Consider the following 72,089-nt stretch of genomic DNA (forward strand, 5'->3'; position numbering starts at 1 on the left):
TCGTTGGTGGCCCAAAAAACACACATATATACGCATGCACTTTATGCGTAAAGGCGCATGTAGTGCCTCTAATAATGTGTGTGCGCACTCGATCGATGATCCCTAAACCTTAAACAACTCCTAAAACCTTAAATCCCTAATCCCTAATAATCCCTAATCCCTAAACCCTAAACACCCTAAACACTAAACCCTAAACCCTAAACCCTAACCCTAACCCTAAACCCTAGCTAACCCTAAACCCTAAACCCTAGACCCTAAACCCTAGACCCTAAACCCTAACCCTAATTAACCCTAAACCCTAGCTAACCCCTAAAACCCTAATTAAACCCTATGTATAGGCCAACGACACTTAATTGTACGTGCATCGAAGCGAGGCCGGGGGTGCCTCTCGGTCCTCTAATTAAATTAAATGTGCCATGCATTAACCCTAAACCATATATATGTAACTAACCCTAGCTAGCTAATCAACCCTACTTAATTAAAACACATAACCCTAAACTATACTAGCTAGCTATAACCCGATCTAATAAAAACATGCTCTATATGTAGCAGCTAGCTAGCCAACCGTAGATTAACACCAATTAAAATATACATGGCCTATATCGATCATGTTGTATAACATATCCCTGAGATTCATTAATTATTTATATAATTATCGTGATAAATTAATTAACTTGAATTTTGACAAGTTCTCTCGAATGAAAACACATTTGATTAAGTTGCCTCATAATATATATATAATTAGTGTGCATGCATGGCCTACAAGGCATTCGTGCATATATTTTAATGTATATTTGAACATATTCTTGGGGATTTCAATCTCTCTCTCGATCATCTATATATCGTTGGTGGCCCAAAAAACACACATATATACGCATGCACTTTATGCGTAAAGGCGCGGGTGCCTCTAATAATGTGTGTGCGCACTCGATCGATGATCCCTAAACCTTAAACTTAACAACCCCTAAAACCTTAAATCCCTAATCCCTAATAATCCCTAATCCCTAAACACTAAACACCCTAAACACTAAACCCTAAACCCTAGACCCTAAACCCTAACCCTAACCCTAACCCTAACCCTAAACCCTAGCTAACCCTAAACCCTAAACCATAGACCCTAAACCACCCTAGACCCTAAACCCTAACCTAACCCTAACCCTAACCCTAACCCTAAACCCTAGCTAACCCTAAACCCTAATTAAACCCTATGTATAGGCCAACGACACTTAATTGTGCATCGAGCAGGCCAGGGGGTGCCTCGCGGTCCTCTAATTAAATTAAATGTGCCATGCATTAACCCTAAACCATACATATGTAATAACTAACCCTAGCTAATCAACCCTACTTAATTAAAACACATAACCCTAAACTGTACTAGCTAGCAATAACCCGATCTAATAAAAACATGCTCGATCTATATATAGCAGCTAGCTAGCAAATTAAACGGTAGATTAACACCAATTAATATATACGACATGGCCTATATCGATCATATGTCGTATAACATCTCCCTGAGATTCATTAATTAATTATATAATTATCGATGATAAATTAATTAACTTGAATTTTGACAAGTTCTCTCGAATGAAAACACATTTGATTAAGTTTCCTCATAATATATATATAATTAGTGTGCGCACTCGATCGATGATCCCTAAACCTTAAACAACCCTAAAACTCCCCTAAACCCTAAACACCCTAAACACTAAACCTAGACCCTAAACACCCTAAACACTAAACCCTAAACCCTAGACCCTAAACACCGTAAACACTAAACCCTAAACCCTAAACCCTAAACACCCTAAACACTAATTAAACCCTAAACCCTAGACCCTAAACACCCTAAACTAAACCCTAGACCCTAGCTAAACACCCTAAACACTAAACCCTAAACCCTAAACCCTAGCTAACCCTAAACCCTAATTAAACCCTATATATAGGCCAACGACACTTAATTGTGCATCAAGCAGGCCAGGGGTGCCTAGCTCACGGTCCTCTAGTTAAATTAAATGTGCCATGCATTAACCCTAAACCATATATATAACTAACCCCTAGCTAATCAAACCCTAGTTCATTAAAACACATAACCCTAAACTATACTAGCTAGCTATAACCCGATCTAATAAAAACATGCTCGATCTATATATAGCAGCTAGCTAGCAAATTAAACAGTAGATTAACACCAATTAATATATACGACATGGCCTATATCGATCATATGTTGTATAACATCTCCCTGAGATTCATTAATTAATTATATAATTATCGATGATAAATTAATTAACTTGAATTTTGACAAGTTCTCTCGAATGAAAACACATTTGATTAAGTTTCCTCATAATATATATATAATTAGTGTGCATGCATGGCCTACCATGCATGCATTCGTGCATATATTTTAATATATATTTGATCGAACATATTCTTGGGGATTTCAATCTCTCTCTCTCTCGATCATCTATATATCGTTGTTGGCCAAAAAAACACACACATATACACATGCACTTTATGCGCAAAGGCGCGTGTGTCTCTAATAATGTGTGTGTGCGCACTCGATCGATGATCCATAAACCTTAAACCCTAATTAAATAAACCCTAATCCCTAATCCCTAAACCCCTAAACACCATAAACATTAAACCCTAGACCCTAGACCCTAAACCCTAACCTCCTAACCCTAAACCCTAAACCCTAATTAAACCCTATATATAGGCCAATGACACTTAATTGTGCATCAAGCGAGGCCAGGGGGTGCCTTAGCTCGCGGTCCTCTAATTAAATTAAATGTGCCATGCATATATATATATGTGTTTAATTTGGGGATTTCAATCGCTCTCTCGTATGTAGATCTCTCTCTACCTCTCTCTCTCTCTGTCTCTCTCTCTCTCTCTCTCTCTCTCTCTCTCGTTAATTGGTGGCCAACAACACACACATGCACTTTGTGCGCAAAGGCATGCGCCTCTAATAATGTGTGCGCACTCGATCAATCTAGTTTTGATTAATTATAGCACACAAATAAAGAAGTTGTATTTGAATCCACACAACCTAATCTAAAACACATAACCCCTAACATGGCCTAATTAATTAACCCCTTCTCTCTACCTAATTAGTGGAAATTGCACAAAATCAAAAGGGGTCCCTCACTAATTGTGCATATCTGCTAGATTGTGATAAACTTTTGCCCCATATATATTTGGTGGATGGGTGCATCTTGGCATGTAAAACAATTAGTGTTTGCAAATGGCGTTGTCAAAATTTATGTACAAATGATTTCTTTCCATCCAAAGTGCATAAAATGGGAGTTTTAATGAAGAAAGTACAAATAAAACAGCTCAACATGCTTCCACACCCTGATTTCCACACGAAGTAGAGCATATTTAAAGGATAATTCCAGAGTTTTACTATTTTTCAAGCAACTTTGCTAATTTTCCCCCACTCACATGAATTTATGTCGATTTAACAAAAATATGGCGAATTTAAACTACATGGGCGGGATAGTTTGAATTGTGCGCGCGGCAAAGGGAACCGCCTATTCCTCAACCTTGTGCACGGCAAATTACACACGCAACTCCATTAAACGCCACCTACCGACCTTAATTATCACCCCGGCGGCCCGGCCGCATGACCCCCCCCCCACCCCAACACAACTTATCCCCCTCCCTGCGAAGAGCTTCCCCTCCCGTCTCGTCCGTGCGAAGAAGAAGCTTCCTCCCCGTCGTTCTTCTCGAGAGCGCACCGGCGGTCAAGTTGATCCACGGTAGGGCTGCTATCTCTAGCTCAATCATGTATCGGGCAAGACGGCCTAACGATTTATATTTTTTTGATGCTGCTAAAAAAATTCGTCAGTATGCTCGAACTAATTGGCACTTTATAGTTTTCCGCTCGATTTGTCATCGATCAATTTGTTCATTTGCGTGGGCATATAGAGTCAGTTCTGCACTCGATCCGTTAATTTGCTGAAATGCCATGGCAGAGTTTTGTACACGATCTGTTTGCTAAAATGTCGATGGGCATTTTTTGTTTTGTACTCGACATGATTGCTGAAATGCATAATCATGTAGTATAGTTTTGTACTCGATGGATATACATTTCCTACTTCGCCTTAAATTAATCACCAACCACTTTGTATCTCATAATTAAACAGATGGATGAGAACTTGGATCTTGCATGGACACTTATGTCCCCTTCATATATAAATGGTGTTCAACCATTTATGGGGTTTATTAGAGCTCATGAAGGTCACAACCTGGACGTGTATTGCCGCGCTGCACATGTATGAATGGTGAGAAGAGGCCTCACCATGTAGTGGCGAGATCATTTACACATTTTTTGGATGGACCGCACATATGTTAGGCGGGTTTAGCATGGTGAACCATATAATGATCCTTTAGCGGGGAGAAGCGAGATCTTGCTCACCTTTGTATGTGTCTGGCATATGTAGTTAATTATTTATATTGATGCTGCCATTGTTTCAATCAATAGTTTGCATTCTTGTGCAAGGTTACGTACTCAAATTTAACTTGTTGCGAGATGGATGGACGGGAAGGAGAGAAAAAACGCTTGCTTCGAAACGGGTTTCAGCTACGGGACATGTCTTTGTGCAGAGATGAGAAGGTAAATATGTAAAACGGCATTTGTTCAGGTTGCATCCCTTAGATGTTTGTCTAATCGGTTGATGTACTAATTGCGAAGCATAGAGTTGAAGAGGTCTCTCGGTTTGATGGGAGATTTGAAGATGAATCTCAGTTTGATGCACTGTGGATGGTACTAATGACGAGCCTTTCATAGACAAAGGTCCTGCACCTGAGATTATCCAGCCTACAGAAGGAGGCCGTGGACCGAGTACACAGCTTTGCGTTGAAGTGGATGCACGCCCGGAGATCATCAGGGGCGTCCGGGTAGTCTCAAGACCACCCAGCCCTGATGCACTGTGGATGGTGCGATGACGAGCCTCTCATAGACGAAGGTCCTGCACCTGAGATTATCCAGCCTACGAAGGAGGCCGTGGACCGAGTACACAACTTTGCGTTGAAGAGGATGCACACCCGGAGATCATCGGGGGCATCCCGGTAGTCTCGAGACCACCCAGCCACGATGCAAAATGTTGAGCTACTTTATGATTCGTACTCTTATGTTCTGGTGCTGTAGTATGTTATGATTTGTACGCCTTTGGCGCTAGATTAAGCATTCAGTGGATGATCGCGTTGCAAAATTCGACACCCACACAATCAGTTCATCGTATGAGTAGTAGCACAATTACTTCTCTGGCGATTCCTGTCAGCGCATTAGTTGGTAGCATGAAACACTTTCAGGTACTCCCCTCTGATTCATATTAATTGACTCAATTCTGTCTAGATATGGATGTATCTAGATGCATTTGTTAACTAGACTAACAAACTTGAGTCAGTTACTATGAGTCCGTGTACGGCGCCCAGTCCTCGAGCAGCTAGTTTATTGACTTTGGACTCCAAGCCTCTCGCGGCAAACCATCGACGAAGCTTTGACCAGATCTTGGCCCGCAATTTTTTGTGTGTGGCGAATAGCAAAGCTTTGACCAGTTCCTCTCGGGATGCAGCACGCCGGTGAGCTTGCACGGTTTCCATGAGCACTTTCCGGCGGAACTTCCTCTTCAGCGCCCTCAAGCCGCTGCTGCGAGACAGCACGCAGTGCCTCGAGGTGGACGGAATTCTGGATCTCAGGGCGGGGGGTCCGCATCGTCCGGGAACGATCTCCAGCGGGTTAACGAGGACATGCATGGCGGCCAGGGGATTTGTTTTTTTTTTTGTTTGTGCGTGGGCTTTGGGGTTTTTCGGATAGGGGCCGAGGAAACGAGGAACAGGGACGAACAGCCCCGTGCGTGGCGCCTGGCGGTGTGCTTGCATTTCGAATTTTTGTGAACTGTTTCATTTCCCCGCTACACTTCGGGGGTTTCTTGACGCGCCAATGCGTCCCGCCGGGCCGCTTCAAGTGAATTTGGGGTGCCACGCTATGGGCCCTAGTTTCGAGTGAGACATGTAATGACTAGTCACATCGGTAAGTTCAACTTTGTGTAATAAAATATGTTACCCCTCCCCTTTATGTAGCACCCCTTCTCTCCCGATCGAGTGCCGATTGCCGACGGATGCAAGCCGCTAGCTCGATCCCCTCCTTTCGCCTCCACCATCCAGGCATCCAGCTTGGAGGGGCAAGCTGCATCTAGACCAAGCGGATTAGGTAGGACTAGTAATGTTCTTTCCTTTCTCGAGATCGGTTCTTTTTTCCTCTCCTCGATATCTTGCGCATCTCTTTCCTATTCTGGGCGAAGGGGTGTCTTTCTGGTCACCCTCGAGCTGGGAGTGATTGATGGGGGTGGGGGCGGGGGCTACCTTTGCTTGGATTGGGGTGTTCTTCCTTTATTTGTCGACATTTGCAACCTTTGTAGTTTCTGCTGATCCTCACTTTGTATCTTTTGTCGGCTTGTACGGAAAGGTAAGACCTCGGCGGTGGGGGCAATGGAGCGTAAGGCCACCACGCATGTGGGCGGTTGGCTGAGCCTGAGCTGCGTCCCCAGCCCCTTGAAGCGGTACTCCGTTTGCTTATCCACTCTTTACCTTTTAAGTGTCTCCTCTGCATCCTCAATCTGTTCCTGTTTACGGAATATGCTTAAAGTAGCACATGTCTTCGGTGTTTGTGCGTAAAGCCTCTGTGACACCATGCTCTATATTCTCTGTATCAGGTTGGTACCTCCGGGTTCCGTGCTTTGAGACTATGGGAACGAGAATAGCGCCCCACCTGCTGTAGGAGCATGGCCCGATCTGCAGCACAAGAAGCGAAATGCCACTTTGCCGAGCTGGGCGGGGACCGCCAGGGGTAATTTTTTTAACCAACTTACCATGATGTAGTCTGAATACGATACTCCCTCAGATCCAAATTAATTGACTCAACTATCTGTAGATACGGATGTATCTAGATGTGTTTTAGCTCTAGATACTACGCCTCCATCCCAAAGCTTTGGGCTTATATTATTTTTAGAAAGTCAAACTATACCATGTTTGACTAAGCTTTTACCAAAAATCAGTAACATGCAAAATACAAAATTAATATCATTAAATAGATAATAAAATATATTTTCCTACGGTATCTACACGGTATTATATTTGTTGATAGAATGTTCTAAAATTTTGGTCAAACTTTGCTTGTTTTGATTTCTCAAAAATAAATAAGGCTTAAGCTTTTGGATGGTGGTAGTACATTCATATCTAGACAAAGCTGAGTTAACTAGTTTTTTGTCTGTCCATAGCTAGTGTTCACGCTGCAAAAGGCTAAGAGCATCCACTATATGCATCAGTCTATCTCATACAGTAATTCAATATCACTTTCTTTGAGGTCTGCCTTTTGTTTTGCTATTCATATGCAGACTGAAACTTTAGGGCCTTTACTCAAAAGGAAGATCAAAACTGCGGCTGATCGGGCTGCCGGTATGTTGATGCCGCCCCCATCTTCTAAATGCCTCTACAAGCACAAGGCCACGCGCCACTGGGTGGTGATCTTTTAATGAATATGGTATATTTTCTTAATCCACAAAACATGCCTTGATTTTTCTCTGTTTATTGTCGGTTTTTCTATGCTTGCCAAAAGTTTACAACAACAACAACAACAACCAAGCCTTTCAGTCCCAAACAAGTTGGGGTAGGCTAGAGTTGAAACCCATAAGATCTCGAAGCCAAAAGTTTAGAAACACCAAATTCGTTTGCTTACAATCATCATACGATAATGTTCATCTACTCCAGTTCCCTAACCCAACAAAAAATGATGTTAATTACAATTTTTAGATTAAAAGAGCACCATTAGGCGCTGTTAATTACGACTTTGAGATTAAAATGTCATTTGCAATTGTTAATTACAATTTTGAGACAAATGGTTAGTTTAACCTCGATCTCTTCTGCTCTCCATTTATCCCAACCGAACAAAAATTTAACCATTCCATTCCTCACGAAATGGAACCATTCCATTCCATTCCACGCTGTTTGAACCGAACACACCCTTGCATTGTTGTGAACTGTTGTCCATACACGGCCATACCCTTCCACTTACATCCAGCACTATATGCATCGGTCTGTCTCGAGTCATTCAATATCAACTGCTGAGATCTGTTCCCATTCTTATGCGAGGCTGAAGCTAGCTGCGCCTTTACTCAAGTGGATGCAAAATGAGGCTAATGAGGATCTTGTGAGGACGATGGTGCCGGCACCATCTTAGAAAACCTCTACAAGCACGAGGCCATGGGCATTTGGGTGGTGACCTTTTAATGAATCTGGTATATTTTCTTAATCCACATACATGATTTCATTATTATCTCTGTTTAATTCTTGTTGGCTTTGTCTAATGCTTACCAAAAGTTCAGAAACAACTGCGTTTGCTTACAATCATCATACACTAATTTTTCACTTTTCGATCTGTCTCATCCATTATATAAAGCTGTTGATTTCCATTGGCTTCTTTTGTAATCATTTGCATTGTTGTCGTTGTTCTCTATGCACAACCCTATTCTTCCACTTACACCCGCACTATTTGCATCAGTCTATCTCATAGATTTATTAAATATCAATGATGAGTTCTGTTGCTATTCATATGCAGGATGAAACTTCGTGCCTCTACTCAAATGGATAAAAAATGATCCTGATGAGGCTGTTGTGAAGACGATGGTGCCGCCACCATCTTCGAAAACCTCCTCAAGCACAAGGCCACAGGCCAGTGGGTGGTACCCTTTTCGGTAGCGGTATATTTTCTTAATCCTCATACATGATTTGATTTTTGTCTGTTTATTGCCGGCTTTGTCTAATGCTTACCAATAGTTCGAAACACACACACCTATTCTTACACTTACATCCAGCACTATATGCATCGGTGTCTCATAGATTCATTTTATATATCACTTTGCTGATGTACATTTGCTCTTCAATTTTCATATGCGGTGAAAGCGCTAACCCTTCATTGGTCAACGGGATTGCAAGCTGCTGCTTTGATGAGGCATCTGCAGAGGCTGCCACCAAGTTCTTGTCAGCCCCACCTTACGGATGCTTATATAAGCTCAAGTCCAAGGACCAGCCGGGCCGTAACCATCAAGGGTTCGGGTATATTTTCTTAAGCCACATATACATGCCATGATTTATGTACGATATTATCACCGGCTCTGTCTAATGCTTTTGGAATTCGGAAACACCAAATTAGCATGCTTATATTCATCATACACTAATTTTTCACTGTTCAGTTTGTAACATAGTGTTATGCACTCGCTTGTCAACATTTGCATTGCTCTGAACTATGCACTTTACACAACCTAATTCTTCCACTTACATTCAGCGCTACGCACCAGTAGTACCTCCCATGTTTCCTTCACCATCCCGATGCCGAGCTTGCGAGAATATGGCGGGCCCATGTACATACCCGCATATAACACCTCCTATGGCTCTATCTACCTTTCTAGTAGCTCCTTCACGAGTTACGGGTATGTATTCTCGGTGGTTTAGCATGAATTGGCATATAGTAAAGTCTTGTTTTTAGTCTTCCTGCTTCTTACATTTGTATCAATTTTCACATGCGGTTGTACCTTGTGAACTTCGTCCAATGATTAACCAGATGTGTCCGCATGAAGGGTCTTTCACTATGCATGGCAATGGCAAATTGATGAACACCTACACGGTCTATGAGGTGTATGTCTACAAGACGCAGGCCATCACATATTTGTATGGACATGATTGGAGATAGTTTGATGTTGACTACGGTGCGAAGAAGGGCGACAGTGAGGATCGAAACTCAAATGGGCAGATATACGTAGCGCTTACGAGTTGGAGACACTTCCAAATATATAATATGTAACTTTTTTCTACTCATATCTTTTGATAAGCTGTTACGGCAGTTGTTCTAAACCATTCCCTCTGTTCTAGATTGCTGCGTTTAACATGATCAAAGCTGCAGATCCCGATGGAACATGAGCGGATGTCACAAAGGGCAACCACACCAGCACCGGCACCGGCTTCCCACTCTCTGCATCGGCACCGGTTCTGTACCAGCTCATTTCTTGCATCTACCCAGCAGTCCCCTACATCGACATTGGTTCTGTAGAGGCCCCATATACTACACCTGCCCAGGGCTCTGCATCGGCCTTTGGTTCCTCTAGCTGCACCGTTCTGCACCTGCCCAACAGTCTCCTGCACCGGCACCGGTTCCTCTAGAGGCACCGTTTATCGCACCCTGCCAGGCAGTCTCTGCATCGACACCAGCTCGTGTACCAGCCCGAGGCTCCTGCACCTGCCCCAGCCAGATCACCGAGGTCTCAGCTCATTGTTGTGGCCACCCGTGTGGTGACCAGGACGCATCTGAAGGCTATGTTCGTGAGTATATGACAGCATAACTGCTCTTATCTTGATGTCTTCTCTGCTCAAAGTCTCACATGGTTCAGTGCATTGGTGCCATTGACTAATTTTTGGTGGTATCTCTTGCTTTGAATCAGAAATTGCCTAAAAGTATCTCCAAGGATCTCAATGCTGGCCGAAGGGGCAAGATATCCTCGTCATGGAGAGTGAAGGTCTCACCGTGGAGGGACGGTACTCCGTCGGTCCACAGAGATGGCCGCTTGTTACTTCAGGTGGAAAAAGTTCATTGATGGTGCCAAACTTCGCATTGGATCAAAGTTGAAGGTCAAGATCTTTCGATGCCGCTGTGACATGCTGGTCATAAAGTTCGCGGTTGTCTAGTTCTGTTGCCCCATGAGCCCTTAGCAAATGCATTTGTAGTTATACTTATATAAGGTTATCTTATCTGAACTGCTAATTAATTGTATGGGTGGTAAAACTCTGGCAAGCTTTTGCTCTTAGCAAGTATGTATGTATGATCAGCTATTATGATAACTAATGTTTGTGTTCATCTTAATTTGCATTTCCATTTTAGAAAAAAACTTAATTTCTATTTTGGCTGACCTGTTAGAGAACTATCAGATTGAACCCACAACATGATTCAAATAGATTCATTACACCGAGCCACATGTCTTGACCTTGCTATACACTACTTCCATTAATCAGTGCAAGAAGGCTTACCTGAGCTGCCTGAACCATGGCAGATTCGAATCCACCTTATCTATCTAGAAATACAACCTTTGCAGAAAGAGGATTTGCAGTATGGGGAGGCTGACATTGGGGACCCATGAGCCAGCAGCGTCGTCAATGTTTTAAAGGTGGCAGGAGATCGAAAGAAAAAATAAGCCAAAAATCAGTTGGTAAACAAATTCAAGAAAAGAAACATTTACGTTTCTGAGAGGATGACATGCGGGACCCATGAGGCAGCAGCATCCTCAACTATTTCAAGGCGGCAGGGGAGCAAAAGAAAAAAGGAAATAGCCAGAAATTAATTAGGGTCAAAAATAAATCCATCAAAGGAAACTTTTATTGTTCATAGAGGATGATATGTGGGACCGACTTGCCAGCTGCGTCGTCATCGTTTCAAAGGGGGCAGGGGATCAAAAGAAAAAGGCAAATAGCCAGAAATTAGGGGAAAAAAATAAATCCAACAAAGGAAACTTTTATTGTTCATAGAGGATGACATGCGGGACCCATGAGCCAGCAGCTTCCTCAACGTTTCAAAGTCGGCATGAGATTGAAAGAAAAAGGCAAGTGACATAATATCAGGAGCCAAAAATAATCCAAGAAAAGAAACTTTATTGTACATAGAGGATGACATGCGGGTCCCATTTTGTAGCAGCGGTCTCAACGCTTCCAAGGCGGCACAGGACCGAAAGAAAAATGAAGTAGCCAGAAATCAGGGTGTGAAAAAAATCCAAGAAAAGAAAGATTTCAATTGGGCTGTATCTGGACATCTGGGCCTTCGAACTATCCTGCTGGGCCTTTTGACTCGTACAATTTCAGCCCACTCCAAAACAGGAAAGGTCAGATTTTTCTCAAAAAAAAACAGGAAAGTCCTATGCTTCGCAAAAACAAAAAACAAGGAGATTCAACATATAAGTTTGTTTATGTAGATATAAAGATTTAATTTATCCGTTTGCAATAGCTCAGAGCGAAATACAACGTTTATTGTCTGCAAAATAAAATATCACATGTTTCTTGTATGGGGAGGCTGACATCGGGGACCCATGAGCCAGCAGCGTCGTCAACGTTTCAAAGGCGGCAGGGGACCGAAAATAAAAAAAAAGCCAAAAATCAGTTGGTAAAAAATCACAAGAAAAGAAAACATTTATCGTTCTGAGAGGATGACATGCGGGACCCATGAGGCAGCAGCATCCTCAACGTTTCAAAGTCGGCATGAGATCGAAAGAAAAAGCCAAGTGACATAATATCAGGAGCCAAAAATAATCCAAGAAAAGAAACTTTATTGTACATAGAGGATGACATGCGGGTCCCATTTTGTAGCAGCGGTCTCAACGTTTCCAAGGCGGCACAGGACCAAAAGAAAAATGAGGCAGCAGCATTCTCAACAATTCCAAGGCGGCAGGGGATCAAAAGAAAAAAAGGAAATAGCCAAAAATTAATTAGGGGTCAAAAATAAATCCACCAAAGGAAACTTTTATTGTTCATAGAGGATGACATGTGGGACCGACCTGCCAACAGCGTCCTCATCATTTCAAAGGGGGCAGGGGATCAAAAGAAAAAGGCAAATAGCCAGAAATTAGGGGTCAAAAATAACTCCAAGAAAGGAAACTTTTATTGTTCGTAGAGGATGACATGCGGGACCCATGAGCCAGCAGCTTACTCAACGTTTCAAAGGTGGCATGAGATCGAAAGAAAAAGGCAAGTGACCAAATATCAGGAGCCAAAAATAATCCAAGATTTATTGTACATAGAGGATGACATGTGGGTCCCATTTTGCAGCAGCGGTCTCAATATTTGTAATGCGGCTTGAGATCAAAAGAAAAAGAAAGTAGCTAGTACTTAGGGGGTGAAAAAAAATCCAAGAAAAGAAAGTTGATGGACATAGAGGATGACATGCGGGTCCCTTGAGCCAACAGCTTACTCAACGTTTCAAAGGGGGCAGGGGATCAAAATAAAAAAGGCAAGCCAAAAATCAGAGGGTGAAAAAAAATCCAACAAAGGAAACTTTTATAGCACATAGAGGATGACATGCGGGTCCCATGAGCCAGCAGGTTCCTCAACGTTTCAAACATGGCATGAGATCGAAAGAAAAAGGCAAGTGACCAAATATGAGGTGCCAAAAAAACTCCAAGAAAAGAAAGTTGATTGCTCATAGAGGATGACATGCGGGTCCCATTTAGCTGCAGCGGTCTCAAAGTTTGAGAGGCGGCATGGGATCGAAAGAAAAAGGAAAGAGACCAAATATCAGGGAGCCAAAAATAATTCAAGAAAAGAAAGTTTTATAGTCCATAGAGGATGACATGCGGGTCCCATTTAGCAGCAGCGGTATCACCGTTTGAGAGGCGGCAGGGGATCGAAAGAAAAAGGCACTGGACCCAAAATTAGGGGCCAAAAACATCCCAGAAAAGAAATGTTTATAGTACATAGAGGATGACATGCGGGTCCCATTTAGCAGCAGCGGTATCACCGTTTGAGAGGCGGCAGGGGATCGAAAGAAAAAGGCAAGTGACCAAATATGAGGTGCCAAAAAAATCCAAGAAAAGAAAGTTTTATAGTACATAGAGGATGACATGCGGGTCCCATTTAGCAGCAGCGGTATCACCGTTTGAGAGGCGGCAGGGGATCGAAAAAAAAGGCAAGTGACCAAATATGAGGTGCCAAAAAAAACTCCAAGAAAAGAAAGTTGATTGCACATAGAGGATGACATGCGGGTCCCATTTAGCAGCAGCGGTCTCAACGTTTCCAAGGCGGCAAGGGATCAAAAGAAAAAGGAAGTAGCCAGAAATCAGGGGGTCAAAAAAATCCAAGAATAGAAAGAATTTTGGTTCATAGAGGATGACATGCGGGACCCATGATCCTGCATCGTAAACGGTTCGATCGGAGAACGTTGAACGAGATGGCGCGATCGAGAAAAAAAACAATGCCAGAGAGGCTGCCATCTGGGCCCTACATCCCTCGGTGGTGCGGATTTGCGTTGACTCGGCCGGCGAACCCGAGATTTCGAGATGCACCACGTCCCGGGCCACCATACGCGACGTTTTGGCCGCTTTCGTCGGGCTAGGTGGCCTCAAAAACGAGAAAAAAAAAGTTTTGACATGCACCACGGAGGGACCCAAAATCGTCGGCCATGGTACACCAGCAACCACGGCGCGACTTCAACTTCGTCGGCCATGGCAACTTTTCTTGTAGTGTAGGACTCTCCATGTAAACCCTAGATCCGTGCGCCAATATAAGCCGGATCCCGGGAGCCCTAGAGGCACAACCACAACTCATTGTAACAATGCGAAAGCGCCCAGATAATTCCAGACAAGCAGCAGTAGGCCTTGCCATCGTGCAGGTGTTCCGAAGCTGGGTAAATCGCGTACCACCGTCCTGTGTGCACTCCGCCCTATGGCCCCTACTTCTTCTCCCCCTCGTGAGGATCCCTCCTCCGAGGTACCGTCGAATAGGCAACGACAACTGTTGTCCTTCTTCATAACAAACAGAACTGGGGCTCCCTACGGGGATGAACTCTCTCTGACGAATCCGCTGTGTAGTTGCTCCTCAAGCTGCTTTTTGAGTTCCTTCAACTCATCAGTGGATATAGGATAAGGTCTCTTTGATATAGGGCCCGTGCCCGGAAGCAAGTCAATAAAGAACTCCACATCTCTATCTGGTGGCATTCCTGGTAATTCCTCTGGAAAGACATCTAGGTATTCTCTTAATATGGCCACTTGGTCTAGGCTAACCTCCTTAAGATGGTTTAGGCTAACTCCCTTAAGATAGTTCAACTTAATATCCTTAGGTTCTAGCCGGGATTTGTACCTAATCTTTTTACCCTCTGGGGTAGTTAATGTGATGGCTCTATTGGCACAATCTATGACTCCACCATAGGCAATCATATAATCCATACCCAAGATAACATCAAAACCATGTGATGGTAGAACTACTAAATGGGTAGGAAACTTGTGTAGCCCAATTTCTAAAATCAGACCCCAGCAATCAGTATTGACTATCATTTCTCCACCCGGGGAACTTACTTTTAGGATCCTTCCCATTGATGCAGTGGTTAACTCATTTTTATTCATAAAAGCTTTTGATATGTATGAATGTGATGCTCCAGTATCGAATAAAACTAATGATGTGAAGGAGTTGAGTGGAAACGTACCAATCACAGCATCGGGTTCATTCATCACCTCTTCAACATCAAGGTGGTTAACATACCCCTTCTGGAATGGATTGGGCTTGGTTGTATCAGAAGTTTTCAGTTCCGGGCAGTTGCTGGAGTAGTGTCCATACTTCTTGCACTTGTAGCACATGACCCCTGATAAGTCTCTCTTGCCATCTGATTTGGACTGTCGTTGTCCATTGTTCCCATTGCCATGGCCATTACGATGGCCATTGTGATGACCATTGTGATGTCCAAAAGAGGGGTTGCTCTTGTATCCACCATTGGACTTGTGACCATTGGAGTTGTGGCCGTTAAAGTTGTGGCCATTACTCTTGTTGCAGTGATCTCCATGACGGTGAAAACTGCAGCTCCCACTGCCCTCAGAAGAATGGTGCTTCTTGTGAGAGAACTCCGTGTGGTTCTTGTTGCTGTTAAATTTCCTCTTGCGGTTCTCTTCCTTCCTGATGTTGTTGTCCAAGGTGATGGCCTGATCAAGCAGTGTTTGATAGTTGGGGGCATACGCCACAGACAACAGTATCTTCAGGTCTCCCTTGAGTCCATTGAGGAATTTGTCCCTCCTCTTAGCATCTGTATCTATATCCTCAGGAGCATATCTAGATAGAGCACATAAGTCATCCATGTACTCTTTCAGTGTCCTACCTCCCTGCTTCAAGGTGCGGAACTCATCCTTCTTCATGTTCATAATGCCCGATGAGATATGGGTTCCCTGAAGGTGTCCCAGTCCAGGGTTTCCACAGGATGAGTGACTTGGTAAGTCTCCCACCACATAATAGTTGGTCCTTCAAGCAAGTGTGCTGTAAATCTGATCTTCTCCACATCGGTACATTCACATGTAACCAATTCCTTGTTAACTGAGCGGAGCCAGTCATCAGCCACAACTGGCTCAGTAGCAGTAGAAAACTTGCTAGGTCTCAGCCTCAGGAATCTGGTCAGTATGTCAACCTGGGGTGGTGGAGGTGGAGGTGGAGGTGGTGGTGGTGCGTTTTTGTTGTTGTTATTCTGATGCTGGAAGAACTAAGTCGTCATCTACATCATCTGTGCCTGGGCTGCTATCAGCTGCTGCACTGCATCATTGTTGTTGTTGTTATTGTTGTTGTTGTCGGCATTGTTGTTGCGGTCGTTGGTTCGGCGGGGAGGCATCTGGTGTTTAGCATAGATAAGAATAAGATGGATATATACTAAGGAAGAAAAACTTCTACCCATGCACAAACAAGTCATACAATAAACAATCCAAAAAAACAACAATAAAGCAACACACCAACACATTTAAAACAAAATATTTTTGGGAATACAAATAAAACGTGGGTACTGCCATACATCAAGTGTAGGACAACACAAAAGCGCATAAAGAGATATAAGTCTCATGGTAGGCATCTAACGACTCTAACTATGTACTAGCCGCCAGCTTGAACATATTGCGGTACTCGGGAGCCCTCATGCGCTTCCTCGGAACAGGGTCACTCTCTAACGAACTCTCTTCAAAGGATGTGAGCTCCGAGATGGTCTCCTTCAGCTTCACATTCTCCAGCTTAAGCGCTTCCATCTCCTTCATCAGCTCTTCCGTCTTCTTGGTCTCAGCGGTCCTGTTCTCAATCGTCAGCACCAGCATCTTTTGGAGTGTCTTCGCCCAGACGTCGCTGCAAATCAGTTTCTCCTCCATCTTCAATGGATCTTCAAGAAGTGTGATGCGCTCCTCTAATGCCAGTCTCTGATCATCTATCTCTTCAGCAAGATCTTGAGCATGCACCACTCTTCAGATCATATCCATGTACTTCTCTTTGAGTTCCTCTATTCCAGCTAGCTGTACCCTCAGTAAGTTCTCCATGTTTGCTGTAGAGAACTCCCTCTCCATCAAGTAATGATGGATGATAGTCCACCTATCAGCTCCTTCGCATTCAACTAGGTATCCTGTTGCCTGCCAAAACCCACCGGCGAGCAGCGACGAGCAACACGAAGAGCCGGGAGGCTCCCAGAACTGCTGGTGGGCCCTGGTCCCTCGGGCAACGGCCCACAAAACTCCGGCACACGTCCTGGCTGTTGCGAGGGCATGCCACCTGACCTATACCTGGTCAGGAAGGTGATGGATTGCTTCAATTGGTTTCCTGCATGGCAGACACATAAACATTAAATCCGAGCCTCGATCGGCTCTCAGGTTACCCTGTGAATCGGCTCAAGGAGCCGATCGACCCATGATTCGTATTGGATCTACGATAACATGGGGGTCCTGCTTTATCAATACCAAGTTAAATCAATCTATGACAGTCTAGGGTTTTCACCGCATGACTGGAACGTCCTACACGTAGTTGAGCCTGGCAGATACGAAAGATAACAGAAAACTAGCCCTAGAAAAGGCCTAAAAACCAACATAAGTTGATTCCCGGAACAACTCCTCTAGGATCGGCAAACCATACCTTACGCACTACTGGATCATTCAACCCGTTTGCAAGGCCTAACCATGCGGATATCAAACTAATTCTTGGAGAACAAGGAACAACCATAACAGATCGAATCTACTAAATAAAGACTAAGCAAGATGCTGCCCTTACGCCTAAGATAGGTGCAAGGGCAGCTAGATATCTAGGGGCAGCATCACTAAGCATACATATCAGAAAAGTAGCAATATTAGCCCCAAAACATCCATGATAATAGTATTACTCGCCATCAAAAAGGCTTCAGCACGAGCAATACAAAACAACGAATAAACTGATACTGCCTAGATCGCGAGATGCGATCTGGGCAGCATGGCGCTTACCCGGAAGAAACCCTCGAAACAAGGGGTGGCAATGCGCCTAGATTGTGTTTGTTGTGAACGTGATCGTCCTCCTTTCTCAATAACCCTAGGTACATATTTATAGTCCGTGGACTTTCTATCTTGGGAATAAACCTAACTGTGTACGACTAAATTCTATCTCTTAGTTCTAAACTTAAACGTGATCTACCACAATGTACAGATACACGGGCAATCTAGCTCAAACTCTCGTACAAGGCCGATTCACAAACATTTTACGTGCATATCCTCTAAGCCCATCTCAATCACGGCCCATCTCCTTATTTGGCTAAAAACCGGTGATAACACATGCCCCCTGGTTTTGGCAATAATAATTCCAAAACCACTTCGTTTTTTCCTTCACTAGTTTACGTGTTGCAGAGCAGAACCGCTACAGTGCCCTTCCATCACGATGCCTTGTCTTCTCAACTTCTCCGTCGTGCACGATTTGACAGTTTTGGCACCGCATCCTCGAAAACTACCACAGCATTGAATCATCTCCACTATATCCCCTCTATTCAATCGCATCCGAGCAGTTCGCCTCCTCATCCTCTTGCTCCACATTAGCAATCGAAGCCCCCACCTCTGCAACCATGGCCTCCTCCTCCTCTGCCTCTTCGGGTCTTTCCTTCCAATCTTCCTCCTCCCGTGAGCCGACGCCAGAGTACGACCCGATAGCGGCGTACGAGGCCCGCGCCCCACTGCATTGGGACGAGAGGGATTGGGACTTCGCCGTCGAGTCAGAGGAGGACGAACCCTTGACCGACGGGGAGGACAACCTCCAGCTCCTCGTTGACGGGGAGCTGGAGGAAGAGAGCGACGACGACGCCTTCTCCTGGGGCGACAACACCTCCACCGACGAAGAGGATGAAGCAGAGGACGACACCTCCTCCGACGAGTACCCGCCAGCGAAGCACTTCCGCGCCGGGTCGGAGGACGACGATGATGACGAGGAGGAAGAAGAAGCCCCTGCCGACGGCTTCAGTAGCAGCGACGAGGACCTCGCCGGCAGCAGCGCCAATGGCAGCGAGGACGGCGACGACGAGGGCAGCGACGGCGGCGACAGTGCCGGCCCCTAGATTAGGGACTGCTAGAATAGGGCTAGCAGTAGTACATTAGGTAGCAGATCTCTCTTTTGTGAGCAATCGGCTCTTCTTGTAAAAAAACCCTCTTCATCAATGAAGAATGCTTCCATGTTGATTTTGCCGATTGTCAAAGTAGGTCAACGCAAAAAGAGCCGATGGCAATGCATCGGTCTTTTACCATAAAACGCTAGTATGGCCAGACTTCAAACGGTAACCTGCGACACTCGTCCAAAGGACCAAAGCGAGATCCCCAATTTCCCATCGGACAGATTCAACTCACAGCGACGCGAATCCCAGATCCCCAACTGCGCAGATTCATCTCCGCCAGCGAATCAGATGGCGGAATCGTCCAATACCAACGCAGCGGTCTCTGGCCTGAAGGTAATCTTTAACTGCCCCTCGCCATCCGAGCAATAGTGTTAGAACTGATAGCAAACATCTGAATTAATGCCTTATTCCACCATTAATTTTAGGTATCAGACATTCTGCTGCCGCATCCTTCTCTTCCAAATTCTCTTTGTTTTGGCCCCCGTACTATCGAGAGTCCTGCTCATCTGATTTCCTGTGAGGCCAATAGGATCCCCTTCGTGAACCAGAACTTAGATCTAACTTCTTGGACTGACTGCTTACGAGCCTGGCCTAACCCTCCTGAAGATTGGGTTTCCTGGTACAGTAGAGTATCCAAAACTCACCAATCCAAATGGGAAACAATAGGAATAGCCGATGCTTTGTACTTATCATTGTCTCCCCTTGAGAAACATGAAAACCTTCTAAAAACCATCGGCTACTTCTGGTCTGATGCACTGAACTGTTTCATGTTTGGCCATGGCCCCATGACACCAACTCTGCTAGATGTGGCAATGATCACCGGCCTAGACATCACATCCCCCAGCCCCTCTGCTTTTATGCTGCCAAAGGTCCCTTTCAAACTCTCTTCCAAAACAGAGTGCACAAACTGGGGTGCTTACCTTCGACGCCACATGAAAAATAAAGGCCCTATAACAGATAAAGAACACACGGCCTTCCTAAATTTCTGGTTGGAACACTTCATATTCTGTGGCCCTTCACTTGCTCCGACCAAGAATTATCTTTCTTTGGCCTATGAACTCGCCAGAGGCACCCAACTTGGCATCGGCAAACTGTTCCTTGGAGAGGTCTATCGATATCTCCAACTAATGTCTGTCAATTTGTTCTCCCAAAAGACAGTCAAAACAGGAGGTCCCTAGTGGTTTATTCAGCTATGGGCTCAGCTGTATTTCCAGAACCACATCCCAGACTTCCCACTTTTGGCCACTTGCACTTTTCCAGATACTAACAGGAAGCAGATCCGATGCACTAGCTACGGTCAAGCTTTATATAGTCTTCCAGGTAGTAAACTGATCCCCAAGGAAGCATCAAAGTGGTTCAGCATTTTCTTCCAAGGCCTGGACAATCCTCTGTTCTTTCCTTACACTGAATCTGAAAATTTTGAAAATCCAGTCTCCTTCAGGCTAGACAGCTTTGCCGATGACCCCAGCACCCGGCACTTGTATTCCATCATGATCCGTCCCTGCTTCCTTCCAGTTGGCATGAGCACCTCAAACAGGATAATCAAACCTGGTTATGAGTCTTATCAGCCGGTCATAGCAGCCCGGCAGTTTGGTCTTGGGCAGGTGTCTCCCCACTTCTTCCTCCACCACTTAACAGAGAGCAGAGCTGATTTGCCCGATGTCCTCACCGGTCAGAGGTGTTACACTTTCTTTGATGCTCTAGCCATCCCAGTTCCTAACAACCTCTCTTTCACCTCATCAACCGATGGTTTTGAGACCTGGTGGTCAATCTGGAAAACTCATGCCTTCAGGAGAGCTCTGGGACCGTTGCTGAAACAACTTGATGCTAAATATGATATCCCTGCAGAATAGGTACCACCACTCGCAAATTTTCTTGAAGTGGCTTACAATGATTTTTATAACCTTGTTCTGTCTCCTTGCAGCAACAAGATGGTCCAGAACCTGCACATGATGATGGCTCCCCCTTTGAATTCCTCCCACCAGCTCCGGTGGTCCTCTTCTGCAAAAGCTCGCCACCCTTGAAAAAGATTGTGATGCAGAGCCAGCCGATTTCACCAAAATCGGCTTCCAAGAGTAAAGTATCTTCCATGCCAGCTGCCCCCGAGCCCCAATCAAGGCGAGAACGGCGGTGAGGAAAGTAGCTGCCAGAAAAACTTTGAAGCGCCAGATTCCTTCTCCTGATCAAGAGAGCTCACACGTACGTTGATCCATGCCTTGACTGATTTCATCTATCCTTATAGGCATGCTTGTGCTTACTAACTCTTCTTTTATAGGCCTCCACTGAAGACAACTCCAGCGAGGAAACACAATCCAGTCGAAGGGATTCGAGCTCGGGCAAGTCTGGGAAAATCACCACGCAGAGCCAGCCAGACTTGCCACCATCGGCTTCCAGGAAAAGGTCAGTTCCTGAACCTGTTGCAACTCAAGCTTCAATCAAAGCGGGGCAGGGCGGTCAACGCACAAAGATTCGATGCACGAAGAGGATTCGAAAGGCACCGCGAGCTCCTTCATCAAACCAAGAGGCTTCAAATGTAATTACCCGGCTCATCTTTCATGCTAATCCATTGCTGCTCGCATCGGCTAACCACTTCCTTTGCAGACTGATGACACTTCTAGTGGGGGAGTCGAGGAAATACTGATGCCCTCCGCAAACCTGGATCCAGTAATCCCTGAAGGTGCCGTTGACAAGGCCGCCACTTTGACCAAGCCCCCAGCAGAAACACAAGAGCCGATTACCTCATCATCGGCTGCCCCCTTGGTCTCAGGAGAGGTACACTTCCTTTCGTTTGGTTTACCCTTCCTTTCTGCCGCATACTGACACTGTTTCTGTTTGACAGGATCGTGGCCTCTTGGGCTTGCTAACATTCGACCCTGAATCCATCGAACCAGCTCCTTCTACGACATGCGATGAACCACGACCCAGCGCTGTCCTGCGTCAATTTCAGCGTCTCCAAGCCCTGCTTTCCTCCCCGATCGAGACATTGGTTGAGGACCCCGAGGAAGTGAAGAGCGTTCTTGAAGAAATCCAGCATCACCTTCCGGTAGCGTTGCAGGTGAAACTCTGGCCAGTTGTGACTCTGTCTGCCTACAGGTCAAGGGTGAAGCTAGCTCGTCAGAGAATCGACCTACGCCACGCCCAACTTCCGTTGAAAGCCGATATTGCAGACAAATGTCAGCGGCTCAATGAGAAAAAGGCGGCCTTAGATGCCAAAACCGACACCTCTGTCAGCACCGCCGAACTCGAGACCTTGCGAAAGGAATTGGGGGACCTTGAAGAGAGGGTACGGGCAACCAAACAGCTCATTCACGACAAGGCAGCTCTTATTGCCCGCTCCCAAGAGGAAGCGGAAGGCCTCAAGGCTCAACTGAAGACTAATCTGGCAGAAATACGTGCCCTGAGCAAACAGCTGGTGACGGGCAAGGACGAAGATGACGAGGCCGAGATCGCCGAGGTGGATCGTGTCCGTGCTGACGCTCTCCGTGCCTTCGAGGCATTCCTTCAGTAGAGCCTATCCATGTAACTTGATACCTGCTTGTAACAGTTTGTACCTCTAGAGTCGATGGCTGTGCATCGGCTTTCTTTTTAGTCTAAAGTCGATGTCTGTGCATCGGCTGCGTTTTGTGTTCATTTTTTTACTGGCCGATTTCATGCATCGGCCCCCATATTTCATTGTCTGTCATCCCACATACTTGGGAATTATTTCTTAAGATGCTGGCCATTGACAACCACTGGGAACTTCACACCGCTCAGCTCCTCGAGCATATATGCGTTACCCTTTAAAACTTGGTCGACCCTTCTGAAACGTAATACGTCTCGACCCAGCCGTAATTTCCCAGGGCAATACGGCTTCTTGTCCGTAGACCAGATGGTATGGCGAGGTTTTTATTGCTCCATGGCATGACATGCGATAAGCCCACAAAGCCTCTGACAATACTTCGTGCCAACGTCTAGGATGCTCGTCGACTTTCCTCTTAATCAGCTTGATAAGGCTCTGGTTGGACGCTTCAGCCTGCCCATTTGCTTGAGCATAGTATGGAGATGATCGGATCAACTTAATTCCCATGTCCTCGCAGAACTTTCTAAACTCTTTAGAAATGAAGACCGAACCTCCATCGGTCGTGATAGTCTGGGGAATCCCGAATCTATGAATGACATGTTCTTTCACAAAATTGATAACATCTTCCGATTTCACTGACTTCATAGGGACGGCCTCCACCCATTTAGTGAAGTAATCTGTAATGGCCAAAATCCACATGTGGCCTTTGCTTGATGGAGGATTGATTTTGCCGATCATGTCCATGCCCCAACCTCGAAATGGCCAAGGCTTGATGATGGGGTTCATTGCTGATGCGGCAAACATCTGACACGCTTGACACCCTTTATAGTACTTAAAACAATCCTCAAGCATGGTGGGCCAATAAAACCCCGATCGCCTGATCAGCCATTTCATCTTATGAGCCGATTGGTGAGCTCCACAGGCGCCTTCGTGTACCTCGTGTAAGAGCCGATTTGACTCGGCTGGTCCCAGAAATTTGAGAAGTAACCCTTCCAAAGTCCTGTAGAACATGTCATCTCCTATAAGGACATATTTCATGGCCTTGTACCTTATCCGTTTAGGTGCCCCCGAGCTGGATCTTTCAAGTAATTGAAGATATCGGCTCTCCAGTCATCCGGTTCCAGGAACTGTACCTGAACATCGGCTCCTTCTGGTACGTCCTTGTAGCCTGACGCCATCTGTGCGAGATCGTTCGCCTCGGTATTTTGTGACCTCGGGATCCATTTGAAGTTTATGTACCTAAATTGTGCCATCAGCTCACGGCATTGCATCCATAATGGGAAGAGTGACTCGCTCTCACATTTGTATTCTTCTGTGAGTTGGGAAATCACCAATTTTGAGTCTCCAAAAAGTTCCACCGCTTCTGCTCCAGCTTCCCTAAGCAACTCCATTCCTTTGCGTATTGCTTCATACTCAGCGACATTGTTGGTGCAAGGGGTAGGTAGCCTGATAGAGAAGGAATATGTTGCCCCCCGGGGCGACACGAGTAGAATGTCGATGCCGCAACCATCGTCACAAGCCGATCCATCGAAAAACATGGCCCATGCACGTACAGACAGTGCTGCTATATCAGTGTTGATTCATTCAGCAATAAGATCGGCCAACGCCTGTCCCTTGACTGCTTTCGCAGGCTGATACCGGAAATCAAATTCCGACAATGCAAATATCCACTTACCGAGTCGGCCTTTCAACACAGGAGCCGACATCATATGTTTGATGACATCTGATTTGCATATGATGACAATTTCCGCTGACAGCAAGACGTGACGAAGCTTGGTGCAGGTAAAAAATAGGCAGAGGCACAACTTCTCGATCTTGGGGTACCTCGTCTCTGCATCCAACATCCTTCTGCTGAGGTAGAAAGCGACTCTCTCCAGACCATCATAAACTTGCACCACCACTGAGGCGATGGAAGTGTCAGCTACTGATAAGTAAATATAGAATGGTCTGTCTTGCTGGGGCGGAACCAACACAGGTGGCTTCGTTAGATACTCTTTAATCTCGTCAAACGCTTGCTGTTGCTCTGCCCCCCAGCGAAACTCCTCATCAGATTTAATTTTTACCAATCCCATGAACGGCTCGATTCGCCCTGACAGATTGGAGATGAATCTTCTGACGAAGTTGATTTTGCCGATGAGAGACTGGAGTTCTTTCTTCGTGGTAGGTGGCTGCATTGTTCGCACTGCCTCCTAACTTTTCAAGCCGATCTCAATTCCGCGTTCATGAACCAAGAAACCCAAGAATTGACCGGCCGTTACACCAAAAGCACACTTCTTTGGATTCATTCTTAGTCCGAATTTTCTAGTTCGGTCCAGGATGCGTCGCAAGTCCTCCAAGTGTCCTTCTAGTGAAACAGACTTGACTACCACGTCATCAATGTATATCTCCACCAACTTGCCGATCAGATCATGAAATATGTAATTCATGGCTCTTTGGTATGTCGCGCCGGCATTTTTCAGTCCGAATGTCATGACTACATATTCAAACAGACCCACCGAACCTGGCACTCTGAATGCAGTCTTGTGTATATCTTCTGGAGCCATAAAAATTTGGTTGTAGCCGGCATTGCCATCCATGAAACTTAAAACCTTATGACCAGCAGCTGCATTGATCAATGTCTCTGCTACCGGCATGGGATATTCATCCTTTGGAGTGGCTCTATTGAGATCCCGAAAATCTATGGCGACGCGCCATCGGCCATCCTTTTTCTGCACAGGTACGATACTAGAAATCCACTCAGCGTACCTGCATGGCCTGATGAACCCGGCGTTCAACATTTTCTCGATCTCTTTCTTGACTTCTTCTAAAATTTTGGCCTTCATCTGTCGTGCTCGCTGCTGGAACGGCCGAAATCCTTTCTTGAGAGGGAGCCGATGCTCAATGATGCTCCTGTCTAACCCGGGCATCTCTGTGTAATCCCAGGCAAAACAATCCGGGTATTCTTTCAACAAAGCTATCATCAGGTCCCTCAGACGCGGATCTAACTTTTTGCTGATAAATGTTGGTCGTGGCTTATCCCCAGGACCAATATCAATCTCTTCTAGCTCATCAGCCGATGTAAACCCATATCCTAGCTTTCCGTCGCCTGCTAGATCGATGCTGAACACAGGCAAAACGTATGGTGAGGATAATTTGGGCCGATTGCTGGAATCGGCCCCCTTTTTGATTGCATTGCTCAATGAAGTTTTACAACTTATTTGTGCTCTTCTACGGGAGGGAGTCTCCCTACTACGACTACGTGACATGCTTGAGGTGAGATCATTGCTTTTTATTTTTTTGGGGCCGATCGCAGGGATCGGCCTTGCCACGTACGTCCGTTGACTTTGCTCTTGCTACTCTGTCAGGCCGGATAAGACCAGCCTCACCCCGTTTTTTGTAGCTTCAATGCGCTCATAGCCGTCCAAACTGACTCCAGAGATCGGCTCTTGGTCGTCTGCGTCCCAAATATTCATGCCAGCTATTGAGATCTCGACTGAGTCATCTGCATGAACGACCTCCACTTCATCTCCATCCCACTGTATCAGGCATTGGTGCATTGTGGATGGAATGCAGCAGTTGGCGTGAATCCAATCCCTCCCTAGCAGGAAAGCGTAGGTGCTTTTGCTGTCGACGATGAAGAATGATGTAGGGATGGTTTTTCATCCTACGGTTAGATCCACGTTCAGAACGCCTTGCGTTTCTGATGCTTGGCCGTTGAAGTCGCTTAGTGTGACGTTGGTTTTGATCAGATCTTCTTTAGAGCGTCCCAAACACCGTAGCATGGAGTACGGCATTATATTGACTGCCGCTCCCATGTCAACCAACATCTGACAGGCTGCCCATTGATATAACCTCTCAGGTACAGGGCCTTCAAATGTTTGTAGCTCTTCTCTCGTGGCTTTTCAAAGATAACTGGCCGTGGGCCGCAGTCAAACTGTGCCAGCGGCACTTCTTCACTTCCTGGAGCACAAAACTCCGACGGAAGTATGAACACCATATTTGTGCCAGCCGATGCATTCTCATCGGCTTTCATTTGTTTGGGGCGCCATTCTTTCTTCTGTGGATGAATCTCTGCGTCCAAAGTTTGCTGAATTTTCACGGCCAGATCGGGCCGCGCTTTCCTCAACGTGTGCAGGTATTGCGCCTCGGCTTCCTCCAAGCTACGTAGCCGCTGAACCCTACGCTTTGGGAGTGATTGAGTCCATCGGGGCACCACCTCGGCCAGTGGTATCTATCTTCTTCTTCATCTTTTGACTCTCCGAAATCTTCCTCCCGAGATGATTCAGCTCCTCTGTTCTGAGATGGGAGAGCCCCTGACGCTTGAACACTGAAACCTCACCGGTGTCCTCCTTCTGCTGTCTACATTCCGGGCAGTTGTCGATTGTAGGCAATCGGCTCATTCCTGAATCCCAGCAGTGCTTAAAGAAAAGACAATCCCAGTGTCTGTCCATGTCTTCCTGCTCTCTTGGCTTCCCCTTAGCGCGGTGCTCATATTCTTCGTCTTCTCTATCATACCGACGATATTTTCTGTTGTCTACATCAGACCGATGGTATCTCTCGTCATCTATGTTGTACCACCGGCGTCGGTCGTACTGACGCTCATATTTGTTAAGGAGATGTGCGGAGAGTGGTCGCTGATACCGCACGTTTCTCACTTGTTCCTCGGTGATGTACCGTCTATTATCATATCGGGGCCGGTCACGTGGGCCGGTCTCCTCCTTTTCCTTGCCACGGGAGTGATTGATTTCTTCTTTATCCCTGCCATGGTGGTATACAAGCCCTGCCATGTTAACATCGAACGAGAAATCTAGCTGGCGCCTCGTGGAGTGACTGATTTCCACCATGTTGACGCCAGGAAACGGTTGCGTGTCCACTTTCATGGCAAACTATCCAAAGATCAAACGGCCTTGTTCTATCGCCATCTGGATCTGCCGACGCAACTCTTTGGAGTCATTGGTGACATGGGTGAACGAGTGATGCCACTTGCAGTATGGTCTCCCGTTCATTTCTTGCGCTGTAGGGATTTTATGGCCTTCGGGTAACTTCATCTGTTTTTCCTTAAGCAATAAATCGAATATCTGCTCAGCTTTGCTTACATCGAAGTCAAACCCTTTTGCAGGCCCTTGTTGTTTCACCCATTTGCAGGACACGGGATCTGCCCCCCGAGCCCATTCAGCCACGGCTACTTCCTGGTCTTCTGCAGAGTCCCCAACTTCTTCTGTTTCGACCAGGCCTATCGGGCGTTTGAACTTGTCTTGGTACAATTCTGGGTGGCGCTGCTCATACAATGTCAATTTCTGGGCCATGTGCGCCAGTGAATTGTATTCTACTTGGAAAGCCAGGTCCTTGATCGGCGCTGCGAGGCCCAACACTGCTAGCTCGACTGCTTCTTTCTCTGTTAAACGAACCGAATAACAACGGTTCTTGACAGTCCTGAAACGCTGAATGTATTCCGACACCGTTTCGCCCCGCTTCTGCCGCACCTGCGCCAGATCAGCAATGCCAGCCTCGATAGCCTCTGAGTGATATTGAACATGAAACTGCTCTTCCAGTTGCTTCCACGTCCGGACTGAATCTGGTGGCAACGAGGTGTACCACCCAAAAGCTGGTCCTGTGAGAGATTGTGCGAAAAACCTCACACGCAACGGGTCTGATGCTGAAAACATGCCCAACTGTGCCAAATATCGGCTCACATGCTCGATTGAGCTAGACCCTTCTGATCCATTGAACTTCGAGAACTCGGGGAGCCGATACTTGGGCGGCAGCGGAATCAAATCATATTCGTTGGTACGGCTTGGAATAGCCGACTGTTCTCCTCTTTGGCACGATGCCGAACTGGTCTCTCAAGATTGTACTGATTTGATCCACGGTATGAGCTGCAGGGGTTGAGCTTTCATGACTCGCTCCTGTGGCATATTTAGCTAGCCACGCCTGTTTATCGGCGTCCGCTCCAGAAATCCCTCCTGCTGCTCCAGAAATCCCTCCTGCTGCAATCGGGTTCGTGCGCACCAAGTTATTGCAGTCCGGCACGTACGTGCACACGTATCCATGCGGGATTTCTTTAGGCGGTTCATGCAGGAACTGGTAATCACCAGGATCGCCTCCAATCTTGTAGACGACGTATGCCGGTGAACCCGGTGGCTCTGGAGCTGCAAGCGAGAATGGCAGCTGCGGTCTGGTCTAGAACGGTATCTCTCCCTGGTGAGTTCCTAGGGCAGGCCCTGACGGAGAGTACTGATGCTTCATGATTTCCTGAACCACGCGAACCGCAATGCGCTCGAAAGTGTTCACCAGGCTCTCAGAATGACGGTGTAGCGAATGAGCCACCATGTAATTAACTTCCTGGCGCAGAGCTCTGGTGCGTTCCTCTGAAGGGATAGACAGTTCTACTTCATCGAGAGCGCCTTCGGGTGAGAACCCTTTCCACCTAATGCCATGTTTACGGGTCCTCTCGAAAGAGCCCATGAGATCGGCTTCGAAGACAACTTTAAGCTTATCATACTTCTTCTTGTGCTCCTCAGGCAGCTCGTCGTATGTGATTGGTGCTTCCGCCATCTCAGCTGCAGATGTTGACGCAGTTGCTGTAGAATGTCCCACTGGGCGTGCCAGAATGTGTTGCCCGCCAAAACCCACCAGCGAGCAGCGACGAGCAACACGAAGAGCCGGGAGGCTCCCAGAACTGCTGGTGGGCCCTGGTCCCTCGGGCAATGGCCCGCAAAACTCCGGCACACGTCCTGGCTGTTGCGAGGGCGTGCCACCTGACCTATACCTGGTCAGGAAGGTGATGGATTGCTTCAATTGGTTTCCTGCATGGCAGATACGTAAACATTAAATCCGAGCCTCGATCGGCTCTCAGGTTACCCTGTGAATCGGCTCAAGGAGCCGTTCGACCCATGATTCGTATTGGATCTACGATAACATGGGGGTCCTGCTTTATCAATACCAAGTTAAATCAATCTACGACAGTCTAGGGTTTTCACCGCATAATTGGAACGTCCTACACGTAGTTGAGCCTGGCAGATACGAAAGATAACAGAAAACAAGCCCTAGAAAAGGCCTAAAAACCAACATAGAGTTGATTCCCGGAACAACTCCTCTAGGATCGGCAAACCATACCTTACGCACTACTGGATCATTCAACCCGTTTGCAAGGCCTAACCATGCGGATATCAAACTAATTCTTGGAGAACAAGGAACAACCATAACAGATTGAATCTACTAAATAAAGACTAAGCAAGATGTTGCCCTTACGCCTAAGATAGGTGCAAGGGCAGCTAGATATCTAGGGGCAGCATCACTAAGCATACATATCATAAAAGTACCAATATTAGCCCCAAAACATTCATGATAACAGTATTACTCACCATCAAAAAGGCTTCAGCACGAGCAATACAAAACAACGAATAAACTGATACTGCCTAGATCGCGAGATGCGATCTGGGCAGCATGGCGCTTACCCGGAAGAAACCCTCGAAACAAGGGGTGGCGATGCGCCTAGATTGTGTTTGTTGTGAACGTGATCGTCCTCCTTTCTCAATAACCCTAGGTACATATTTATAGTCCGTGGACTTTCTATCTTGGGAAGAAACCTAACTGTGTACGACTAAACTCTATCTCTTAGTTCTAAACTTAAACGTGATCTACCACAATGTACAGATACACGGGCAATCTAGCCCAAACTCTCGTACAAGGCCGATTCAGAAACATTTTACGTGCATATCCTCTAAGCCCATCTCAATCACGGTCCATCTCCTTATTTGGCTAAAAACCGGTGATAACATATCCTTCCTCAGTCCGCTCTCCAAACTGAAAGTATGCTGAAGTCCTGGGGATGCGGTCATGATACTTATGGCAGATGCGGGCAATGGCGCCCTGCATGGCCATATCAACAGAATACGTCCAATCTGGGTAATACTCTGAGTACTTCATGCCTTGGTCTTCAGGATCAGCAGTGCGTCTTGCGTAGGTCTTCACGGCATATACGCGTACCGTGAAAGGATGGAGCCTGGATCCCAACGTACACAACCAACTCGAACAAGGTCTCGTTGAAAGTGTGAGCGGTGTTCTCCCCAGCAACAGCAGAACGAACACATGGATGCATCTAAACAAGAAAGGAGAGGCAAGAGTTAAAACAGGGTAAGGAGTAATTTAAAATGATAAAATAAAAATAGTAAAGTGCAAATGAACAGAACTCAAAATTTTCAAATAAATTGTGTCCTATGGTTTCCAATCCTAGGGTCTGTTATCACCAGAATTTGACCGAGTCAGAGGTGGGCCACGATTGAGATAGACTTGAAGATATACATGGAAGGAAGAACAAGAATTGGCCTTATACACGAAGTTGGGCTGAATTGCCCATGTATCTGTAATATAGTAGATCGCATCTTAGATTAAAAGTTAGAGTTTTACTCGTGCACGGTTAGGTGCACGTCCGAATTAGAAAGTCCATTTGGACTATAAATATGTATCTAGGGTTTATGGAATAAACAACAACTCACGTTCAACCCAAACAAACCAATCTCGGCGCATCGCCAACTCCTTCGTCTCGAGGGTTTCTATCAGGTAAGCGACATGCTGCCTAGATCGCATCTTGCGATCTAGGCAGCACAAGCTCCACGTTGTTCATGCGTTGCTCGTACTGAAGCGTCTTTGATGGCGAGCAACGTAGTTATCATAGATGTGTTAGGGTTAGCATAGTTCTTCGTATAACATGCTTACGTAGTGCAACCCTTGCATATCTAGCCGCCCTCACACCTATCTCAGGTGTGGGGGCGGCACCCCGCTTGATCATTATTTAGTAGATCTGATCCGTTACGATTGCTCCTTGTTCTGCAAGGATTAGTTTAATATCTGCAATAGTTAGGCCTTACAAAGGGGGGGAGGATCCAGCGGCACGTAGGGTGGCGTTCGCAAGTCCTAAACAGGATGTTCCGAGGATCAACTTCATGTTGGTTTTTAGGCCTTGTTTAGGATCGGCTTACGATCACCGTGCGTGGCCGCGAGGCCCAACCTGGAGTAGGATGATCCGATTATGCGGTGAAAACCCTAAATCGTCGTAGATCTCATTAGCTTTATCTTGATCAAGCAGGATCACCATATATTCGTGCACCCCGTACGAATCATGGGTGGATCGGCTCTTTGAGCCGATTCACAGGATAACCTGAGAGCCGATCGAGGCTCGTATTTAATGTTTACGTGTATGCCATGCAGGAAACTAAGCGAGGCATCCCCATCACCTTCCTGACCAGGTATAGGTCAGGTGGCACGCCCTTGCACTTCGCATCGGACGTGTGACCAGAAGAGCATTGCGGGCCGTCGCTCGGAGGGGTCTCAGCCAGCCGCAGCTCTAGGCTCTTCCCGGCTCTACCGTGTTGACCGTCGCTGCCCGCCGGTGGGTTTTGGCAGTCAACACATTCTGGCACGCCCGGTGGGACCATCGTCTACATCAACCACATCGCCATCTACATCTGAGATGGCGGACGGCACGCCAGTCACCTACGAGGAGCTGCCTGACGAGCTCAAGAAGAGATATGACGAGATCAAGGTCACCCTCGAAGCCGACCTCATCGGCTCTTTTCAGAGAACCCGCTCCCATGGCATCAGATGGAAGGGATTCTCACCGCAAGGTGCACTCGATGGGATAGACCTCTCTGCCCCGTCGGAGGAACGCACCAGGGGCCTGCGGCAGGAGATCAACTACTTGGTGGCTCACTCGCTACACCGCCACTCTGAAAACCTGGTCAACGTGTTGGAGCGTGTCGCTCTGCGCGTGATCCAGGAGATCATGAGCCACCAGTACTCGCCGTCAGGACCAGCTCTCGGGACGCATCAAGGAGAGTTGCCACTCCAGTCCCGTCCACCGCTGCCATATGCGTTGGCAGCACCAGCTGAAGTGCCGGCTACACCGGCATTCGTCGTCTACAAGATCGGTGACCCTAGTGACTACCAGTTCTTGGCTGAGGCGCCTAAGGAGATCCCTCAAGGATACGCGTGCACGTATGTGCCAGATTGTGGCAACTGGGCACTCTCAAACCAGGCCACAACATCAGGGACTCCGGCGAAAACAGGAGGAACGTCAGCGACAGAGCTTGAGAAGCAGACGTGGCTAACTAAGTACGCCACCCCGACGAAACTCCAGAGCCTAGCTCCTGCAGTTGGCTCAGAGCTGGAAAAGCAAACATGGCTGGCTAAGTACGCCACCCCGGCGAATCTTGAGTGCAACTCCTGCAGCCAGCACGGCGGATCAGATCAGTACCATGCGAGAGACCAGTTCGGCATGGTGCCGAAAAGAAGGGCAATCGGCTATTCCAAGCCGTACCCCGACGAGTACGAGATGATCCCGCTGCCACCTAAATATCGGCTCCCTGACTTCTCCAAATTCAGTGGATCAGATGGCTCCAGCTCCATCGAGCACGTCGGCCGATATTTGGCGCAACTAGGACCGGCTTCAGTGTCGGATCAGCTACGCGTGAGGCTCTTCTCACAATCCCTCACGGGATCGGCTTTCGGATGGTACACCTCTTTGCCAGCAAACTCCATCCGGTCTTGGAAGCAATTGGAAGAACAGTTCCATATGCAATACCATTCAGAAGCTTCCGAGTCTAGCATTGCCGATCTAGCACAACTACGTCAGAAGCGCGGAGAAACGGTGACAGAGTACATCCAGCGCTTCAGGTATCTTAGGAACCGATGTTATTCGGTTCGTATAAGCGAGAAGGAAACGATCGAGTTGGCGGTAGCTGGCCTTGCAACACAGCTCAAGGACATGGCCTCCCAAGCAGATTATCCCTCGGCGCGCATATGGTTTAGAAACTGTCAGCATATGAACAGCGCCACCCGGACTGTGTACCAAGACAAGTCCAAGCGTGCGATAGTCTGGTCGATGCGAGAGGAAGACGAAGTTCTGCGGGAGACCAAGAAGTAGCAGTGGCTGAGTGGACTCGGGGAGGAACCCCCGTGTCCTGCAAATGGGTAAAGCCACCAGGGCCGCCCAGGGGATTTGATTTTGACGTGACCAAGACTGAACAAATCTTCGACCTCCTGCTCAAGGAGAAACAGTTGACGATTCCTGAAGGTCTCAAGTTCCCCACGGCGCAAGAGCTGAACGGAAAGCCGTACTGCAAATGGCACAACTCGCTCTCCCATGCCACCAACGACTGCAGGGTGTGGCGTCAGCACATCCAAGCGGCGATAGAGAAGGGGCGTCTAATTTTCAACCAGTACGCCATGAAGGTCGACACCCAACCCTTCCCCGCCGTTAACATGGTAGAAGTCACCTACCCTGAGGGTTGCCAGCCAGGTCCCTCGTTCAGCATCAACATGGTAGGACCTGGGAACCACTCTGGCAAAGATGGAGATGAGGGCAGCTGCTCTCATAGCAAGGACACAGAGGAAGCAGCTCCACGCGATCGGCTCCATCATGATGGCAAGCGCTACGTCACAGAGGGAGAGGTGAAGAACATAAGATATCAACGACCTCTCTCTGATCACCTCCTCAACAAATATGTGAGTCAGTATGACCAACGCCGACGGTCCAACTATGATGATGAAGGAGATCGTCTGACTGGAGAAGCCAGAAGACATCGTCGGCATGATCGCGATGAGGAGGAGCACGGGCGCCGTGCCACGGGAAAATCAAGGGAGCAAGATGACAACGCCAGACACTGGGACTGCCCTTTCTTCAGACACTGCTGGGATTCAGGAATGAGCCGATTGCCCACAATCGGCAATTGCCCAGAATGCAACAAGAAGAAGAAGGAGGCAGCCAACGTGTCTGTGTTCGAGCGATTAGGGCCTCTCCCGCCACAGAGCAAACGTGCTGAGTCCCCTCGGTGGGCAGATCTTGAGGATTCCGAAGACGAGGGACCAGAAGAAGAAGACAGGTACCACCGTCCAAGGTGGTGCCCTGACGGACTCAGCCGTTCACAAAAACGCAGGGTTCAGCGGTTGCGCGGCCTGGAGGAAGCCGAAAGGTTATACCTGCATACGCTAAGGAAGGCACGGCCTGATCTGGCTGCGAAGGTTCAGCGAGCCCTGGATGAAGAGGGTCGTCCACGGAGAATGGAGTGGCGTCCCAAGCAAAAGAAAGCCGATGATGAAACATCGGCTGGCACAAACATGGTGCTCGTCTTGCCGACGGAGCTTAGTGCTCCACGATTATACGATGCACTCAAGGTGGACGACGGCAAGCGCATAAAGTCAGAGGTTGGGTTGGTTTTATCCAGCCTGACCGAGTAGCAAGAACACACCAGCGAGCAAAACAAGGCGAGGCTGATCCTTGTGATCGGCCCCATAAATTATGAAGGAGCTTACAGAACCTTCAGTCTGCACTCTAATGGATATGGAGGCCGATTCCAGCAATCGGCCAAAATTATGTTCACCACATATGCAGCACATATTCTGCTTGTGTTCAGCAACGATCTATTGGGCAGCGGCCACGTCGGCAGATGAAAGTCAGCATGAATCCTTACGGGGCCGACGTACAAGTGCAGTGCCCTGACAAACCATAAAAGCCGATATCTGCAGTCAGTTGGCAGATTCGGCTCGGGGGGCATATGGTCAGATGAACATGTGCAGATAAACATGTGCAAACATGTGCAGATAAACATGTGCAAACATGTGCAGATAAACATGTGCAAACATGCGTGCAGTGGAACATTGGGGGCCGATTAAGAAAAATCGGCCAAAATAAAAAAAAAATCAGCCGATGCTCAGCCATCGACATCTACGGTCAGTGCAGGAAAGGAGCCGATCTGAAGGCTCGGGGGGCAGCTCGCCCTGAAGGCTCTCTGCTCTGGAGAGCCGATTTTGCTGAAATCGGCTGGTTCTGCATCATGACTTGGGAACCGATGGCGACACATTTGGTTAGTCCACTAATATGCTCGCTTTGATAGAGGCTCGGGGGGCAACTGATGGCGTAGAATTTTCTGTTCTTAAGAAGCCGATTGGGATTTCATCGGGTTGAAAGCCCAGAGGTATCAACTTCAGCATCAAGTCGTTTCAGCAATGGTTCTGGGGCTCTCGTAAGAACGTCGATCTGCCTAGTTGTCCGCCAGAGCTCAAAGTCGTCAGTTGGGAAAAGCAAAAAATATGGATCGTGAAGGATTGATATGTTAACGTCAGCTCTCGGGCATTGATCAAATTCACGATTGCTCCAACGTCAAAGGGATGAAGCATGGGACATTGAGACCGGTGCGTTGTCATCGGCTCGTTAGGCATTGGCTAAGTGACGATTGGCGGGGTCAGTATAAAAGGAAATTGGCTGAATTGGCATAAGAGAAATTGGCAAAATCAAATTGGGGAATTTCTTCATTGATAAACCAGATTTCTTACATAGAAGAGCTGATTGCTCTCAAAAGGGAGTACTAAGGGGATACATTGCCCCGTCTACTGCTGCTGATCCTATTCTAGAGATCCTATTCTACGGGCCGTCACTGCCCTCGTCGTCACCATCGTCAGCGCTGTCGGCGCTGCTCCCGGCGGGCTCGTCGTCGCTGCTGTAGCGGCCGCCGATAGGACCTTCGTTGTCCTCGTCCTCCACATCGTCGTCGTCGTCGTCGCTATCATAGTCACTGAGGTTCCCTGGCCAGGGGCAGTGGCGCTTGGCCGGCGGCTCGTCGGAGGGGCTGTCGTCATCGTCCTCCTCCTCCTCTTCCTCCTCCTTCACCTCGGAGGAGGTAAAGTCATCCCAGGGGAAGCGATCGTCATCGCTCTCCTCCTCCGATTCCCCGTTGGCGAGGAAGCGGAGGTCGCTCTCCCCGTCCGTCGAGGACTGGTCGTCCTCGGACCAGATGGAGAAGTCATGGTCTGACTCCTCCCCGGCCGCAATGGCGCGGCGGATGTTGGCCGCATGGACCTCTTGTGGGCTCGGTGCTGGCATCGGCTCGGGGGAGGAAGAGGACTCAAAGGAAAGTCCCGACGAGGCGGAGGAAGAAGAAGACATGGTGCACAGAAGGGTTTTTTGGGGTGCCGATGGCTGGAACAGAGGAAGGGGATAAAGATAACTAATCAGTCGGCACGGTTAAATAATGAGAAACCTGGTGGGAATTACTGCCATTACAGTTTCCGAAGGGGTGATGTCAGAGCTGTCAAATTTTGCAGAGAAGCTGAGAGGACAGGGCATAATGATGACGGATGCTGCAAATGACTCTGCTCTGCCACGACATGACCCTTCGAAGGAAAAACAGAGTGGTTTTGGAATTATCATTGCCAAAACCAGGGGGGCATGTGTTATCACCAGAATTTGACCGAGTCAGAGGTGGGCCACGATTGAGATAGACTTGAAGATATACATGGAAGGAAGAACAAGAATTGGCCTTATACACGAAGTTGGGCTGAATTGCCCATGTATCTGTAATATAGTAGATCGCATCTTAGATTAAAAGTTAGAGTTTTACTTGTGCACGGTTAGGTGCACGTCCGAATTAGAAAGTCCGCTGGACTATAAATATGTATCTAGGGTTTATGGAATAAACAACAACTCACGTTCAACCCAAACAAACCAATCTCGGCGCATCGCCAACTCCTTCGTCTCGAGGGTTTCTATCAGGTAAGCGACATGCTGCCTAGATCGCATCTTGCGATCTAGGCAGCACAAGCTCCACGTTGTTCATGCGTTGCTCGTACTGAAGCGTCTTTGATGGCGAGCAACGTAGTTATCATAGATGTGTTAGGGTTAGCATAGTTCTTCGTATAACATGCTTACGTAGTGCAACCCTTGCATATCTAGCCGCCCTCACACCTATCTCAGGTGTGGGGCGGCACCAACTTGATCATTATTTAGTAGATCTGATCCGTTACGATTGCTCCTTGTTCTGCAAGGATTAGTTTAATATCTGCAATAGTTAGGCCTTACAAAGGGGGGGAGGATCCAACGGCACGTAGGGTGGCGTTCGCAAGTCCTAAACAGGATGTTCCGAGGATCAACTTCATGTTGGTTTTTAGGCCTTGTTTAGGATCGGCTTACGATCACCGTGCGTGGCCGCGAGGCCCAACCTGGAGTAGGATGATCCGATTATGCGGTGAAAACCCTAAATCGTCGTAGATCTCATTAGCTTTATCTTGATCAAGCAGGATCACCATATATTCGTGCACCCCGTACGAATCATGGGTGGATCGGCTATTTGAGCCGATTCACAGGATAACCTGAGAGCCGATCGAGGCTCGTATTTAATGTTTACGTGTATGCCATGCAGGAAACTAAGCGAGGCATCCCCATCACCTTCCTGACCAGGTATAGGTCAGGTGGCACGCCCTTGCACTTCGCATCGGACGTGTGACCAGAAGAGCATTGCGGGCCGTCGCTCGGAGGGGTCTCAGCCAGCCGCAGCTCTAGGCTCTTCCCGGCTCTACCGTGTTGACCGTCGCTGCCCGCCGGTGGGTTTTGGCAGTCAACAGGGTCTCGATCCTACATGCAACATTATGCTCTGATACCATTTTGTAACGCCCTACCTTTTAACAAAGGCAGAACACCTGTGTTCAGTGCTACTCCCTGGATCACTGATAGCACCAAAGTAAAAAATATAGTATTCATAGCAATAGTATCAATATTACAATGTAATTATCCGGTACGACAAATAAGGGGAGATACAACTGACATAGTCCAAATGACTAGCATTTAAATAAAGTTCAAATTATCTAGCACAATGGAAATAAAGTAGCATGGAGCCTCCATCTTCATCATGCGCCACAGGCAGACATGTTGGAATGTAGACTCGAGATCCTATCAGTAACCTTCATCAGAGCGACCTGCACGTTTGAATATGCATCCCACGAATGGAGGTCAGTACACTGATGTGCTGACAAATTACACTTATTTGGTGGCAATTTTGAAAATACTAACTACATGATATTTGGCTGGTGGAGCTTGGCTGCTTGCATAAAGCCAATTTTTTCCTATATTTGATAAACATTTGACAACTTTGTAAATTTATCATGGGTGTTCAGAAGGTGCACCATGACACACCATGAAGTTTATTAAGGGGGCACAGAGGGCTCACCATGTGCACATAAAAAGGTTTCTAGCGCATTTTATTTAATTTCAGAAAACAAAAGGGCGTTGAGATTCTTCAGTATAATCCCTGCCTAGTAGCTCAAATTATCCATGACCGGTGACACAGCTAAGATCTTAGATTTCAATCTCGAGAGGTTGTGCACTTTCACTTTAAGACCCATCCTACCCAAGAGTAAGATGAGACAAGACCTTTGGGAAGAGAAGTTCACCCATACTAGCCAGACCCGTTACTCCCACAATTTTACTACCACCCACTGATCTGACAACAGGATGAACCTCCACAACTTAAGAATCTTGGCAGAGTCATATACCATAAGGCTGCACTAGAAGCTATCTAAAACAGCGAGGACCTACAAATCTCTTTGTTCATAGGTGGCGGTCCACAATTCATTCAGCCACCATTCCAAGCTAGTCCACCCAGGGGTGCATTAAGGTTGTTAGTTTTCAAAGCTTTGCAAATTTTGTAATCCACCAAACAAATACAAAAGCAGCGACAATTTTGATAGTAGCCAGGCATGGCAAAGCATTTACCTAACAGGGGGTTTCAGGGTGGCTATTCACTACTAGGAATTCTAGAATTGCATACACTTTGAAAACAAAGAGCAACCTATCATGCATACTACTAGAAAAACACTAATGCATTATATAAAACTGGGTGAGAAGATGATTGTCACTTGCCTTGCTCAAAGTAGCATGAACAATCACAGAAATAACAAGCAAGACCCTGGTACTCCTCACAATCTAAACAAGATAAACAGGAGCCAAATAAACATAGCATTCAAAATGCACAACCATAGACATGTATGCATGCATGATATGCATCATTTAATTTCACACATAGGGATGATGTGAAAATGTTGTATTTAGTGTCCTCTGGTATTTACAATTTTGGTAATATTCTCTAGTCGTATTTTTTTATTAAGATTCTGTTTATAGCACTATTAATCACTTAAACAATGCATAAGCATCAACTAAAATAGCTACTACCAAGTTTATGTTTTGTAAAAATCTAAACTCGACATCTCTAGATAGAGTACAGTAATACAAGACTATAGCAATTGGAATCATTCAAAAAAGTTTATAGAATTTGAATTATTGTCAGAATACTGATTTGAATAGATTTACAAAAGCAAGTTGCATGTATCAACTTTGGCAAACTCTGTTCCATGATGATCTACATGTTCTAAGGATTCCATAGACTACAAATTTGTAAATTTTGGACCACTGGATTAATTTACACGAATTTTATAGTGTCAAAGGGTTAATTCTCTATTTTGAATTATGGTGCAAAATTCATCACAGAACATATACTGTATTATGGCATGGTTAGATTCTCCAGGTTGCAATCTTTCCAACGACATAAAATTTGCTGACTTTGGAACTGTGGTTGATTTTATATCGATTTTCTAAGTTGGACATCAAAACAGGGATTTAAATTCAAATTTAAACAGAGTTTGACTGGGCGCTGACCGTGCAGGCCACGTGGCAGCTTTTGATTCGCTGGTACCCGTTCGGTTAAGTGGATATATCTAAGCCACTGGATCTAGATCTGACGGTACAAACCGAAAAGGAAAAAGAAAGGGGATAAGAAGGGGGAGATGCTAACTGCCGGCCGGAGGTGGAGAAGACGGCAGCGGGGCGGCTCGGGCGTGGAGGTCGCCGACTGGGTGCGGCGGGCTGCAGCGAGGCGAATGGTGGCAGGGGCGCAGCATTCTGCGGCCTCGGGTGGCCGGGGCGGGCGGCTGATGGCGGCGGCGCTACGACGTGCTCCGGCGAGAAATCGAGCGGCCTCACGGCGCTATTCGGATGCGGGGTGAGGGGGAAACGGTCTAGGGGGAGCGGGGCTTTAAGGGGAGCGCTCGGGGGCCGAGAGAGGGGTCGTGGGAGAGGTGGGGAAGGTGGCGAAGTGGGGGCGCGGCGTACGGGACGTGGGTGCGTGGTTTTCGGCCGGAGGTTGAAGGAGACGGCTGACAGGGTGGGCCCCACCTGTTAGCGTGAGAGGGGAGAGAGGAAGGAGGAGGCGCGGGTTGGGCTGCTGCTCGGCCGGGTTGGGCTGGCGCGACACGGGCTGGCCCAGCTCGGTCGGTTTCTTCTTTTTTTGTTCTTTTCCTCTTATCTTTATCTTTTCTGTTTTCTTTTATAACTTTTGGTTAAAACCTCCAAATGACTTCAAATTTGTTTCTAAAATTTTGTAAAATCCAGAGGATTGTTTTAGTACTAAAAGGGGCAAGCTTAATACACATTGGGAAGATAAATAAAATAGATTTTGTTCATAGGTTAATAGCAACATAAGACAAATAGGGTTTTGACTAATTAAGGCTTATTTACTTCATTTGAATTTTAATGCATGATGACATGAATGCATGATGTTTTTGAATTTTGAAAACTTGGGATGTTACATCTTTGTAACTTTCCGACCATATCGAGCCCCCAGACCACAAATGGCCATGTGATAGGGATGGTCTTCAGCTCTTGAGCTGGTATGTTTGGTTGTGTAGCATAGTACTGGCAGCCACCGAAGGTTCCGACAACTTTCTCTGCATCAGCTTTTCGTGTTAACCAGAAGAATCCATGTCGAAAAGATATTGCAATGAGGGACCTAGGAGCGGCATGATGCCTGCAATCGCTGATACGTCCAATTTGCATCACTATTCTATATCATAATTTACTGTTATTCATTGACATATTTCATATTCAGAGGCAATTCTTATGTCATTCCATCTATTTTTGCATGTTTGATGATTATTGGAGAATTAACCACCGGAGCCAGGAATCTGCTGGAAAAAGGACCGTCAAGGCACCATATTTCAGAAGACCAACAATTCCCAACAAAGATACAGAAAATCATATTTTTACAGATGACGAAGGAAGCTAGAAGGGGGCCGAGATGGGCTAGGGGGGTTCCAAACCACCCCTAGGTGCGGGCCCTCCTCAGGTCGCGCCTAGGCATGGTGTGGTCGCCCTGGCCCACCTCTGATGACGCCCCTCGCGTATATCAACCCCTTGGGAAACCTAAGATCGGGGGTACGACGAGAGGAATATACCGCCGCCGCTACGGGGCGGAGAACTAGAGAGGGAGAAAAGCTCTCTAGCAGGTTGAAATCTGTTGGGGAAATTCCTTTCCGGAGAGGGGAGATCATCACCATCATCACCACCATCGAGCTGGACTTCATCGGGATCATCACCATCATCTCCACCACCAGCACCATCATCACCGCCGCCTCCATGCTGTCCCGCTGTAACATCTTGGGTTTGATTCTTGTCTAGTTCGAAGGGGAAACTTTCCCGGTGTTGATTACTCTTTGTAGTTGATGCTATTGAGTGAAACCATTGAATTAAGTTTATGTCCAGATTGTTATCCATCATCATACCACCTCTGATCATAATCCATATGATGTCTCGTGAGTAGTTCGTTTAGTTCTTGAGGTCATGGGAGAAGTCATGCTGTTAGTAGTGGAACTGTGTTGAGTAATATGGAATGATTTGATATTTAAGTTGTGGTGTTATTCTTCTAGTGGTATCATGTGAACGTCGACTACATGATACTTCAGCTTTATGGGCCTAGGGGAATGCATTGTGTATTTGGCTACTAATTGTGGGGTTGCGGGATCGACAGAAACCTAAACCCCCGTCAGGAAACCAGTGCACGAGGGAGTGTAGGATCTCAAAGTTTAAAGCCGTGGTTAGATTTATCTTAATTACTTTCTTGTAGTTGCGGATGCCTGCAAGAGGTATAATCACAAGTATGTATTAGTCCAAGTATGGGGTAGTGCATTAGCATAGGTTCACCCACACAACACTTATCAAACCATTGAATATTATTCATCTATGTGAAGTGAAAGCACTTGACGTAATTCCCGTGTGTCCTCCGGAACGTTTGTTCATCATAAGTAAAACAACTGGCTTGTCCTTTGCACTAAAAAGGATTGGGCCACTCGCTACGATTATTACTACTACATTTTATTTACCCGTACTTTATTTATCTGCAATATCAAATACCCCTGCAAATCTATTTGTTAGTGTTTACAGTGAATCCTTGATCAAAACTGCTCATCAACACCTTCTGCTCCTCGTTGGGTTTGACACTCTTATTTATCGAAACTACTACGATACACCCCTATACTCGTGGGCTATCAATCGCCAAGGTGAATCTCCCTGAGAATTGAAATGCCATCTTCAGTTGAAACACACTTTTGGAATACTCCAGTAGTGCTTCTCTTGTAGAGTTGTCCATCGACCGTGCGAGGACCTCATCCTCCGGCAACTTCTGATCGATAAGGTATTTCAGATAAGGCTTGGTCTAGGCCAGAGTGATGACCATCACCACCTTTGCCGGAGACACTGCCACGTCTTGGTTTTTCGGGTTAGCTCCCTTCACCGAGGGTGTCCTGAAGTGCTCGAGGAAAATTCTGGGTGGAATTGGCTTCCGTCCGGATCCGAACTTGGATATCATGTCTACCGCGCTATTGTCGTCTCTTCTGACGTACTTGACTTCATATCTGAGGAAGCACTTGGCGATCTCGTAAACTTCATATCTATAAGCCACCATGATGGAATTCCTGGTGTTCCAGGTTCCGGCTACATGCTATGCCACCAGGTCGGAGTCTCCGCCACATATGATGTGCTTGATCCCGATTTCCTTTGCGATGCGCAGTCCATGCAGTAAAGCCTCGTATTCTGCCATATTGTTAGTGGCCTCGAAGTGGATATGCAAAACGTACTGCAGCTCTTCTCCGGTCAGTGACTTCAGGGTAAGTCCATCCCCTGAGCCTTGATGTTGCTTAGATCCGTCAAAATGCATGACCCAAACCTCTGGTTCCAGCATGGGTGTGCCCTCCGGTCCTTCAGTCTAGTCGATGAATAAATCCGCCAAAACTTGAGACTTGATTGCATCTATGGCTTTGTAGTTGATGTCGAAGGCGGAAAGTTCTATTCCCCACTTCGCTACATGCCCCGTTGTGTCGGAATGGTTGATGATTGTTGACAATGTAGTTGTGCTCATAACTGTCATTGGATGCTCTTGGAAATAGTGTCTGAGCTTCCGAATTCCTAGGAATACTCCGTAGGCCAGTTTCTGAAAGTGAGGGTAACGATGCTTGGATTCCGTGGGGACCTCGCTGATGTAGTAGATGGGCCGTTGGACTCCGTACTCGTAGCCTTCTTCCTTTCACTCCACCATGATAAATATGCTAACGACCTTGTTGGAAGCTGCCAAGTAGAGGAGCATAGGCTCAAACTCTGCTGGTGCCACCAAGATGTGTGTGAAGGAGAGTATTCTCTTCAACTCCTATAGTGTTGCATTTGCTGCACCATCCTAGACAAATTTGTCTGCTTTCTTCATTAGCTTGTATAGGGGCAATGCCTTCTCGCCAAGACGACTAAAAAATCGGCTGATTGCTGCTATGCAACCAGTCAATCGTTGTAAATCTTTGAGACAAGTTGTCCGCTTGATGTTGAAGATGGTGTTAATCTTCTCCGGGTTCACCTCAATGCCTCTGTGCGAGACAATAAAGCCAAAAAGTTTTCTGGCTGGTATGCCAAAGATGCATTTTAGCGGGTTTAACATCATCTTGTACCTCTGAAGGTTATCAAAGGTTTCCGGAAGGTCACTGATCAAGTCGGGTCCTTTCCGGGTCATGACCGCGATGTCGTCGACATAAGCATGCATGTTCGAGCCAATCTGGTCCTTCAGGCATCACTGCATCGTACGTTGATAGGTGGCACCTGCGTTTTTCAAATCAAAATGCATGGCGACATAGCAGTAAGTGCCAAAAGGGATGATAAAGGAAGTCGGCTTTTGGCCAGACTCCTTCAACTGGATCTGATGATACCCAGAATATGCGTCAATAAAACACAGAAGTTCCGCCTTAGCCGTCGAGTGATGCATGTAAAATGCATACATGAACTTTCTCCTTTATCATATTGAATTCCCACATATTTGCAATATATATGATGATAATAACATGTTTTACATTGATTTATGAGGATTTACCAATGATCCCCTTTTTTGGTTTATAACTCTCAGAACATGAAAACCATGTTTTGCGTATTTTTCACTTTCAGAGACCTATACGGAGTCAAATTGACATGAAATTTTTTGAGTGTCACTTTTTCATCGGGAGAAGCACCCTGGAGCTTTGGAAGAGGCCTAGATGGGCCTCATGCCCAAAAGAGGGCAGGTGGCGCGCTCGAACATGTTGGGCGAGCCACCCAGCCTCTTTCGGGCGTCGATCGTTGACCTAGTTCTTTCGCCCACCGACGTATTTTGACCTAAAAATCACTATATATATGGCCCTGTAGAGTTCTCGGGAGAAGAATGTCGTAGAAGACAGAACAAGAAAGCAAAGATCTGGAGCAGAGAAGATTGGAGGGGAAACTCCGCCGGGATCACCGCCGGAGGGATCTCCACCTTCTCCAACGTCTTCATCATCATTATCACCATGATCAAGGGGGAGTAGTCCACCTCTGGACTACAGGTTTGTGGCAGTATCTTGATCTATTTCTCTCATGTTCTTCATAGTACTTAGTGCCATATGAGCCGACCTACATGATTATGGCCATATTTGTAATACCTATGATAAGAGAACCCCACCTGATCCTCTCGGGTGTTTGCCCGATCTTTCACAGCGAGGCAACCTGGTAGTAGATACTCAAAATTACGCGCGGAATGCAACCTGAAGTAGAGGATAAATCCAACAAGCAACGTGATGGAAATCACCACAACTCAAACCAATATATGATAATCCTTGATGAACACAAGAACCTCCGCAACAACTTTATTAGATAAACGACGGCGCTGTCCCTGGAGGGATGCTTCAGCAAGCACACACACACGATAGCGTTTAGACTAAACTTAAACTGGTTCTCCCTAAACCCTAGCCGCACCATTCCTTATGAGGGGGTGGTGGCCGGCCAGCCCTCTTGGGCCTCCCTAACTTGGTTTGGACAGGCCCAAACCAAAACTGACTCAACTTAATAAAATCCCTAATTGGCCCACATATGACCATAAATATAAAATACGTAAAACTAGCTGCATGGCCCGCGCATTTGCGCGGCTAGCTTCTGTGAATTATTTTTAAACTTACTCTCTTTTAACTTTATTTCAATATTCACTCATCAGTTATTAAATTTAATTCATTACGAATTAGACGTTATATAAAATTTGTAGTCTTAAATTCTATTGAACCTTGATAACATAAGTAGGTGCATTATATTGATGATGATACCTTCGATGTGAAAGCGGATGATGGATGCAAAACCATGTATAGATTTTCTTGTAAATCTTAATATATTGATACTTGCATCAATATGTGCTGAAAAGTTCTCCATGATGAGTTAGAGAAATAAGATAGCTTCTATCTAACCCATATGTTTTCATAAACCATATGTTCTCTTCCTTGATGCGTGTCGATTCTGAGTTGCCCTTGTCATTTAATGCCATATATCCTGCATACCCACGTATGCATCTATGCATCGTCTTAATTAGGTAATTAGCCTGATAGCTTGACCAGTTCTTGCAAGCTCATCCAGTAGCATAACTATTTGTGTACATTTGTAAGATTTTCCTAAAATTTCTCTCACACTTCCTTCATAGTTTTTTATTGTGATTATGCTCGTGCATTTTTGTATCATTCTACTTTGATAAAAATTTCAGTGAGTGAATCCAACTACTGATTTATAGATATAAGTTAGACATGAATGTGTCAATCTCTGCATTTTATAGAGTTCCAATTAAAATTAATTTTGCAAACTTCTTTGCTTCTTGTTTCCATATAGATAGTGTGTTTATTTTTGAACCTAATAAGAGTTGTATCTACCATTAGTTTGTAAATACACTATTGCAGTCCTAAATATGACAAACAAAAAATTAGTCCACCCCAAAATAATCGTTAACCACTATCCTATGCAGATGATAAATGACTGAATTTCTGTTGCATTTAAAAAAAATTAGTCAGACTTAATGCTGTTTTATTTTTGCACAAACATGGAATTTCAATAATTTCATTGGAACGGGGCTATAACAACTGATGAATAGACTAATATATTTGATCATGGTCGTTCTGACATCCTTTGTCATCCTATAGGGCAATGGTCGGCTTTTTACAGGGAACTAATTACTCATTTACTATGTCTTCCGTACAAGAATCTAAATCATCCTGCATATGTATGCCTTCAGCCATCATTAGGACATATAAATCTACTTCTATTGACTTCTTGCATTGGACAGTTCAAAAAAATCGTAAACTTTGGAAGATACAATTCGTACAAAACAAATTGTAATGCATGGTACTGTTTGGGACAAAGAAATATAAATCTTACATTCCCCTAAAATTCTTATGGTGAGTTCCCACATGAATTTGGAGGAAAAAAATCATGTCCTACCTCATATTTTCACCTCTTTTTGCCGATACCTTTTGAGTTTTTCATGTCCCGACAGTTCCAAAAATTCCATGTAGTTTTCATCCCTATAGATATCCACGACACATGACATCTTACTTCTTCCTATGTTTGGAACGGGACCTTATATGGAACTGAACTCTGAACTTGAGTCCGGCAATGCTTCGTCGTGTGATGCGTCTTATGGTGTGGTTCTGGCTTGTCCTGGATGCTTTGCTTAGTACTCTCTGAGTTTGGCCTTATTTTTGTTTCAAATGTTCTCTTTTCTTCTTCTTCTTCTTAATGAAAACTCTGGCCTCTAGCCCTTAAATCTAGCATTGCTTGAGTCCACGGGTGTGATGAGAAAATAATCAAGCCAAGCTAGTGCAAACTGCGGTTGCACGGTGGGTCTCCAGATCTTGTAATATCGTCGGACGTCACAGAGCATCGATCTAAATTGTCTAGTGGATCGACTTTAGGCATCGCTTCTCGCCAGATCAATATCGCCATATGGACTCATCGAGTAGCTTAGGTTACTCAGGGCTCCATGTGTGTTCATGACTTTAGGTGCGAGATTGCTGTTCTCCTCAAGCAAGCTTCGTTGGCGCCAGTCCAGATCACCATTGTCGTCTCAGCTCATGAATGATTTTTTACTGGCTCGTGTACGCCGCATCTCCGGATCCACACGACTGCTTTTCTGATTGCTACTACACAACCTCCGAAGCGTACCCTTGCTGCTCGTAAGCCAGATCGATTAATCTTCAGCAGTTCAGCGTAGACTATTTGATGCCTGCCCTTGCTCGTAAGACAGATCGATCAATCTTCGGCGTATACTTCTTGCCCATAGTGCACAACTTCCGGGCTGAAATCGCTGAGCAGCACCAATAATTATGGTTTATATGGGGCAAATAGATGAAGAGCTTTGCAGGCCGAGATGAGAGTATTTGTTGAGAGAAAGCCGGACCCGATCAATTTATTTGATTTTCGTGTTGGAGTTCCAACTGCACACGCTTAACATTTTTTTAGGAGAGATAAGAGAATTTGTTGACACAAAGTCGGGATACGATCCTTTTCTCTGTTGGAGATCAATTTCACACGGTTAATACTCCTAACAGCCCACGTGCGAGTCTTTTGATGCCGGTTCACAAATCTCATCCGTTGGAATTTATTGACTTCAGGTTGATAAATCTTCACCATTGGTTCTCTTGTGTTTTAATTATATAATAGATAAGATATCTAGGCTGGTGGAGTCCTAAAATTGGGCTTCACCTCGGCCTTCGTGCCCGTATCAACCTATGTGGTGGATTATTCTTCTATGATATTGTGCTATTATTTATGATGGTATTATGTGTAAGATGTATTGATAGATGCATATTATGTACCCCATTCTTAAGTATTTGTTCTCATCCAACATCTACGCAAGAGTGCATGTGAGGTGATGTGTGTATTAGATGGAGTAACATGGTTTTAGTGATTGAATAGTGAATACAAATTCGTGATCTATTATGGTTTTTGCCTTTTCTTTTACTACCTCACTAGGGATAAAGTGAATGTATGTGCTATGTTCATCACGTGACAACAGTTATTATCTTGTTTGTTCAAGGTAGCATATTTGATATTCAGACATCATGTCAAAGTACGTATGGCTATGCTCTATTAATTTTTAATACAAGATTGCATGGAGTTTTCCCTTTCTTGTGGAGTATAAGAGAGATGTTGCATCATCTCTATGTTAGGACGTGATCCCATATGAATGTGTATCTTTTCCATGTTATTATTTTGCATCCTCACATCTCATTGATGAATTACTATTTGTCCAGTACAACTTTAAAGAGAGAATAGTCAAGTGAACCCATCATCCTCGGTCCACTTTTTATCATAAGAAACACCTTTATATTGCTTGCCTTTATTTTGTTTTCTATGTGATGCACTATTTTAATCCGAAAATACAAAAAATATTTACTTTTCTTATTTGCATCCAAAACACCCAAAACAATCACCCCCTTTACAGTTTTTTACTTAGTTACTTTATTTTATCTAGTTTTACTCACTTTATTTTTACTTATGTTTTATTTACTTACACGAAACCTTGTGTTTGACAACCACATAGTGGAGTTGAGGACACAAGCCTTTTATTTTACTTGCAGGATTGCTAGAAGAAGAGAGAAGAGAACACTCTTTGCTCAGTTCCCCTAGAGTTCGATATAAACCCTCGAGTCACCCTTGTGGGGAAAATACTCTGCTCACACAACACTCTGCACTTGGAGTCCCAATGTCATCAAGACATTTTCTGGCGCCATTGCCGGGGAGTAATCAAGACACTCCATAAAGCCCCATCAAGCGCCATCAAAGTATTTTCGGGCGTTGTTGCCGGGGAGCTGAAAAGAGTTACATCATAGTGGTTGCTATGTAAGAGGTATTTTGTAGAAGAATCTTCTTACAACTTTGTCTCACCTAAGCTTGGGGAGGTAACAACACTACGAGCTTTCTTATCTCTTTTAGATTTTGCATCGTATTTTATTTGTCTTGTTTTTAGTTTTTTCTTGCTTGTTTTTACTCTTTGTCTGTTAGTTATTTTTCATAAAAATTGAAAAACACATAAAAATTAGTAGTTTGATCATCTGAAAAGCATGGAGAGAAGAGCTCATTAGCCTTTTAGTGTGATTTTCCCCCTCAAGATAATGATATCCCTATAGAGTCTTTTGAAATTGACCCTAAAGTAGTAAAAGCTATTTATAAACATCGATTTTATGGAAGACCAAATGATTGCCCTATGGAGCATTTAAAAAGATTCAATGAAAAGTGCAAAAACCTTAATGTGAGGAATACGAATAATAACATAATCAAGGTTAAGCTCTTCCCTTACTCCCTTGGTGGTAAAGCTTTAGATTGGATTTTAAAATGGCCACCTAGGAACTTCAACTCTTGGTTTAATTTTAAAGTTGCCTTTGTAGAAAGATTCGGATCTTCTGAAATAGTGAGCCACATTAGATAAATTATTACTTACTTTAAGAAAAATAAATATGAATTACTAGTAAATGCTTGGGAAATATTTAGAGGGCTTGCATATGGAACAGAAAGCAGTTTGAAGGATTGGATGCTAATACACCTGTTCTATAATGGGTTAGGAAGCACCCGTAAAATGTATCTTGATAGTCAAAGTGGTGGTAGCTTCATGATTTTAACAAGCCAAAAAAAAATTGTGATGCTATAAGGTTTCTCAAAGAAGTAAAAATTATAAGAAGTCTAGAAAAAGCCAAAGTTCCTAAAGATGATTTTGATGATAGACATGAGATCTTTTATATATGCAACAGGGAAAATAAAATTGAAGAATTTAAAATGCTTAGTGAAGCAAGGGAACCACTCTTTGATATTGATAAATGTAGGTTGCATGAATTGATTGCTATACTTGACAAATTTGCTAAAGATCCCACTATTAATATCAATCAAGCTGGTTTTGGTTCCTATATTGCTAACTATGTCATTAAAGAAAAGATTTAAACATACAATAATAAGTCTATGATAGCACCTAAGCTTGGGGATGCGTGGATCCACAAGATCTTAATTTCTATTGACAAAGAAACACATCATGCCATTCTTGATTTAGGATCTAGTGTTTCTGTCATATCAAAAGAGCTATATGAATTACTTAATCTAAAAAATATGGAAAAATGCTCTATTGATTTATTACTTGCTGATGATTCAACCAAAAAGGCTTTAGGATAAGTACATGATGTAATGATTGAATTGCATATGACATATGTACCTGCTGATTTCATTGTTATGGACATGGGTAGAAATACCTCTAGTCCTATAATCGTTGGAAGACCTTTTCGGAGAACAACATGAGCTATCAATGATTCTATAGAAGGGAATGTCAAGTTACAATTCCCACACAAGAATTGTATGGAGAATTTTCCAAGGAAGAAGTAGGTAGCATTCAAACGACCACATAATTTCCATGACACTTGACATAATTTCCATGACACTTGAAACAAGTAAGTAAGCGTGGCTATATGGCTATAAAGAAAGCGCTTTACGGGAGGCAACCCAAGATGTTTTTATATTTATTTTTTCTTTTACATTCTTGCTGTAACATTTTAGTTTTATTTTATTTTACTCTCTGGTTTTTAAATAAAATATCAAGTTTTTAACCATTTGGATGTTTAAAGTTGCAAACATAATATGGAGTTGATGTTTTCTGCGCTGCACTTTTTAGTGCACAATTTTTATGATTTTTTGGTAACTCCTAAAATCTTGATAAACTCACAGTAGCTGTAACTTTTCATCCTCTATATTCATATAAATTGGCTAAAATTCCTGATGTGTCTAAGTCGTGCTAAAAATTCAGTTTTGCTGCAGCAAAAATTCTGGACAGATTTTGCCTTTCTATGTTAGATCCATTCTTTTGTGTATCAAAATGATTTTTTTCTTGGAACTTTTGATATGATAGAATGAGTAGAATATTATTGCTCTCTGTTTCATGAATATATAATTTTATTTATGATTAAAATAACAGAAATCATTTTTTCTTTGTACCTGTAATGTCACCCCATAGAAAAGAATGGGAAGAAAAGTTTGTACCGAAGTATTTTCACACGGAATGGAGGAATATCACACTAAGATAATTCAAGTATGATGAATATCAAAATCTTGGGTATGACCATGACACCCCATTGGACTCGATCTAAAACTCCTGGTTTAAGCACCTCTAAACTCTATTTTTTTAGCAACATAGAATTCTAGCAAAAACTTGAAGCGTCCTTATTTTATTTGTGTCTAGTTTTGTTTTTTTATGAAAGGACCATCATATTGAGTGTTCATAATGTATATGCATGAGCTACTAGACCAAACTCTCTATTCATGAATAGTTAAAGTAAATTAAGTTGCTTGATTATAAAAGAAAAGGAGGAATGCCTTAAGCTAAAATTTATTTTGTGTATGGTATTTCTAGTTTCACATGCCCTATTGAGTGATGATTTTATATGTGCCTTATTCAGTGATACTTCTTGCTAGTATCCGTAGATGTTTAATTTTAAGTATCATTGTTTTATGATGAATGAATAGCTCTATGGATACTATCGCATGCTTTTAGACCTCTTGCTAGGAAAAAAAATGAATTCTTACACAAGCATAGACTTGTTTCCAAGATCAACTCAAATCCAATGTCTATCATACCCACCTATATAGAACTTTCTATTCCAAGTATAATGTGTGTGTTATGCCTCCAACCTTTTCAAAATATCCTTTTTGTGTAATTTAAAACTCATAAGAAGGTTTGGAAGGAAAATACCGCTATGCATGTTGTGGGTTTGACTGATTATGAGCAATGATCTAGACCATAACCACGTTTACTGGGGACGTATTTCAACATTTCACCATCAGGGTATTGCACCATGCGGTGATCATCATTTCTTTTGTTTTGTTGATGGCTATCTCTTACGGAATAAGTGGAGGTTATCAAGAGTAAGTATGCATGCATTGTTAGAGAAGAGCCATGGGCCGCTAACCGAAGCCATGCTTAATCATGGTGAAAGTTTCAGGAAAGAGCATCCTCAATAGGAAGAGCGAAAAAAGTAAAAGAAAAGAGTTAGTGAAAAAAGAGTGAGAGTGGAAAAAGAAAATAAAAACAGAAAGAAATATTAGTTAGAGAAAAAAGTGAGAGAGGATGCTCAACGTCTGTTGTTTATGTTGTCCCGGTATGGATGGCCTATAGTTGAGATACCCATCTCCTTCGCTCCTATGTACAAGTGGCATGAAGGTACCCCATTGAGATACTTGGTTGAAACAAGTGTGTTAAAAAGTCTTGGTAACCCGGAGCTGAGTAACAAGAGGTGTAGTCCTTAGAATTCAAGAAAATGAGGCAACATTTACTCATAAGAGGTCAAACTCATGACACATAGATATCTTCTTCCAAGAGATTCATTGTACCACATCCTTATTGTTGACATGAATTGCATATCTCAAAACCTTATTTTGTTCTCTGTATTTTATTTTGTTGGAGGTTTAGCACATACATTCCCTGCTTACTTTCTTGTGTTCAAGAGTCAAAACAAATGTTCAAGAAAAGAGACGACAAAGAGTGTTCCAACAATTCTATAGAATTCCCCTAAGCATGCTTTATGATTCATAATACTTATCATTCATGTTTCTTACAATGCTATTTACTATTATGCATGCTTTGTAAAATACAAGAGTTATCTCTTGATGAGTTCATATTACTTATTGTCATTCTTTATTGACTAAACCTTGTGATAATTTGCATGATTATTTAGAAGATATAATAATAAACTCCAAAGTTCATGTTAGTTTTATCACCTTTATGCTCGGGACGGGCATATGTTAAGCATGGGGATGTTGATGCATGTAGAATGCATACATGAACTTTGTCCTTTATCACATTGAATTCCCACATATTTGCAACATGCATGATGAAAATAACATGTTCTACATTGATTTATGGGGATTTACGAAAGATCCCCTTTATTTGGTTTATAACTCTGCAGAACAGGAAAACTCCATTTCGAGTATTTTTTTACTTTCAAAGACATATACAGAGTCAAATTGACCAGAGATTTTTGGAGCGTCATTTTTTCATCGGGAGAAGCTCCCTGGAGCTTTGGAGGAGGCCTGGATGGGCCTGAGGCCCAAAAGATGGCAGGTGGCGTGCCCAAACAGGTTGGGCGTGCCACCCAACCTCTTTTGGCCGTCGATCGTCCAATTGACCTGATTCTTTCGCCCACCGACATATTTCGACCTTAAAATCACTATATATGGTCCCGAAGAGTTCTCGGGAGAAGAGCATCGCAGAAGACAGAAACACGAAAACAGAGGCCTGCATCACAGAAGATTGGAAGGGGAAACTCCGGCGGGATCACGGCCGGAGGGATCTCCACCTTCTCCAACGTCTTCATCATCATCACCATGATCAATGGGGGGGTAGTCCACCTCTGGACTACGGGTTTGTGGCAGTATCTTGATCTATTTCTCTCATGTTCTTCATAGTTATTAGTGCCGTATGAGCTGCCCTACATGATTATGGCCATATTTGTAACACATATGTGGTGGATCCTTATTCTATGATATTGTGCTATAAGATCTAATCGTATTATGTGTAAGATGTATTGATAGATGCATATTATGTAGCCCGTTCTTAAGTATTTGTTCTCATCCAACATCTATGCAAGAGCGTGTGTGTGGGGTGATGTGTGTATTAGATGGAGTAGCATGGTTTTAGGGATTGAATAGTGACAACAAATTCATGATCTATTATGGTTTTGCCTTTTCTTCTTACCTCACTGGGGATAAAGTGAATGCCTGTGCTATGTTCGTCACGTGACAAAAGTGATGATCTTGTTTGTTCAAGGTAGCATATTTGATATTCAAACATCATGTCAAAGTACTTGTGGCTATGCTCTATTGATTCTTAATACAAGATTGCATGCATGGGGTTTTCCCTTTATTGTGGAGTATAAGAGATATGTATTGCATCTTCTCTATGTTAGGACGTGATGCCCATATGAGTGCATATCTTTCCCATGTTATTATTTTGCATCCTCATATCTCGTTGATGAATTATTTGTCCACTACAACTTTAAAGAGAGAATAGTCAAGTGAACCCATGAACCCCGTTCCACTTTTTATCATAAGAAACACCTTTATATTACTTTTATCTTGTTTTCTATTTGCTGCACTATTTTAATCCGAAAATACAAAAATATTTACTTTTCTTATTTGCATCCAAAACACCCAAAAAAAATTAACCTCAGATTAGTTACTTTATTTTATCTAGTTTTACTCACTTTATTTTTACTTGTGTTTTATTTACTTGCACAAAACCTTGCTTGACAACCACATAGTGGATTAGGGACACAAGCCTTTTATATTACTTGCAGGATTGCTAGAAGAAGAGAGAGGAGAACAATCTTTGCTCAGTTCCACGAGAGTTCGATATAAACCCTCGCGTCACCCTTGTGGGGAAAATACTCTGCTGACACAACACTCTGCACTTGGAGTCCCAACGTCATCATCGAGTCAATAACTTGGTCAATGCGAGAGAGGGGAAACAGATCCTTCAGACAATGCTTATTCAAGCCGGAGTAATCGATGCACATTCTTAGTATTTCAGAATTTTTTGGTACAAGCACGAGATTTGCGATTCAATCTGTGTGGATAACTTCTACTACAAACCTGGCTCTAGTAACTTTGCTAATTCCATTCTTATGGCGCGGCGCTTCTTATCTCAAAAGCGTCGGATGCTTGCTTCACCGGTTTTGCACCCGGGTTTATGTTGAGGTAATGCTCGATGAGTTCTCTTCGTACTCCAGACATGTCAGAAGGTTGCCATGCGAAGATATCCAAGTTAGATCGCAGGAACTCGACGATCGCGTCTTCCTATTTGAGGTCCAGGCCTGTGCGGCCGGAGACTTGCTTGGAGGCATCACCTTGCTTGAGATCAACCTTCTTGGTATCTATCGTGGCCTTGAACATGGTCTTCTGGTTGGAGATCTGCTTCTTGGTGGTTTGCATCTCGGCCGGATCCATCGCGGCTCTGTAGCCCTGCAGCTCCTCTCCGGAGATAACTGACTCTGCAAAGGCGGCTTCGCACTCATCGCACTCTTGATCCTTTTTGAAGTCTCTGGATACGGTGATCACACCGTTAGGACCCGGAATCTTGAGCTTGTTGTAGATGTAGCATGGCCTTGCATGGAACTTGTGGTATGTTGGCCTGCCGAAGATCACGTGGTAGGAACTTTTGAAGGGCACAACCTCAAATGTGATCATCTCCTCACGATAATTTTTAACATCACCGAAGGCCACATGAAGTTTGATACTGCCCAAGGAGTTTTCCTTTTTACCCGGAACCACACCATGGAACTCCGTGGTGATGTGCTTAAGCTGTTCCTTGGTAAGGTTCATCTTCTCCAGAGTTTCCAGGTACATGATGTTCAATCTGGCTCCACCGTCCATGAGGCACTTGGAGAAGTCATACCCGTCTATGTGGGGACTAACAACCAAAGCATAGCACTCTTTGGGGATTACCATCGGATGATTGACTCGATCAAATGTGCAAGGTTTTTCCGACCACTTGACGTGCCGCGGTACTGCCGGAACCGTGGCGTTCAACGTTCGGAGGGCGGATTTCTTTGCCCACACAGTGGGAGTTCCGAGGAAAGTGTGATATGCTCTAATGGGTTGATACCTTCAATCTGGATTATGGATTATAGTATGATAAGATTTTTCCACAGTAGACCTAGGTTTAATCGAACCTTGGGAAGTACTGCTAAAATGGTGTAAAGGAAACATCTACAAGACTTGCTAGTTGATTTTATTTTATGTTTACCGGACCTTTCTAGTTTACTTTTGAGGGTGTTGTGTTCAATGATGGAAATAGGCCAGGGCTAAGGTTTCTCCTACAGCTATGCATACATATACAATTGAAGCGCATATGTGTAACGAATAAAATAGAGATAAGAGATTTGTGAGTAGCACATCCATAAATACTCTTGTCCCTAAAGCCAGAGGTGACAAGAGAGCCTCTTGGTCCAACCATTGTCCTCACAGTCGCAAGCAACAATAATTATTAAGCATATGAATACAGATCAAAGCATTAAGCTAGATGATTGTGCCATGATCCTGAATGAATCGCTAAACATGTACTGTTACGTTCCTCTTTCTGTCACTGAGGTTTCATTGTAGCACACCATTCTCCACTCATCCAAATGATATGGGTACCTACAGATCACTGAAACTAGGAAAAGAGACAAGGATACAAGATTGCAAAACTCCTATTCAATCCTTACACATATAATAAGATTATATGCACACAAACGCTGCGAGGATTCACCACAATTCGCAGCAGATTGATGAGTGCATTTTTAGCATGTTTTTACATCATTATTTCATCAAGTGATCATTGAGTAGTAGTAGGATTTTCGTATTTCACCGTGCTACCGTGCCTTTTTATGCTTGTCTACACAGGATCTTGAAACAATAAGTTGACGATGAAATATCAATGAAAAGTGTCATTTTCTGGCATTTTGACGTGATAGAAATCATTTTAACACTTATTTATGCACCTGGGCGAAAGGACAATGCGAGGACAACTTCCAGTAACTTTAACGGGCATCGGTACGGGTAGGGACCGCCTGTACCATCCGCCCATACCAACCGCCAGAAGCACCGTCTCGTCAAATACTTTAACTAGGAGCAACGACGTAGAGATCCGAGACACACAACTCCGCAAAATAGAGAAACACCGCCCCAGATGAGATCTAAATAAGGAACTTTGGAGAAGACAACATCTAGGCTGCTACGTGGATCCTCGGAGGACAAGGCATCATCACCTTCATCATCATCAACCGCTGCACCATCATCATCATCATCATCATCATCATCCTCCAACCATACTTGTAGTCTTGATTGCTATTGTGGATTTGTACTCGAATTCATTCCATTCCTTTAATCCCCTCCATAAGATTATGATGATCTTCTTGATTGCTTCCATGTGTGAGTAGTCCTATTAGTTCTTGGGGATATGGAGAAACCCTAGCATGAATATGAGATGAATCTAAGCTGATTTATGGTTTTAATTATTAATGTGTGTTAGTTCTCTCTTGATATTATATGTTGTGCACCATGTAATATTTGCATGATGGTCTCGAGAGGGAACTACCCTTTGAAGTGTGGTGAAGTGAACATCAGGAAATGACATTACCGTATCAGTACTTTGACACATGAATGAGGGGGATAAGAGGGATTCACTAAGCTCATATCGATAACCACGGGGTAAAACCCTTAATAGCAATAGTCAATATGCGGCTTGCAGAAGACTAGCTGCTGTAGTTATTTAGAGATCCGATGACGGATGGCTTTCTCGGCGCATCTTATTACGGAGCTCTCCCACACACAATAAGATTGAAAGCATACTTTATCTTGATTAACTTGAATCCTAATGCTAGAGGTAGATCCAATAATCCCTGAGATCACTTCGTCTTATCAAGTTTCAACCCATTTCCTTTAACGCTTTTACTACTTTATTACTTCATATTCAACCTTTTACAACACCCCCCTTTTAAACATTTTGAGATTAGAAAACAATTTAGAAGTAATCTTTAGTAGAAAGTAACAAGGGGCATTAAGACCATAACTAGTAGCTCCTCGTGGTTCGATACTCTTATTTCAAAACTAGCTACAATTAATTTGTGTTTTTGCAGTTATCAAGTTATTTCCTGGCACCATTGCCGGAGAGCTCAGCGCTTTTGGTTTTTGTTCTTAGTTTCTTATCTATTATTATTTTTACTAAAGTTTTTTAATAGTTTCAGGTAATACCATGGCTGCTCTTGAGCTTAGGAATAAGCTTGATGTAGTTGAACACCTCGGGAGATTCAACGGAGGGTTCATTAAAGAATTCCCAAATGGGAGTGACGTGGAGTATGCTATTCATGCATGCTTTATTGCTATTATGAAAGAAAACATTTTTCCAGGATTTGATCCAGACGAGGATCCTTATAATTATTTACATTCTTTTACTGAGTTGTGTTGGACAATTAAATTGAGAAACTACGCTGATGATGAATTAAAACTAAAACTGTTTAGTTAATCTCTAACCAGTACTTGATTATCTTGATATAGAACTTGCCCTGCAAAAATTACTGATACTTGCGAGAATCTCATGAAGGAATTTATATTTCGATTATATCCCAAGGTGAAGTACGCTGAAGCAAGAAGATTTATAACCAATTTCAAGAATCACCACGGCGAAAGCTTAATGAGAGCCTACCTCAGGTTTAAAGGTACGATTCAAAAATGTCCCCATCATGATTTACCACCTTGGTATGTTTTACATGTTTTTTATGGAGGACTTGAATAAGATAATAAAAGGGAATTAGATTTGTTATCCGGTGGATATTTTATGGAACTCACCCCCGAGCAGGCTTGGGTACGCCTAGACAAAGTCCATATAAATAGAGTATCATGGGGACTTGATCTTGAAAGTGGGGGAGAAATATAAACAGAATATGATTGTTTAAATTCTTATAGAGCACCAGGAAATTAAAGGAAACTTCTAATGAACTTAATATTGATGATGTTATGGTATTAGATGTGTTCTTCAAGCTTTTACAGAATTTATTGAAGCACCCAAGAAGGAATGGCTACATTATACTCCTCCACCGCAAATCATTGAAGCAGAACAAGTTGAAGCTGAAGTACCCAAAGTGGTAACCATTGAAAGGATGCCTTACAATCAGCCGCTCCCTTTCCCAATGACATCGGCAAGGAACATTAGAGCTCGACTCCTTGCAGAACAAAAAGAAGAAGAGGTAAAATAGGTAAGAGCAACGGAGGTAAAGTTTAGTAATAAGGAACCAACTGATAAACTTGCATATAACGAAAGTGAGGTAACTAAGGAAGGTATTTTAGCCGGTGCACAGTTGAGTCGGTGCGAGCTTGGTCGTCACAGTGCCCCTGTTGCTTTCCGGCAGACTGATTTTGCACTGTGGAAACACATGCCTCCGGGTTGGAAGCCAGTCTGCGCGAAGTATCCGCCTTTCTCTGCTGCTTCATGGCAGTGGCAATGATCGTCCTGAGGTACTCAAGTTCGATCTTACCATCGTAATTTGTCAGGAGCTCCGCCGCTTTCTCCATATTATCATTTGGGGTTGCCAGAGGTTTGCGGTGTGCTGCGCCGTCATAGTTGATGTTACGAGGGAGGATGGCATCTCTCCGCCTCGTCATATTTTGCTTTTCTTCCTCTTGGGTGCGCAGTGCGCTTGATCTGTGTTTCCCATTGGGCTTTGAGATCTATCGATTTCTGAAGGGATTCGTGCGCGTGGCGCTGATGTGCGCGGGCTTGCTCGTACTCTTTGATCGTAGCAGCATTGTCCTTAAGGATGGATGCATTGACTTTGACCAAGTTCTGAGCTTCCGCCAGGAGTTCTTTTCGTCTTACTTCAAAGGCTTCTGGATCCACCACTTCCTCTCCGGTGATCGGATTGGTTAGGATTTCCTTGTGCTTGACGTTTTCTCTGTCCTCACCTTCTATGTGCATGAGTGTCTCATCTGCTATGTTCTCTTGGAAGTTCAGGCTCCGGCCAGGCGGCTGGTCTGTCCGACGGGTACGGATCCGTGGTGGAACATCCGGAAGCTCTAGGTCCGGGATTCCTACCCGAGGCGGAGTCTTTTCGGAGTCTTCCTCCTCGTTTTCATCATCTAGGCCAGCTATGGCCGCAAAGACCTGCTTTGGCGGAGAAGATTCACCTTCAGATTCCTCCTCCTCCAACTTTTCTGCACCATGCGTCGTATTCTTCCAACGCCATAGGGGAAACATCGTCTGAGAGTGGGCTGAGGTCGCCGAGTAACGAGTCCTCATTGTTTCCAGCACCCTCTGGCTTCTCAGATCTAGTGTTGTCTCCGGCATCCTCTAGCTGCATCGGTGTAGCACCCTCCTGAGGAGAGGCAGATCCCGGTGTATGTGCGAGGAAGTGCACGAAGTGGCACCTCTACTTCTCTAACACCTGGGAAACCCAAGTGGATCTGCGTTGGTCTTCCAGTGCCTTTTCCTGCTCAGGGGCGGATAGGGTGGGCTTTCAAATTTATAGATCTATAAGGTGGAATTTTCCTTAGGAAACTCCAGCGACTCGGATCGGATCTTTACAGCTGCATCCGTCGGTTGTAGCTGCAGTACCTACCAGGGCGTTTCCATCGGAATCGACAGTTTCGCTGATGAAGATGTGTATCCCGTCGGGTGATGGAGAGCTTCACAGGGTCGGATCTAGCCGGAATCCAGCACTCGTGCGGAGGGACGACCGGGAAGTTGCCGGTGTACAAGACACGCCCCACGGCGATTGTGTCGCCGATGCCTCCAAAGGCGGAACCCGCCCGGTTCCGGCCCCCAGACGCCGCTAGCCCCATGGTGGGCGCCAAGTGTCATGGCCCCCTATTTTTCTCCCCTCTGTGAGGATCCCTCATCCGGAGTATTGTTGAGTAGGCAACGACAATCCTTTTCTGATGCCTTAGCTATATGAAATGTTTGTTTGATGGTATTAAGAATTGTTATGTGGGTTATAACTTTTTGAACGAATATCAATTAAAACAGCTATTCCAAATATATTTAAAATGTATTAACAAAATATGAGGTGACGGTTGTGCTAGTTATATTGAATAAGTATGGTGTGAATAATTATTTCATTGTAGATCTATTGATGTTGATTTGGTATTGTAGATATCGATTTTTTTTCTCTATAAATTTAGAATGCTTTGATTTTTGACAAAATTTATAGGACTTTTAATTTGGAAAGTTCGAACTAATGATACTTTGTCGAGTAAAACCATCAAATCAACCGAGACATGCACATTCCACCGGCCACTCCGCTAGTTCAATGAAAAAGAGTTAAATTTCAGTAAAACCATCTATAATGCCTTAGCTATGTGAACACTGAATGAAACGCTAATTTCTGCTTTCTGTTATCAAATTATCCAGTCCTTGAAGCTTACTACAGTCTACAGTACTTTGATCTACTACTAATGAGAGCTTCAAAATTCAGCACCAACATCACAGCACGTTTGTAAACAGAGGAGCCTGTAGCTCGGGTCGTGTCACCGTCCGGTGGGTTGCACGATCTGCGAGAAGGCCGCGCCGTTAGTCATGTCGTCGTCCTCCTCCTCCAGTATGACGCTCGCCTCGTGCGCCCTGGAGTTGGATGACGTCCCGAGCGTGGTCGTGCTCCCATAGCTGTTGCTGGGCTCGAGCACCGGTCGCCCGCTCCCGTCATCCTCGCCGCGCCGTCGGCCGCTGCCGCCGTCGAACGTGTCTTGTAGCTGCATCGCGAACTCGAGGTTCCACAGCACGTCTCCCATGGACGGCCGCTCAATGCCTTGGTCGGCTAGGCACTTCTCGGCCGTCTCGGCGAACTTGATGAGGCACTCCGGCGCGATCTGGTCCTTGATGGTCGGGTCAACGACGTCCGGCAGGGTGCCCTTCCGCTGGCAGATGAGGGCGTAGTCAGCGAGGCTGACCTGGTCCCGCGGCAGCGCCGGGTTCAGCGCCGGCCGCGCCATGAGGACCTCGAACAGCACCACGCCGAAGGAGTAGACGTCGGACTTGTCGGTGAGTTGCTGCCGCCGGAAGTACTCCGGGTCTAGGTACCCGAAGCTTCCCTTGACCATGGTGCTGACGTGCGCCTGGTTCACCGTGGTGGAGCCGGACTTGGAGAGGCCGAAGTCCGAGACCTTGGCCACCCAGTTCTCGTCGACGAGGATGTTGGTTGTCTTGACGTCGCGGTGGATGATGGTGTACTTGGCGCCGGTGTGGAGGTAGTGCAACCCGCGGGCGGCGCCGATGCAGATGTCGAGGCGGTGCCGCCACGACAGCGGCGGCTTGCCGCCCTTGTTGTAGAGGTGCTCCCGCAGCGTGCCGTGCTCCATGTAGTCGTAGACGAGGATCATCTCGTTGTCCTCCTCGCAGAATCCGATGAGGGATACGAGGTGGCGGTGCCGCAGCTTGGACAGCATCTCGATCTCCGTCTGGAACTCCAGCACGCCCTGCTCCGACGACGGGTTCGACCGCTTGATGGCCACCTTGGTGTCGCCGTCCACCATGCCGCGGTACACCTTCCCGAAACCGCCCACGCCGATCACCAGCGACTCGCTGAAGTTCTTTGTCCCCGCTTTCATCTCCGCGAGGGAGAAGTGGCGGCACATGCCTCCCAGGTTCGCCGCGAGGTGGCCGGACGACTTGCCGCTGGTGTGGGAGTGGTAAAGCGGCAGCCAGCCGCCGGAGGTGTGCGACTCGCTGCCGCTGAGCTCCTTGGTCTTCTTGTTGTGGTACACCACCACGCAGATGGCCGCCACGATGCCCACCGCCGCGGCGCCGCCCGCCGTGCCGCCGATCACGGTGGCCATGTTGGCCTGCTCCTTGGATTTCCTGGACCTGTCCTTGTCGCTGTCGCCCAGCTCGGCCTCGGCCAGCAGCTTGGACGGTAAGGGGTCAGGCGCGGCAAGGTTGCCGGCGGTGTCGTTGAGCTTGAAGACCTCGAGGCCGCTGAGGATGGCGTCGTAGAACTGCGGCCTGAGCGCGACGGACGGGTGCATGGCAATCCACATGATCTCGTCCCCGGGCTCGTCGGGCATGTGCACGGCGAAGTCCTTGTAGGTGGGCACGCCACGCTCGGAGGTCATCTCGATGACGTCTGCATCGGACTGCGCCGTCTTGTTGTTGACGTAGATGTCGAAGGCGCGCTGGTTGGGCCTGTTGAGCAGGAGCTCGCAGAAGTGGAATCGGACGACGTAGGTGAAGTTGGCGTCCACCTCCATGGTCCAGGTGAGGTTGTAGTTCTGGTTGACGCGCGCGTCGGAGCCCATGGAGCGGGTGCCGGTGTACACCTCGACGGGGGCGACGTACTCGGCGATCTCGCTGGGGTACTTGACGTGGAACCTGGCGCCGGCGTTGTAGGTGACGCCCTGCATGACGCCGAAGACGTAGGGTGTGTCGTCGAACCAGGAGCGGGAGAGGCCGGAGTCGTTGGAGGGCGGGATGAAGCCCCCGCCGACGTTGAAGCGGTACATGGTCTGGAAGGTGGCGCCGGCGATGTCGACGGTCTGGTCGGCGAAGCCGACCATGGTGGCGGGGTCGTCGAAGATGTCGGGCATGGAGGAGACCTCGAGGCCGTTGATGTAGGCGTAGGTGACGTTGGTCATGGGCGTGGGGGTGAAGGTGACGGTGAGGACACCGGTGGGCGTCCGGGGGATGGAGAACTCCCGGACGAGGTAGCCCTGGGTGAGCGCCTTGGTGGTGACCCAGACGCTGAAGTTGCGGAGGAGGGTGAGGCCGGTGGAGGTGGAGACGGAGAAGCGGAAGTCCTCCGGCGCGATCCCGTTGTAGGAGGACGGGTAGAAGAGGAGGCGCAGCCAGTGCCGGTCCTTGGGGTTCACCGTGAAGTTGTAGGCCGTCTCCACGGTGAAGACGCGCGCCGTCATGTAGGGGATGGTAGACGGCAGCGACGAGTCCAGCTCGTCCGCCGCCGCCATGATGGACGACTTGCCGGCGTCGCCCAGCCACTCGTTGTTGTTGGTGTCCGCCTGCCACTTGCGGCCGTCCCCGTCGAGACCGTCCGCGGTGGAGCCGCAGTTGAGCAGGATCGAGTCCACCGGGGCGTACACCTTGGCGTTGGCTGTGATGGCAGCGCCGGCGGCCACGACGAGAAACGCTAGCAGCAAGGAGCGGCGAGCCATGACGTACGATCCAGATCCAGAGAAAGCAGTGATCGATGTGGGGAGATACCTACGTACAGACGCGATGAGAGGAGAGTGGTCACGGAGAAGAGAGCAGCCTAGTCGGGGCGGACCGCGGGAGAAGAGGGGCTGAAGACGAGAGTGTGGGGAGTGGGAGCATTCAGCGGGAGCCAAGGCATGCATGGCTCGCCGCTCGCTGGAGAGGACAGCCGCTTATTCAGGAACGAAACCCCTTTTGATGTGTACAAGTACCAAAAATGTACTGGCAGTGGCAGGAGAAATGCCTAATGAGTCACCGTGTCAGTCTCTATTCGTGCAGGTTTTTGAAACTTGGTGAAACATTCCAGCACACACCAAAAATGTGTCAACATGAGACACGAGTCGCAGACAAAAAACCTCGAGCAAAATCATGTAGTATTTGGTACAAAGTGATCAGCTATTCTTGTGATAATCTAATCTTTTTGCAGGCGGCGACTAAAAATGGAATTTACAGGTATTGCTTCCCCATAACCGGCCAGGTCACTAACATCACCAGCCTTTCAATGGGCGGTTAGAGGCTCTACCGAAAACAGTTCCTCAACCACCCTCTAACAATCATCGGCCTTCGTGGAGATCTTCTGAGAAAATCGCTGTTCTTGAGATGTTTTCAGTCTCGAAAGGGCTCAGGCCTGAGAAGGGTCCGGAGGAGAACATGGATGAAGTCCCGTCAGATTCATACGTCGCTGCAGTCCGGATATTAGGACGAGCTGGCGGTGTTTGTATAGATTCCTGGAACTCCGTGGAGCGTTGCACCATCTTAAGTGACTGCACCACCTCGCCCATTGTTGGCCTTTGGTTTGCCTCGGGGGAAACACAGGCTGCTGCGATTGTGCAAACTCTCACAAAATCTTCTTTCGGATACTGCCCACCAAGACTGCGGTCAGCTAGTTCTTGTAGTCTATCTTTATCTCGAAGAACTGGCCGTGTCTGTAAGTCAGTTGAACAGAAAATAACTCTCTTACCCAAGTGTAACATAATAGCACCATGTGGTTATACGTAATCAGGTCCTATAAACATGCAATATAAATACGGCATGATTTAATAAAGTATTTAATCCCAAACTAGCCACGGAAGCTAGCTAAGAAACAAACCAACAATTCTCAAGCGTCGTGGACCGCGACATATAAAGAACAGACTAGCACAGCAAGTCTACTTTCCACCCAACGGTGTTTACTGTTTACCCACCCCATCTTGTTTTGCTCCAGCTGCCTATTGACATTAATAAATCACTAATGTGCACGCATAGTGCACTCAACTAGCTGGCTGACCAATAGCGTTCACACTAACACAGATTCAGACTCCTATGTAAAACAGTAAAAGAGATTTATGCGAAAATAACTGAAGATAGTGAAGAATAGAAGGAATCTAACCCATGTCACTAGATTTTCCTGCCCGGAAGATTGAGACATGTCCACAGGCCTCCTTCCAGTAAGTAGTTCAAGTAGAACAACTCCATAGCTATATACATCGCTTTTTACAATTAAGTGTCCTGTCATTGCATACTCTGGTGCTACGTACCTGAAAACACATCAGACTATATAAAGCAGAAGCAGAGCAGAGATAGTTAGATGTAACTCAAGGTAGGATGTATTCAGATTACCCAAAAGTTCCCATAACACGAGTTGAAAGATAATTTAAGCGACCTTCTGGCGCCTGTTTGGCCAAACCAAAATCGGACACTTTGGCATGAAAATCATTCTCAAGCAATATATTAGAAGCTTTGAAGTCCCTGTGGATTACACAAGGTTGTGAGTCTTCGTGAAGGTATGCTAATCCCCTGGCAGCATCAAGTGCTATCTTCATTCTGGTGTCCCAATCCAAGGGGCAGTTAGCGCCCAATGAGCCTGATAAAATAACAGATGCAGTAAGAGCTGTGTTTCAGATGTCAGTAAATTACAATAAATTACAAGTAACAAATTAAACCTAATGAAACACTCCCAATCACAACTATATTGTTAACGATGCAGCAATGGTTCGGAGAGTAAAAGAAATAGCAAGCCATACCATGAAGCCAGGCCTCTAGACTTCCATTAGGAACAAGTTCATAACAAAGAAGGCTCTGTGACAATTCACGGTTGCTGTAGTATCCAATGAGTTTCACAAGGTTGCGGTGGTGCAACCTGCTCAGCATCTCCACTTCAACTAGAAACTCTTTATCTCCTTGGTGTCCTCCAGAAGTAAGCTTCTTTATAGCGACAGCAGTGCCATCACTTAGTATTCCCTTAAAGACACGGCCAAAACCACCTTCCCCAAGCACACTTGAAGCCTCAAAGTTGTTTGTTGCTTCTTTAAGTTCGTCATATGCAAGGAACCGTGTACTTGTGGGGCGAGGAAGTGATTCAACTGCAGATACTGCATCTGGTGTCCTTTGTTTGGCTGTACGGAAAAGCAGCCAAGGTTAATACACATTAAATCATTTCTGAAGCATGTGTGACAAACACTGGGAAAGAAACCAAACATTTCATCATCGTTTGAAATTGACTAAGAAGCTGAACGAATTATAGGGATCTATGGACACGGTATCTGCTTCCACCCTCATTTAATGACCTTTAAAGGACTACAACCAGAAATACATTATGAACTTTCACAGTCCACAAATACGTAAGAAAGAAGCATCTCTTAACTTGACAAACCATGAAGACCTTAGTTCAAATGTATTGCACGAGTGAAACTGAAGCTACAAAGTATCCTCCAAATGCTATACAGCAAGACAAATTCTCTACAATGCTTCCACTGCCGTGATCCAATATGATGTGATTTGAGCCAAGTAATAGTCACAATTTACAGTGGCTCGGTCTATCCAGCAAAGGTACAACATATAGGCATATTTTGATATTCCCTAAATTCACAACTTGCATATCTAAGTTCTAACATGTGTTGCTGGTTAGAGCCCAAACACACCATGCAGAACAAGAGTGCTGACACGATAGATTGATCATGTCCAACATGACATTTTCATTATTCACCCACACACCAAACTCTTCTAAGATATTACGAAAAGAGAAATCAGAAAGAATGATAGCGGCAGCCTTGCCTGTGCCCAAGATAAAATTAGGAGTGAGGGTGGTTAGATCTTGATATCCACGACAATGGTCTTTCTTACATAGAGAGGAAAGTCCCCACACTGGATGTGCTCAGCTCAAGCCTTTGTGCTAGTGCTTACCAGCATGCCTGGGAACTAACTCATCCACTTAAACATGTTCAGGGACTTATATGCAGGTTGGGAAGCCGGGGGCTTATTTGACAACCTGGGACAAGTTTAGGGGGCCTACAGTGCATTTTATTGAGCCCCTGTCCACTTGCTATTAATAGGATGAGCAGGGGTGAACGTTGGGCCAACAGAGAATCCCATGTATCCTGGTGCAGATCAGAGTACCGGACGAAAGATCCCTAAAGCTGGATACGCTAGCTAAGTGCCGGAGAGGGTGTACTTATTAGTAAATGATATCCTTCAGATAGCTGGTTTTCTTGTACCAACCTTTCCATATAGCTTGGGTTCAAATATCATGTTGTTCTCGAACAACAAAGCCAGAGAGACAAAATACCCCTACCATCGATCATACTAAAGTTTTGACTAAGGGGCAGTAAGTTATCCAAGTGAAAGATTGAACTGTGTAAGGTTCGACTCTTCAAGTTCTATAAGCCATTATAACTTCACACACAGATATCAAATAGGGGAAAACAATGCTCAAAGCCAAAAAAAAAAAGTTGAATATAAACAATAGTACAAAATTTGGGGACTTGTTGCATACTATAATGTAGTATAAATATTCTAATCCCATCACATAAAATAAACTACATTAGTTTTGTTCTTGTTTTTGGCAAAGAATAAAACAAGGAATAGATCTCTTGACACATACGTGTTTCAACAGGAGGCAACTTCTTCTTTCCTTTCCTGAATGTGCAGAAGCAAATAAATAAAAGGATCACCAGGACACCAATTAGAGCACCAATACATATGCAAATGACAGTAATCAGGCTCAAGTGTTTGCCATTGCTGCTGTTTTCACTCGTCCTTGGTAAGGAAGATGATGTAAATGGAGAGGCCTTAGGTGATATCATGAACGCTGGAGCTGAATGTTGGAACAGAAAATAGACAATGATGTTAGTCAAAGAAAATCATTTTAAAAAGGTGCGCAATAGTAAATAGCACACTCGCCTCAATTGAAAAGTCATCCATATGATACACCGTGTAGAAAGTACAAAAAGTAACATATCTAACTGGATAAACCAGTCGTAACAAACACTAAAGGGGTTACTTTGATCGAAAATCCACAATCTGAAGGTTTTGAACAGAAACAAAAGAAAGTGCATGTACAGATTTTGAATTAGCCAAACCAGTGTTTCAAAAGTCGAATCGAGATGTAATTACATGTGTCCTGTGTAGCTACTTGTGAAATATGGATATGCGGGCGGTCATGCTTGTTTTCCTTGTCTCTCGTCCTCTTTAAATCAAACGAGTTGGGCACTAAATGCAGGGTGTTAGAAGTGTAATATGTAGCGCCTACCAACACTATTCTCGTTATTTTAGTACTCCAGCCTTTCCTGCATATTTGGCACTTTTTACCAAATAATGCATAGCTAGAACTGTATTTCAAATACAAGTGATCAAAAACCCTTAATTAATGTTGCATGTACAAATAGCAAGGTGCATAAGTGGGAGAAATGGGTGAAATTAATAGGGGTAATTTGGAAAAGAATACATGGGGAATTGGAATTTGAAAAATTACAAAGCAAATAGAATAACGATTTTGGTCAAAACTTTCCTAGTTTAACAAGTTGGTGGTTCACAGCTCACACTATAGAGAACTGGAAATAACTAGTATTACCAATCTTCAATCTCTCAACTAAAGTAAGCAATAGAGACAAACTTAACGAAAGAGGTGAAGTGGCATTCCAGTTTTTGTACCTAGACACTAAAAGATCTATCAGCACTGTAATACATAGAAGAACATCAAGATGACTAAGGATTACCAGGAGCTGGAGCCAATGATCTGAACCACGTTAAATTAAGAAGATTGTAGTCCCCGACCAGTATTGGATTGATCTGAACTGTATGCATGCTAAGAGAATAATTCATTGCAGAAACTTGATCGGATGAGAAGCTATTTCCAGTGTGGGGAGCTATGTTCATTGTCATATTTAGCCCAGAAGCTCCAACAACATAGAAATTTACAATCTCAAACTGGGTGACCCACAAGTTGAGCTGCGATGCAAGCTCGGCAAGAAATTCATTGCTCCAATTTGAATTCAAGGAAACATTGTGAAGGAAGAGCTCAACTCTTACTGGGTAAACACAATGGCAGTCTTTGCTCCCCCGTCTTTGTACCATATTTGGGGCACAACAGCCTAGTAAAACACAAAGTGAATTATTGTGGAATTGATTCAAAATTGATGGATCGAAACATAACACGTGAATTAGCAAAAGCTAACAAACTTCTATAATTTACGTGTGCTATGTAAGACAGCTGCTAGCAACTAGTATTCTGACCAGTCATGATGTGCTATTTCCCCAAAATAAGCCAAATTAGATTTAATACACGAGCATCTCTTTCATGCAATTTGAAGTCAAGTTTGACAGAACGAAATCATTTGGAACTAAATTATGACTGTAGCAAAAACTTACCATCGTGTGGAGATACAGGGGGCTGCACTAATCCAGAAGGAGCAGCGCTAGTATTTGAAGCTGCATCAGGGGGTGCGGCATCCACATGAGCAGGAACATCTGCTGCTGAGCGTCTGTTATGCTGCACCAAATAATGATCTGACTGGTCCGAGGAATAAAAGGAGAGGTGAGAAGCTCGAGCGATGGAGCTATAGCTTGGCGCCGAGATGGGAGGGTGCAAAGGTGATAGAGCAGATGGCGATGGATATAGCTTCTTTTGTCTGTGTTGTCGTGATGCAACAGTTACACCAACTTTGGCCTGGGATACCATGGGCCGAACTGGTCGCCAACCTTGTGAAGGAGACATAGCAGGACCATGAGGTTGTAGGGCGGATGTTTGGGTGATCAAACCGGTCTCACTGATAAATTCCAGAGCCAAGATAACAACTAAGAAATTAAATAATAACTTCTTCCTTGGAGCATGTTCAAACAATCCTGCGAAGAAACAGCACAATCGAGCAGTCAGTGTCATGTTGAGACAAGAGTGTATGCGTACAGAATTAGTGTGAAGAGGCCATGTTGAGCACACAAGCCTAAGAAAGAAACACACAGTTGGCGCGGAGAATTTGCCTTTCAAGGTGGCCAGGCCCACCACATGTTATTCAAGATAAATTGAAAAGCCATGTACCGCTACTGAAATTCAGGTAAATGGGTGTGAAGCAAAGGCTACAGCAGGTAAAGACTTGTTCAGAAAGGAAAAGAAGAGAGCAAGGACACTCGAGTATATCTCGAAGCGATGATGAACTGAGGACAAGTTATCGTTTCGATTTACTCCCGAGCAATCCTTAACAAACCAATAAAAGTGCATTCTCGGTAGCAACGGACCTATCTATCTAGTGGAGCGGTGCCATTTGAAAAACAAAGGGAGGGGGGGGCAGAAATGCGGCGTGCTTGTGAGTGGAGACATGAGCCAATCTAAGATGTTGAAGCATCTGAGGAGGTACCCAGTAGAAAAGGGCCGAGGAAGGCCTCTCCAGGCGGAACCGTCCACCATTGCGACGGCTCCCAAAATGGAGGTTCAGATTGAGCTGCGAAACAAGCGCGGCAACCTAAGATCCTAGAACGGCCGCCACCGCGAGCACGGCACAGGGGTAAGAGTCGTCGGGCATCCCTCCGCCGCTAAACCTGAAGCTGCTGCATCCCTGTAAATTACCGCGGCAGGGTCCAACGAGTCGGTGGCTCTCTCTCTCTCTGTCTCTCCACCCAAGCAAGCAAGCAAGCAAACAAGACATGAGGCAGGCAGGCAGGCAGGCACGGAGGTCCCGGTGTTCCGACGCAACCGCGGAGTGGGCTCAGATCGGGGGAAGCTGACTGACCTCGGCCGCAGCGGCGGCGGGGGCGCCCGGGCGGCGCCATCCCCGGCGCGGGCGATCTCTACTGGTGGCGCAGCGGCGGGAAGGGCGGCGCCGGCGACGCGGGGCCCATGGGGCGGTGTAGGTTTCGGGGGAAGCCGGAGCCGGAGCCGGAGCCGCGCTGCGAATTAGTGCCTGCACCTTTCGCCGTGGTGGCCTCCCTCGCCTCGCCTGGAGCCTGCCGAGCTGCGGTGCGGTGGTTTTCGCTTTTTGCGCCTGCGCTCTCTCTCTCTCTGGTTTCTGCTTTTTCAGGCTGCGCGAGCGACTTTTCTTTCCCGTTTGCAGCGTACGCTCCAAGGCCGGGGAATGGCTGACTGACGACGAGAGTGAAAGCAGTCAAAATGCTCCAATCGCCCAGCAACTGCCAAATCAGTTACTCCTACGACAAGAATTAAATATAACGTTTTACCAAAAAAAAAAAAACGTTCCCATGGGTATTTCGGGAAAGATCTATAGATCTATTCAATGAATTCACAAAAAATATATTTTTATACCTCCTTTACCGGAGCCGGACTGATGTTAATAATGGTCGGGAAGTTTTTGTGCACGTGCCTCTAAGAGCATCTCCAGCCGCGTCCCCCAAACCGCGCCGGATCGAGCGTTTGGGGGACGTGTTTCGTTCGTGCCGCGTTTGGAGGACGTCGCTCCCCAGCCGCGTCCCCCAAACGCCGCCCCCAAACATTTAAAATAATTTTTTTGGCTTTTTTATTTCAATTTTCACAAAC

General features: G+C 45.4%; 3 protein-coding genes across 3 annotated transcripts; all 3 read right to left on the reverse strand.

Moving 5' to 3' along the window:
• Positions 1-14,576: 14,576 nt before the first annotated feature.
• LOC139837979 (uncharacterized) lies at positions 14,577-15,926 on the reverse strand. Its single transcript, XM_071827319.1, has 2 exons — positions 15,227-15,926; positions 14,577-15,040 (listed from the first exon to the last, which is right to left on the reverse strand). The coding sequence occupies exons 1-2, from the start codon at positions 15,924-15,926 to the stop codon at positions 14,577-14,579; spliced, it is 1,164 nt and encodes a 387-aa protein (XP_071683420.1).
• Positions 15,927-61,453: 45,527 nt separating this feature from the next.
• On the reverse strand, positions 61,454-64,577 carry LOC127342270 (receptor-like protein kinase ANXUR1). Its single transcript, XM_051368206.2, has one exon. It carries the CDS (start codon positions 64,489-64,491, stop codon positions 61,675-61,677), a length of 2,817 nt encoding a protein of 938 aa, XP_051224166.1. The 5' UTR covers positions 64,492-64,577; the 3' UTR covers positions 61,454-61,674.
• Positions 64,578-64,694: 117 nt separating this feature from the next.
• Positions 64,695-71,463, reverse strand: LOC127342271 (receptor-like serine/threonine-protein kinase ALE2). The gene is made up of 8 exons (XM_051368207.2): positions 71,329-71,463; positions 69,974-70,447; positions 69,322-69,696; positions 68,208-68,420; positions 66,352-66,723; positions 65,948-66,191; positions 65,718-65,865; positions 64,695-65,274 (listed from the first exon to the last, which is right to left on the reverse strand). The coding sequence occupies exons 1-8, from the start codon at positions 71,366-71,368 to the stop codon at positions 64,903-64,905; spliced, it is 2,238 nt and encodes a 745-aa protein (XP_051224167.1). The 5' UTR covers positions 71,369-71,463; the 3' UTR covers positions 64,695-64,902.
• Between the last annotated feature and the right edge of the window lie 626 nt (positions 71,464-72,089).

The sequence above is a fragment of the Lolium perenne genome, chromosome 3 (genome assembly GCF_019359855.2).
Source record: "Lolium perenne isolate Kyuss_39 chromosome 3, Kyuss_2.0, whole genome shotgun sequence".
Classification (NCBI taxonomy): Eukaryota; Viridiplantae; Streptophyta; class Magnoliopsida; order Poales; family Poaceae; genus Lolium; species Lolium perenne.

Excerpts from the sequence above, each read along its gene's own strand:
- LOC139837979 (XM_071827319.1), bottom strand. The coding sequence starts at position 15,926 with ATGAAGAAGGATGAGTTCCGCACCTTGAAGCAGGGAGGTAGGACACTG. Across the intron at positions 15,041-15,226 it reads TGAACCCGATGCTGTGATTG|AAATTGGGCTACACAAGTTT; the intron begins GTACGTTTCCAC and ends GTCTGATTTTAG.
- LOC127342270 (XM_051368206.2), bottom strand. The coding sequence starts at position 64,491 with ATGCATGCCTTGGCTCCCGCTGAATGCTCCCACTCCCCACACTCTCGT.
- LOC127342271 (XM_051368207.2), bottom strand. The coding sequence starts at position 71,368 with ATGGCGCCGCCCGGGCGCCCCCGCCGCCGCTGCGGCCGAG. Across the intron at positions 69,697-69,973 it reads CCCTGTATCTCCACACGATG|GCTGTTGTGCCCCAAATATG; the intron begins GTAAGTTTTTGC and ends GTGTTTTACTAG. Across the intron at positions 68,421-69,321 it reads ATCATTGGCTCCAGCTCCTG|CTCCAGCGTTCATGATATCA; the intron begins GTAATCCTTAGT and ends TCCAACATTCAG.